Raw genomic sequence first — 72,089 nt, 5'->3', positions numbered from 1 at the left:
TTCTTAAGAGGATGATCAGGCAAAGCATTAAGTAACTAGCAAAGTCTCCCCCAATCTTGTGGGAGACTCTCTTCTTTAATTTGCACAAAGTTAAATATTTCCTCTAAAGCTGCTTGTTTCTTATGAGCAGGGAAATATTTTTTAGAGAAGTAATAAATCATATCCTAGGGACTATGCACAACCAGGAGCAAGAGTATTGCACCAAGATTTAGCATCACCCTTTAATAGAACGGAAATAATTTGAGAATAAAGTAATAACGAGTCTTATCATCATGAGTAAAAAAGGGTGGCTATGTCATTCAACTTAGTAAGATGTGCCACAATAGTTTCAGTTTCATAACCATGGAAAGGATCAGATTCAACCAAAGTAATTAACTCTGGGTTGACAGAGAATTCATAATCCTTATCATCAATAAAGATAGGTGAAGTAGCAAACTTAGGATCATATTTCATTCTAGCATTCAGAGATTTTTCTTTATACTTGCATAGTAATTTCTCTAGATCATTTGTATCCTTACAAGCAAGAATGTCTTTAGTTGTCTCCTCATTCATAACATAACCTTCCGGTACCTTAGGCAATTCATATCTAGGAAGGCTAGTTCTAGTAGGTGTTTCAGGAGTTTCAGATTCAAGCTCATCATCAGATTCAGCAACATCATGTTGAATTACTCTAGCAATTTGTTCATCAAGAAAGTCACCAAGTGGCACATCATTATCATCAAGCAAGGTACTAGCATCATCATAAGTATCATTCATAGCAAAAGTAGCATCATCAACAACTTGTGACATATCAGGATTAATAACATGTAGTGGTGTTGCAAGCTTACTTATAACAGAAGGTGAATCTAAAGCGGAACTGGATGGCAGTTCCTCACCTCCCCTTGTCTTAGAGGGATAAATCTTAGTCTTAGCATCCTTCATATTCTTCATAGTGATAAATTGATAATAATCCCAGGTGACTCAACAAATATAGCTATGCTCCCCGGCAACGGCGCCAGAAAAAGGATTTGATAACGCACAAGTATAGGGGATCGCAACAGTTTTCAAGGGTAGAGTATTCAACCCAAATTTATAGATTCGACACAAGGGGAGCCAAATAATACTTGAAAGTATTAGCAGCTTAGTTGTCAATTCAACCACACCTGGAGATTAATTATCTGTAACAACTTGATCAGTAGCAAAGTAACATGATAGTTAGTAGTGACAGTACCAAAGGTAACGGTAACAGTGATAGCAATAGTTTTGTAGCAAGTGCAATGGTAATGAAAGCAGTAGTAACTTAGTAAGAACAATATAAGATAAATTTGTAGGCATTGGGTCGGTGACTTGTTGGATGATATTCATCATGAGACAGTTATAACCTAGGGCGATACAGCAATAGCTCCAGTTCATCAATATAATGTAGGCATGTATTCCGTAAATATTCATACGTGCTTATGGAAAGAACTTGCTTGACATCTTTTATCCTACCCTCCCGTGGTAGTGGGGTCCAATTGAAAACTAAGGGATATTAAGGCCTCCTTTTAATAGAGAACCAGAACAAAGCATTAACACACAGTGAATACATGAACTCCTCAAACTACGGTCATCACCGGGAGTTGTCTCGACTATTGTCACTCCGAGGTTGCCGGATCATAACACGTAGTAGGTGACTATAATTTGCAAGATTGGATCTAGAACATGGATATAATGGTGATAACATAAACGGTTCAGATCTGAAATCATGGCACCCGGGCCCAAAGTGACAAGCATTAAGCATGACACAGTCATAGCAACATCAATCTTAGAACATACTGGATACTAGGGATCAAACCCTAACAAAACTAACTCGATTACATGATGAATCTCATCCAACTCCTCACCAACCAGCGAGCCTATGAAGGAATTACGCACTCCCGGTGGGGGGCATCATGGAATTGGCAATGGAGAAGGGTTGGTGATGACGAAGAACGAAGATCTCCCTCTCCGGAGCCCCAAACGGACTCTAGATTTGGCCTTCCGATGAAGAACAGGAGGTGACGGTGCTTGTGTCTCGTGGAACGCGATAATCCTTTCTCCCTAGTTTTTTCCTCCAAATATGTGATTTTATAGTATCAGGTTTGAGGTCTGCGGGGCCACCAGGTGGGGACAACCCACCTGGGCATGCTAGGAGGTGGGGGCGCGCCCTGGTGGGTTGTGCCCACCCAGGTGCCGCCCTCCGGTGGATCTTGGCTCCAAAAATTCTCTTTATTGATATAAAAATACCTCACAAAGTTTCGTTCCATTCCGAGAACTTTTATTTCTGCACAAAAACAACACCATGGTAGTTCTGCTGAAAACAACATCAGTCCAGGGTTAGTTTCATTCAAATCATGCAAATTAGAGTCCAAAACAAGAGGAAAAGCATTAGGAAAAGTAGATACATTGGAGACGTATGAACTCCCCCAAGGTTAAACCTTTGCTTGTCCTCAAGCAATTTAGTTGATAAACTGAAAGTGAAAAAGAAACACTTTTACGATCTCTTTTGCTCGTGTTTGCATAAATAAGCTTAAACATCACCCAGGTTTTCAGCCAACATTATAACTAACCATGGTGACAATAACTCTTAAAAATTATATTAACTCATATCAATAACATAATTAGCTGGCGAGCAATAATAAGACATCTCAAACATTAGCACATTGTCAAAACAACCGTGGTATAATATGACAATAGTGGTATCTCACTAGCCCTTTCTGAGACCGCAAAACAATAATGTGGAGCACCTCCAAAGTCCAAACAGTGACTAAACATTGTAATTCATGGTAGAAAAGATCCAGTCATGATGCACCCAACATTAGCTACACACAATGCATAAGCATGACAACATTGCTCTCAGGTTCTGGCGCTTATTTTAGAAGGTGATGACACAACATAAAAGTTAATAGATAGTCCCTACGCAGAGGGAAGCAGTGATTTGCAGAGGTGCCAGAGCTCAAGTTTTAAAACAGAGGTAAATGATATTTTGAGACATGCACCCTTCTCATTTACTTCACGGCCATCAGTTATCAAAATCTTCCATGCTAAGCACGCTAGTGGCAGTTCCCAAGTGATAAAGTAAAGGTTTTGACTCCATTGGGAGTTTTTGTTTGATAATTTGTAAGCTTTTTCGGCTTTCAGTTTAGGACTGGGCATCCCTATTACCGCCCTTTTTCTTGTGCGGTGGCGTGTGAATAAACACTCGACCTGAGAATAACCCGCTTAGCATGGAAGATACCGACCACCTCCTGTCGTTCCATGAACGATCCAGGCACACAAAAAGGATATTTATTAGAAGTTTTATAGGTGGCACATGTAAATTTACTTAGGACGGCAGGGTAATACCGCATATAGGTAGGTATGGTGGACTCATCTGGAATAACTTGGGTTCAAGGTTTTTGATGTACAAGCAGAATTCCCACTTAGTACAGGCAAAGGCTAGCAATTAGATTGAGAAGCGGCCAGCTAGAGAGCAACAACGGTCATGAACATGCATTATGCATAAGTAACATTGGACGCTAGCATGAGTAGGATATGAACACCATGAACATAAATATCATCGAGGCTATGTTGGTTTTGATTGAACTACATGCATGAACATGTGCCAAGTCAAGCCACTCGAACATTCAGAGGAGGATACCATATCATCATACTACATCACAATCATTTTAACGCAATGTTGACATCCAAGATAAATCATTATCCCCTCCTAGCTACTTATGCATGGCATGAGAAACTATAATCTCTAATTTTCATTGCAAACATGTTAAATCATAATGGGCTAAATCATGGGTACTAGGTTAAACATATTTACACAAACAGAACAAGTTGAGTTCATACCCGTTTCTCTCTGCCACGGCCAGTTCATGCAATATTGTCATTATTGCCTTTCACTTGCACGACTGAAGGATGTGAACATAATAATAGTGCAAGAGTGTCGTGGACTAAGCCGGAATCTGCAAAAATTTTATTCAACAGCAGAAGACAAGGTAAAATGGGCTCTTTATTAGATCAACAATTTATTCAAATGAGAGCCACTCCACATTTTTATCGTGGTCCTCTCCTCGATAAGACTCGAATAAAAGAAAAATAAGTTCAAAGAAGCACACTGATTTTTTTGGAGTTTTTAGTTTTCTTGAACAAGCAATCAAAAAGGGAAAGCAAAAGCGATAAAAACTATTTAGACGGGAAAGCTCCCAACAAACAAAAGAAGAACAAGAAAATCTTTTGGGTTTTCTTTTGAGTGCTACAGCTAAGCATGCAAAGAAAGTAAATTAGCTACAACTATTTTTTTGGTTTTTCTAAGGTTTTTCAAACACAGAAGAAGAAAGCAAGAAAATAAAATTAAGCATGGATGAAGCAATGAAAAAGTGTAAACACCGACAACTGGAATGAGATGTGTGAACATGAATGTAATGTCGGTGAGAAACACGTACTCCCCCAAGCTTAGGCTTTTGGCCTAGCTTGGTAATCGATTAGTAGCCTGGATAGTAGTCAGGGTGCTGAGGAGTAGGCATCCAGGCATCCCACTGCCGAGGTTCCTCCTGTGCTAAAGCCTGATCTTCCGGTAGGCGATGATGTCCACAGGCATAATCCTATATCCGCCCCTGGCAACAGGATCAAACAAAGCAGGAGTAGGCAATTGAATAATATCACGAGTCTTCACACTTAAAACCAGGTTATATGGAACAGGGATGTTAGGAGATTCGATATCAGTAAAATGGTGGTGATCTATGGCTGCGTCATCGAGGTAAACCTTGGTGAGAGGGTAATCATGAAGGCGTATCTCAACATTAGAGTGAGCCGCCAAACGAGTAGCGAAAACCCCACCATGTATTTTACCCTTGGACTTATCAACATGGAGGCGTCGTGCCACAATAGCTCCCAAGCTATAAGTGTTGTCGCCCTCTAGTGCACGACGTAAAACAACAAAGTCTGGTGCGCTGAGCGCACCTACCTTTTCTTGAGCAAGCAACACCTAGCAACAAATAAGGCAAAATAATGTAAGGCAGGAAAGTGTATGGTAGTGGCAGTGATGGCCGACACCCCTCTCCCATCTCCCACTGTCGGTGGGAAACGACACATATGGGGTCACTGGGATCCCTTCTATGGTTGGCGGGTGCGGGGTTGTGCAAAGATCGGGTCTAGCGGACAGCACACGAATTGTTTACCCAGGTTCGGGCCGCGGAGACGCGTAAAACCCTAGTCCTGCTTTCATGTATATTTAGGTGTTCTTGTGTTCTTGAACTAGCTGCAGTGGCTCTCTAGTCCAAAAGATCCTAATCCCCCTCCAGTACACCTCGGGCCTCCTTTTATAGGCAAAAAGGGGTTGCCACAGTGGCACACAGGTGGTGGAAAGGTATACAGGGGCTGAGTCTATCCCCTGGCATCATTGGACAAATGCATTTAATGCGCCGCCGACGTACCCCTCTTGCTTTATTGGGGACGACAAAGAAGCTTGTCCCAACTGTCATCGCCTCGCCTGGCTCCGACGCGCGTCCAAGCTGATGAGGCGTTGTAGCGCCACGTTGGCTGGCTGCTGGGCTGGCGCGGTGGTGGAGCCTTCACAAAGATCTACATGCCATCACGCAGGTGCTTGCTGAGTTGGTGTAGAGGCCGCGTGCTGCCACGCAAATGCATGCTCAGCTGGTCGAGCTGGTAGCTGTACGGGAGCGGCAGTGGAGTCTTGTCGGACGTGGGCCTGGCTGCGGCCCCGCAGGCGTCCTCGGCAAGGGTATTGCCAAGGGCCCGACAAGGGTCTTGCTACGGCACCGTGGTCGTCCCCGGCAATGATCTTGCCGGGGGTCTCATCAATCTCCTTGGCAAGGATCTCGCCAAGGATCGTCGTCTTCTGGTTTCCATCTGATCTTGTGTGTCTATGATCTCTACAAAGATCTACATGCCACCACGGAGGTGCCTCCCGAGCCTTGGTTCCAACATGGCGTGGGAACCCCTTGGGCTCAAGGGTGGCGCGCTCTGCTGGCATCAGGCAAGTTGCCCCGGCAATGATCTTGCCGAGGCTGCAGAAGCCACCCCGGCAAGGGTCTTGCCGGGGGAGTCCACCTCGCCCTCTTGCTCTCTTTGCGTCTCTAGTCTTGGCATTGCTCTGGTCGTCTTGTGCTCCGGCATCCCTCCTCTGCCCTGCTTAGTGTGGTCGTGGGCATAGCTCTGACTGCCCGAGCACAAGTAAAGGGGTGCAAAAGCAGAGCCCCTATTTCTGTACACCGACAGGAGCCCCCGGGCCTGGGCCACACATAAGCACGACGCGTTGTTGGGCTAGGCCCAGAATGATGCGCGGGCAGGTGGGGCGGATTTTTACCGCAGTAATTTCTTCATCCGTTGTGCTTCCCCACGACCCATGTTGAACGCGCGACGTGGAGGGTCATGCGTGATGTGGGAGTCGTGCGTGGGGCGGTTTCCACATGCATGCGTCACATCATGGTAAAGAGGTGGCTCGCGCCTTCCCCGTAAAAAGAGGAAAACGCATAGGTGTGGCTCATTTACTGAGTGGGCTCAGGTCGTGGTCTTCAAGGCACCCATGCCCCACGACCACGGGGTGGAGAACGGCCGTCTCATTTGTCCCCTCGATTTCTGCTAGCCTGCCACATGTCCCCCGTGCTCTGAAGACGGTAGGCGGTGGGTGTGGGCCTTGGATGGCGAGGCAGGGAAATGGGTCGCTGCTGATTGGGGCAGTGGGTCGGCCTCGATTCTCTGTGCCCCTAATGGTCGTATTGGCTGAGTGGGGCGGCCGAGTCCCGACCCCGTCCCTTTATAAGAAGGGGGAGGGGTGGCACCCCACAATCTTTCATCATCCCTCTCCTTCCACCTCGGCTCCGCTCTTTCATCTGCCATGGCGAGAGGGGGCGCCGGTCCTTCGACGATGGCGGCGAGGGTCTCTGCTCGACAGCGCGTGCCTCCTTCCCAAGAACCCGTGGCGGTGGAGCCGGCCATGAGAGGAAGGGGGAGGGAGCGAGGTCGAGGCCGGCGTGGCGCTCGGGGAAGAGGGGGATAGGGCGGCGCACCGGCCTTGCCTCTGCCAGTGATGCCTCCTCCGATGGAGGGCCACGTCAGGGACCAGCCTTGTGAGTTCTTCATCAGTCCGCGTCGGCCACCGCGTCGTCGCCTTCGTCTTCCTGTGCCATTCGCTTGTGAGATGGAGCTCGATCCGCCCCAGACCCTGAGGTTGCACATGAGGGGCTGCGTGAACGGCGGCACGCGGGTCGACGTCGACTTTCCCAGCCCTCGGGCCATGTATCTTCGCCGCGGATGGAAGACCTTCACTCGCATCCATAGCCTGATGACGGGGCTCGTTCTCTATTTCAAATTAATGGAGAACGGCCTGCTCTCCGTCAATGTCTTTGGAGGCTCTGGGACTCACCTAAAGTGCTGCATGGAGAGCTCCTCCGACGATGAAGACCCCACTTCAAGCGGGAGTGATGAGGAGGACAGCGACAGCGATGATGAGAGCGTCGAGTGAGGGCACGTCGACCTCATCTCCAACTGACCGCGTCGCCCCTCCCTCCGCCGTGCGCTCTGCCGAGGGCCTTCCATCGGTGTGTTCCACGTCCCTTCCTTTTTGCCTTCACCTGCCGCACCTGGGAGGAAAGGGGCAAGAATGGGGATCACGGGGCACTTATCTTTTCTAGTTTGTAAGCCCGCAAGCACTCGTGAGATTTCAAAATTTGTAATCCCCTTGCTTATGTACCCATTCCGTATGAATTATACTTGTTTGAAATGTATGAATGAAAGGAAGGGTGTTTGTCGGGTTTTGTTTGCGCATGGGGGAGGGCCACACCGAGGAACACATCATCGTTATCCTAAGATAAACATGGTCTCCCGGCAACATGCCTTGCTATCCTCCTGCTCTACGGCCTGACTACGCTCATGCTCTTGGCGGAGGTAGGGGCCGAGTAGGACTAGGCCTTTCGCTCGCCCTCTTCCCACCGCACTACACCAAGTTCTGGTCCAAAGTAGAGTTTTCGGACATGGGACGGAGGGGGCAAGATGGTATGAGAGCAAGCGAAGCCTTATACGTTCAAGGTTCACACGGGCGCACGGAGTGGGGGGAGAAAAACTTATCTGACATTGCAGCCCCCGGCAACCTTGGCCTGCCGCGGTTAGATTCTTGTGTCTGCAGCCCCCGGCAACCTTGCCGGGGCCAAAGCGCCAGCCCGTTCTTTTTCCTCCCTATAGCTCAGCAGAAATGTCCATAGCATTAAGATATATTGGTCCCCCTTCAATCCCGTATGCATCAATTTCTATGCTAGGTTGAAGCTTCTGTCACTCTTGCCCTCCAATACATAGTCCTATCAACATACAGCTAACCCTATGGTGTGATCTACGCACGTGCTCATATGATGGGCACCAAAGGATAGCAACATAACCATGAGGAAATTAAATCAATCATAGCAATTCATCAACCACCGATAGGACAACGAAAATCTACTCAGACATCATAGGATGGCAACACATCATTGGATAATAATATGAAGCATAAAGCACCATGTTCAAGTACAGGGTATAGTGGGTTGCGGGAGAGTGAACTGCTATAGATAGAGGGGGAAGGTGATGGAGATGTTGGTGAAGATGGCGGAGGTGTTGGGGTAGATCGTGATGATGATGATGGCCACGGTAGCGTTCCGGCACCACCGGAAGAGAAGGGGAGAGGGGGCCCCTACGTCTTCTTCTTCCTTTACCTCCTCCCTAGATGGGAGAAGGGTTTCCCCTCTGGTCCTTGGCCTCCATGGCGTGGGAGGGGCGAGAGCCCCTCCGAGATTGGATCTGTCTCTTTGTCTCTCTCTGGTTCCGCGTTCTGTCCTGCTGGCCTTTCACCATTTCGTATATATATGGAGATCCGTAATTCGATTGGACCGAAACCTTCGCCGTGATTTTTTTACCAAAAATAGCTTTCTTGCGGCCGAAGAAGGGTATCAACCGCCTTACCGGTGTCCCACGAGAGTCAGGGGCGCGCCCAGGGGGGCAGGCGCGCCCCCTGCCTCATGGCCACCTCGGGCACCGTCTCGCGTGGATTCTTCTTCCGGAATTTTCCAAATATTCCAAAAATAAGCTCCGTCCGTTTTTATTCCGTTTGGATTCCATTTGATATGGATATTCTGCGAAACTAAAAACATGCAACAAACAGGAACTGGGACTGGGCACTGGATTAATATGTTAGACCCAAAAATAGTATAAAAAGTTGCCAAAAGTATATGAAAGTTGAATAATATTGGCATGGAACAATCAAAAATTATAGATACGACGGAGACGTATCAACATCCCCAAGCTTAATTCCTGCTCGTCCTCCAGTAGGTAAATGATCAAAAAGATATTTTTTGATGTGGAATGCTACCTAGCATAATATTGATCACATATCTAATCATGGCATGAATATTAAGATACGAGTGATTCAAAGCAATAGTCTATCATTTGACATAAAAACAATAATACTTCGAGCCTACTAATAAAGCAATCATGTCTTTCCAAAATAACATGGCCAAAGAAAGTTATCCGTACAAAATCATATAGTCTGGCTATGCTCCATCTTCACCACACAAAATATTCACATCATGCACAACCCCGATGACAAGCCAAGCAATTGTTTCATACTTTTCATGTTCTCAAACATTTTCAACTTTCACGCAATACATGAGCGTGAGCCATGGACATAGCACTATAGGTGGAATAGAATGGTGGTTGTGGAGAAGACAAAAAGGAGAAGATAGTCTCACATCAACTAGGCATATCAACGGGCTATGGAGATGCCCATCAATAGATATCAATGTGAGTGAGTATGGATTTCCATGCAACGAATGCACTAAGAGCTATAAGTGTATGAAAAGCTCAGACTGAAAACTAAGTGGGTGTGCATCCAACTTGCTTTCTCAAGAAGACCTCGGGCGTTTGAGGAAGCCCATCATCGGAATATACAAGCCAAGTTCTATAATGAAAATTTCCACTAGTATATGAAGTGATAACTCAAGAGACTCTCTATATGAAGAACATGGTACTACTCTGAAGCACAAGTGTGGTAAAAGGATAGTAACATTGCCCCTTCTATCTTTTTCTCTCATTTTTTTGTTTTTTGGTGGGCTTCTTTGGCCTCTTTTTTTTATTTGGGCTTCTTTGGCCTCTTTTATTTTTTTTGTAAAGTCCAGAGTCTCATCCCGACTTGTGGGGGAATCATAGTCTCCATCATCCTTTCCTCACTGGGACAATGTTCTAATAATGATGATCATCACACTTTTAATTACTTACAACTCAATATTACATCTCGATACTAGAACAAAATATGACTATATGAATGCCTCCGGCGGTGTACCGGGATGTGCAATGATCTAGCATAGCAATGACATCAAAAAAGGACAAGCCATGAAAACATCATGCCAGCTATCTTATGATCATGCAAAGCAATATGGAAATAAAGGCTCAAGTCATGTATATGATGATGATGGAAGTTGCATGGCAATATATCTCGAAATGGCTATGGAAATCCCATGATAGGTAGGTATGGTGGCTGTTTTGAGGAAGATATAAGGAGGCTTATGTGTGATAGAGCGTATCATATCACGGGGTTTGGATGCACCGGCGAAGTTTGCACTGACTCTCAAGGTGAGAAAGGGCAATGCACGGTACCGAAGAGGCTAGCAATGATGGAAGGGTGAGAGTGCGTATAATCCATGGACTCAACATTAGTCATAAAGAACTCATATACTTATTGCAAAAGTCTATTAGCTATCGAAACAAAGTACTATGCGCATGCTCCTAGGGGGATAGATTGGTAGGAAAAGATCATCGCTCGTCCCCGACCGCCACTCATAAGGAAGACAATCAATAAATACCTCATGCTCCAACTTCGTTACATAACGGTTCACCATACGTGCATGCTACGAGAATCACAAACTTCAACACAAGTATTTCTACAATCCACAATTACCCACTAGCATGACTCTAATATCACCATCTTTATATCGCAAAACTATTGCAAGGAATCAAACATATCATATTCAGTGATTTACAAGTTTTATGTAGGATTTTATGACCAACCATGTGAATGACCAATTCATGTCCTCTCTCTAAATAGATATAAGTAAAGCAAGAGAGTTTAATTCTTTCTACAAAAGATGTGCCAACGCTCTAACAAATATAAGTGAAGCAAAAGAGCATTCTACAAATGGCAGTTTTCTAAGTGAAGAGAAACAGGCAATCCAAACTTCAAATGATATAAGTGAAGCACATGAATCATTCTATAAAACCATACTCAAAAGATATAAGTGAACTGCAATGAGAATTCTATAAATCAACCAAGGAATATCTCATACCAGCATGGTGCATCAAAGAAAAGTGAAAACTAAATGCAAAAGATGCTCCAAGATTTACGCATATCATGTGACGAATAAAAATATAGCTCCAAGTAAAATTACCGATGATTGTTAGAAGAAAGAGGGGATGCCTTCCGGGGCATCCCCAAGCTTGGTTGCTTGCGAGTCCTTGAATATTTCCTTGGGGTCACTCGGGCATCCCCAATCTTAGGCTCTTGCCACTCCTTATTCCTTCATCCATCGTGATCTCTCCCAAAACATGAAAACTTCAATCACACAAAACTTAACGGAAAGTTTGGTAAGATCCGTTAGTATAATAAAGCAAATCACTACTCTAAGTACTGTTGCAAACCAATTCATGTTTTTTTCATTGTAGCAACTATAATATAACTTTTCCATGGCTTAATCCACTGATAGAAATCGATAGTTTCATCAAAACAAGCAAACTATGCATCAAAAACAGAATCTGTCTTAATAAGGACAGTCTGTAGTAATCTGAACATTCACCATACCTCTAGTACTCCCAAAATTCTGCAATAATTAGTAAAAATGACCAATTTTTATAGAAAGACAGTGAAAAAAGTTTCAGAACCGTTTGACGTTCCAGTAAAAAACATAAAATCGCACACTACAGGCAAAGTTTCTGTTCTGCACCGCACAAACCAACAAGCAATGTAAACATCCTAAAAGCAAATCTTGGCACATTATTTTTATAATACAATGGAATTGTACAAGGGGATAATTATTTTTGTTGAAAAGTTTCTGTAATCAAGATTCACAAAGTTTCCGTGAGCATGAACAAAGTTCAAAGAGCTCCCCCACTTCAACAATGCTTGTCTCTCTCACTTCCACTTTCCTTTTTGAAAAGTTTTGGGTTCCCCTATTTATTTTTTGTTTTTAAACTATATAAAAGCACTCAACAGAAATAAATGAATCTCTAAAACTTCCGGGTTGTTTCCCTGGAAGCGCTTTCTTTAAAGCCATTAAGCTAGGCATATGGTGCTCAAGTAATGAATCCAGCCGGATCCCAAGGTATATCAAAGCCAATTTTAATTAACAATGATTTGTGATTTAGTAGTGAGCACAAAGTAACATATATCATGCAACAACTAAGTCTAACTCTCTTCCTATGCATTGGCATGTCATAAAAGAACAATTCCTGCACACATAGTAAAGGCCAATGCATAGTATAAACAGTTTCTTGCAATTTTATCATATTGGAAACATGGAGAAGTGGAGATGTAGTTCCTCTCACATAATAATTGCAAGTAGGAGCAGCAAGAACATGAATATTATATCTATTAAAATCATCATGTGTAATAGTAAAACGCAACCCATCAATATAATCCTTAATAATGGCAAACTTCTCTGATATAGTGTAGTCGGGAGAATTCAAATAGATAATAGGACTATCATGCATGGGTGAAATACCAACAATTTCATGTTTAACATAAGGAACTATAGCAAGTTCATATCCATAAGCATAATTCATATTGGAATCTTGGCCACAATCATAGCAAGCATCATCAAATAGGGATATTTCAAAAGAATCAACGGGATCATAACAATCATCATAGCAATCATCCTTCGGTAAGCACGAAGGGAAATTAAACAATGTATGAGTTGAAGAGTTACTATCATTAGAAGGTGGGCACGGGTAGCTAATCCGCTCTTCCTCCTTTTGTTCTTCACTCTCCTCATCATCTTTTTCATCCGATGAGCTCAAAGTTTCATCAATTTCTTCTTCCATAGACTCCTGCAAAATATTAGTCTCTTCTTGGACATTGGAGACTCTCTCAATAAAATCATCAATATCGGAATTGAATTAATAATTTTCATAACAATATTTAAGTATAGCAAAATTTTCAGGTCTATAAGCAGCATCATCAAGATTTTCACACTCTTTAAACAAAAATTCAATTTCATAAGCACCCATAAAAGCAACAAATTCTTCCATTCCACATCATAGTAATCATATATGCCATTAGCATAAGAAGCTGAGGTTTCATCATCATTAAATTCACATGAAAAGGGAAGGTGTGGAGCCTTCATCCTAGAGCAACAAGTATAATCATATCTCAAGCATAGTTGCCGAGCATACCAATGAAAAATATAAATTTGATCCAATAATAGTTTCCCTTTTTGAGTCAAGCGGTAATCCCTAAAGTATTCACGTTGATCCAACGTTACTCCCATTATAAAGTTGAATGGGGTTTTCTCAGGATTATCGAAGTAGTACATAATATCTTTCACATAATGAGCATTGAGGGTTTTAGGAGGTTCCTCATCTCCATGAGTAGCAAGTAAACCTAATTTTTTTTGGTATTTCGTGTTCCATATCCATAACTAAAGATAGAGAACAACTAAGAACGGCAAATAAAAATTACTTACAGATAAAGCAAACAAGCACACACGAGAATATTCACCCCACGCTATTGCTCCCCGGCAACGGCGCCAGAAAAAGGTCTTGATAACCCACAAGTATAGGGGATCAATTGTAGCCTCTTTCGATAAGTAAGAGTGTCAAACCCAATGAGGAGCTAAATGTAGAAAAAATATTCCCTCAAGTTCTATCGACCACCGATACAACTCTACGCACACTTAACGTTCGCTTTACCTAGAACAAGTATGAAACTAGAAGTACTTTGTAGGTGTTTTTGGATAAGTTTGCAAGATAATAAAGAGCACGTAAATAAAAAGTAGGGGAAGTTTAGATAAATAAGCAATAAAATTAGTATAGCGAGTGTGGAAAAGTGGTGGTAGGAGTTGTGAAATTGTCCCTAAGCAATTGACTACTTTACTAGACCGATAGCAAGTTTTATGTGGGAGAGGCCACTGCTAGCATGTCCCTGACTTGGAATTCTATGCACTTATGATTGGAACTATTAGCAAGCATCCGCAACTACTAACGTTCATTAAGGTAAAACCCAACCATAGCATTAAGATATATTGGTCCCCCTTCAATCCCGTATGCATCAATTTCTATGCTAGGTTGAAGCTTCTGTCACTCTTACCCTCCAATACATAGTCCTATCAACATACAACTAACCCTATGGTGTGATCCACACACGCGCTCATATGATGGGAACCAAAGGACAGCAACATAACCATAAGCAAATTAAACAAATCATAGCAATTCACCAATTACCGATAGGACAATGAAAGTCTACTCAGACATCATAGGATGGCAACACATCATTGGATAGTAGTATGAAGCATAAAGCACCATGTTCAAGTAGAGGGTACATCGGGTTGCGGGAGAGTGGACCACTGTAGATAGATGGGTGAAGGTGATGAACATGTTGGTGAAGATGACGGTGGTGTTGGTGTAGATCGCCATCACACGATGATGGCCCCGGCGGTGTTCTGGCCCCAACGGGAGAGAGGGGGAGAGTACCCCCCTTCTTCTTATTCTTCCTTGACCTTCTCCCTAGATGGGAGAAGGGTTTCCTCTCTGGTCCATGACCTCCATGGCGGCGGAGGGGCGAGAGCCCTCCGAGATTGGATCTCTCTCTCTCTCTCTGTCTGTCTGTGTGTGTGTGTGTGTGTGTGTGTGTGTGTTTCTGCATTCTCTGATTCTGCCCTTTCACCATTTCTTATATTCCCGGAGATCCGTAACTCTGATTAGGCTGAAATTTTAAAACGATTTCTATCTAGATATTGGCTTTCTTGCGGCGAAAGAAGGGCACCAACCGCCTTACGGGGTGGCCACGAGGGCCTAGGGTGCGCCTGACCACCTAGGGCACGCTCCCCTGCCTGGTGGCCCCCTCGGGCATCGTCTCGCGTTGACTCTTCTTCCCAAAATCACATATATTCCAAAAAAATCTCCGCCAGATTTTATCCCGTTTGGACTCCGTTTGATATGGATTTTCTGTGAAACAAAAAACATGCAACAATCAGGAACTGGCACTGGGCACTCGATCAATATGTTAGTCCCAAAAATAGTATAAAAAGTTGCCAAAAGTATATAAAAGTTGTAGAATATTGGCATGGAACAATCGAAAATTATCGATACGACATAGACGTATCAGCAGGCGTGGGGTTGTGCAAAGAGCGGGTCTGGCGGTCAGCACACGAATCGTTTACCTAGGTTCGGGCCACGGAGACGCATAAAACCCTAGTCCTGCTTTGATTTATATTTAGGTGTTCTTGTGTTCTTGAACTAGCTGCAGTGGCTCTCTAGTCCAAAAGATCCGAATCCCCCTCCAGTACGGCTCGGGCCTCCTTTCATAGGCAAAAAGGGGTTTCCACAGTGGCACACAGTAGGTGGAAAGGTGTACAGGGGCTGAGTCTATCCCCTGGCATCGTCGGACAAACGCATTTAATGCACTGCCGACATGCCCCTCTTGCTTTATTGGGGACGGCAAAGAAGCTCGTCCCAGCTGTCGTCGCCTAGCCTGGCTCCGACGCGCGTCCAAGCCGACGAGGCATTGTAGCACCACGTTGGCTGGCTGATGGGCTGGCACGATGGTGGAGCCTTCACGAAGATATGCATGCCACCACGCAGGTGCTTGCTGAGTTGGTGTAGAGGCCGCGCGCTGCCACGCAGATGCCTGCTTAGCTGGTCGAGCTGGCAGCTATACGGGAGCGGCGGTGAGTCTTGTCGGACACGGGCCTGGCTGCGGCCCGGTAGGCGTCCTCAACAAGGGTCTTTCCGAGGGCCCGTCAAGGGTCTTGCTGCAGCACCGCGGTCGTCCCCGGCAAGGATCTTGCCGGGGGTCTCATGGATCTCCTTGGCAAGGATCTCGCCAAGGATCGTCGTCTTCTGGTTTCCATCTGATCTTGTGTGTCGATGATCTCTACAAAGATCTGCATGCCACCACAGAGGTGCCTCCTGAGCCTTGGTTCTAACATGGCGTGGGAACCCCTTGGGCTCAAGGGTGGCGCGCTCTGCTGGCGTCAGGCAAGTTGCCCAGGCAAGGATCTTGCCGAGGCTGCGGAAGCCACCCCGGCAAGGGTCTTGCCGGGGGAGTCCACCTCACCCTCTTGCTCTCTTTGCGTCTCTGGTCTTGGCGTTTCTCTAGTCGTCTTGTGCTCCGGCATCCCTCCTCTGCCCTGCTTAGTGTGGCCGTGGGCGTGGCTCTGACTGCCCATGCACAAGGGGTGCAAAAGGAGAGCCCCTACTTTTGTACACCGACACCCACTGTCAAGGTATGATAAAAGGCGTCAAACTCTGTCGGCCTAGGCTCAACTAAACTCCCGTCATAAGGGATCATGCATATGTTACAAAATTTAGTAAGTGGTATCTGACGGGTTTCAGCAAATAAATTAAACTGCGCCTCAGGAGGATTATTCCTAGGAAAGAAATTAAAACTTTGAACAAAGGTGTTTGTGAGGAGATGATATTGTTCACATTCAGCTACGATGAAGTCGGTGAAGCTGGCATTAGCAGCATATTGTGTAAATTCTTGCAGGATTCCAGGCTCTTCCATGAACGGGGTATGCGGCCATTCGCACAGCCGTACTTCCGCCAACCTCCGGGGGTGGAGATCACTGTCAGATGACTCTCCAATAACTCCCTTGGAGTTCTTCTTGGAACCAAACTTCCTAAAGATATTCATGTTTTTCCTATGAACAAAAATTCTGAAATTTTTAGTCCACAAAATTTTCTGAACAAAACTTCACAAAAATGATACCAACTATTCATAGGGACACATAGAGGCCGTAGCAAGCATTCAAACTACTTACAACTCTAAAAATTCAACATGCAAGCTCATCTACAGCAGCACCAAGAGTAGCTAATTATTCATAATATAAACAACTAAAACAACAACTAAAGTATATGTATACCCATTAGAGGAAGGAAAAGGTCCCATATAATCGAAGCCCCAAACATCAAATGGTTCAATAACAAGTGAATAATTCATAGGCATTTCCTGACGTCTACTAATATTACCAATACTTTGACATTGATCACAAGACAAGACAAACTTATGAGCATCCTTGAAGAGAGTAGGCCAATAAAAACCAGATTGCAATACCTTATGTGCAGTTCTATCTCCATCGTTGTGTCCTCCGTAAGACTTGGAGTGGCACTTGCATAGGATCTGTTCCTGTTCATGATCAGGTACACAATGTCTAACAACACCATCTACTCCTTTATAAAGGTGTGGATCATCCCAAAAGTAATGTCTTAAATCGTAGAAAAGTTTTTTCTTTTGCTGGTATGTAAAACTAGGTGGTATAAATTTAGCAACAATATAATTAGCATAATCAGCATACCATGGAGTATTATGAGAAGCATTTATGATAGTTAATTGTTCATCAGGAAAGCTATCATCAATAGGTAGTTGGTCATCAAGAACATTCTCCAGCCTAGACAAGTTGTCTACAACGGAGTTCTCAGCTCCATTTCTATCAATAATATGCAAATCAAATTCTTGTAGCAAGAGAACCCATCTAATAAGTCTAGGTTTAGCATCTTTACTTTCCATAAGATATTTAATAGCAGCATGATCAGTGTGAATAGTTACTTTGGAATCAACAATATAAGGTGTAAACTTATCACATGCAAATACAACTGCTAAAAATTCTTTTTCAGTGGTAGCATAATTTCTCTCGGCGTTGTCTAGAGTTTTACTAGCAATAACATTTAATTTCTTATCAACTCTTTGTCCTAGACCAGCACCAACAGCATAATCACTAGCATCACACATAATTTCAAAGGGTAAATTCCAATTAGGTGGCTGAACAATAGGAGCAGAAATCAAGGCTTTCTTAAGTATTTCAAATGCTTCTACACAATCATCATCAAAAACAAAAGGAACATCTTTTTGCAAGAGATTAGTGAGAGGCCTAGAAATTTTAGAGCAGTCTTTAATAAACCTCCTACAGAAACCAGCATGACCAAGGAAACTTCTTATACCTTTGATATCTTTAGGACATGGCATCTTTTCAATAGCATCTACTTTAGCTTTATCAACTTCAATATCTCTTTCAGAAATTTTATGCCCCAAGACAATACCTTCATTAACCGTAAAGTGGCACTTCTCCCAATTCAAGACAAGATTAGTTTCTTCACATCTCTGGAAAACTTGGTCTAGGTTGCTTAAGCAATCATCAAAAGAAGTTCCATAAACGGAGAAATCATCCATGAAAACATCAACAATATTTTCACAAAAGTCAGAGAATATAGCAGTCATACATCTTTGAAAGGTGGCAGGTGCATTGCATAAACCAAAAGGCATACGTCTATAAGAAAGGTACCGAAAGGGCAAGTAAAAGTGGTTTTCTCTTGATCATCTTTTGACACAGGTATTTTAGAGAAACCAGAATAACCATCTAGAAAGCAAAAATGAGTATGTTTAGATAGTCTTTCTAGCATTTGATCAATAAAAGGTAGATGGTAATGATCTTTTCTAGTAGCCTTATTCAATTTGCGAAAATCAATTACCATTCTATAACACGTAACAATTCTTTGTTGAATCAATTCATTCTTACAATTAGGAACAACAGTAATACCTCCCTTCTTAGGGACACAATGAACATGACTTACCCATTGACTACCAGCAATAGCATAAATTATACCTGCCTCTAGGAGCTTTAGTATTTCATTTCTTACCACTTCTTTCATCTTATTAGGATTTAACCGTTGTTGGTGATCAACAACCGGTTTAGCATCATTCTCCAACTTAATTTTGTGCCGGCATAGAGTGGGACTAATGGCCTTAAGATCATCAAAAGTATATCCAATAGCGGCACGGTGCTTCTTCAGAGTTTTCAATAACTTCTTTTCATCATGCTCTGAAAGGTTAGCACTAATCATAACAGGATATATCTTCTTCTCATCAAGATAAGCATATTTCAGAGTATCGGGTAATTATTTAAGCTCATATACAGGATCACCCATAGGTGGAGGAGGATCCCCAAGGATTTCAACAGGCAATTGTGTTTCAAAAAAGTCCCTTGATTAAATAATACTTCATACATTTCCCTTCTTTCATTCATAAACATATCATTTTCATGGTCTAGCAAATATTGTTCTAAAGGCTCAGCAGGAGGAACGACAATAGAAGCAAGACCAATAATTTCATCCTTACTAGGCAATTCTTTATCATGGGGTTGTCTATGAAATTTAGAGAAATTCAAATCATGAGATATATCCCCTAAACCAATAGTAACAATATCTTTCTCGTAGTCTATCTTAGCATTAACAGTATTCAAGAAGGGTCTACCAAATATACTGGGACACAAATTATCTTGTGGGGAAGCAAGAACAAGAAAATCAGTAGGATATTTTATCTTCCCACTCAAGACTTCAACATCTCCAATAATCCCAATTGGTGATATAGTATCTCTATTAGCTAGCTTAATAGTAACATCAATATCTTCTATCTTAGTAGGTGCAATATCATTCATGATTTATTTATATAAGGTATAAGGAATTGCACTCACACTAGCACCTACATAACATAAGCCATGATAACAATGATCTGCTATTTTAATAGAAACAACGGGCATCCCAACAACAGGTATATGTTTATCTTTCATATCAAGTTTAGCAATCCTAGCAGCTTCATCACAGAAATAAATAACATGCCCATCAATATTATCGACCAAGAGATCTTTAACCATAGAAATACTAGGTTTAACTTTAATTTTCTCAGAGGGTTTGGGTGTTCTAATATTACTTTTGTTGACCCCAGTCAAAGCTTTAGCATGATCCTTTATTCTAACAGGGAATGGTGGTTTCTCAATATAAGCGGTAGGAACAATAGGATCAACATTATAAGTAATAGTTTCTTCTTCAACTTTAACAGGTTCAACTACTTTAAATTCAATGGGAGGATGATATTTAAACCACTTCTCCTTAGGGAGATCAACATGAGTAGAAAAAGATTCAAAAAAAGAAGCTACTATCTCAGAGTCAAGTCCATATTTAGTGCTAAAATCACGTAAAGCATCGGTGTCCATAAAAGATTTAACACAATCAAACTTAAGGTTTATACCTGACTCTTTACCTTCGTCGAGTTCCCAATCTTCAGAGTTGCGTTTAATTCATTCCAATAAATCCCATTTGAATTCAATATCCTTCTTCATATATGAATCAGTACAAGAAGTATCGAGCATGGATCAATCATTATGAGAAAGGCGAGCATAAATTTTTTGAATAATAATTTCTCTAGAGAGCTCATGATTGGGGCATGAATATAGCATTGACTTAAGCCTCCCCCAAGCTTGAGAGATACTTTCTCCTTCAGGAGACCAATATATATATATATATATATATATATATATATATATATATATATATATATATATATAATTCCAATCACGATGAACCAGATGCATAGGATAAAACTTCTGATGAAATTCCAATTTCAATCGGTTGTAGTTCCATGATCCAATATCATCCAATAGCCTATACCATGTCAATGCCTTTCCCTTCAAAGATAAAGGGAAGACCTTCTTCTTGATAACATCCTCGGGCATACCTGCAAGCTTAAATAATCCACAAACTTCATCCACATAGATTAGGTGCATATCAGGATGTAATGTACCATCTCCTGCATAAGGATTAGCTAGCAGTTTCTCTATCATACCCGAAGGAATTTGATAATAAATATTTTCAGTAGGTGTAGCAGGTTGAGGAGAAACTCTTTGCTCTTCTGTTCGAGGTGAAGTTAACCCGAACATGCCCCTCAAAGGATTATTTTCCATAGTAACACGTGACAGTAAATTTCAGCACACTATATAAATGTTTCCTTACCGAATTCCACTCACCAAAGGCGCTTCACTCCCCGGCAACGGTGCCACAAAAGAGTCTTGATGACCAACAAGTATAGGGGATCTAGCATAGTCCTTTCGATAAGTAAGAGTGTCGAACCCAACGAGGAGCAGAAGCAAATGACAAGTGGTTTTCAGCAAGGTATTCTCTGCAAGCACTGAAATTATCGGTAACAGATAGTTTTGTGATAAGATAAATCATAACGGGTAACAAGTAAATAAAGTAACTAAGGTGCAACAAGGTGGACCAATCCTTTTTGTAGCAAAGGACAAGCCTGGACGAACTCTTATATAAAGCAAAGTGCTCCCAAGGACACATGGGAATTGTTGTCAAGCTAGTTTTCATCATGCTCATATGATTCGCGTTCGTTACTTTGATAATGTGATATGTGGGTGGACCAGTGCTTGTGTAACACCCTCGATGCGGCTATATCTCCCACGTGTCGAAGCACGACTTAGAGGCATAACCGCATTGAAAGCAATGTCGCAAGTGAGGTAATCTTCACACAACCCATGTAATACATAAGGGAAAGAGATACATAGTTGGCTTACAATCGCCACTTCACACAATACATGAATAAAGCATTACATCAACCAGATACAATCAAGGTCCGACTACAAAACCAAAATAAAAGAAGACTACCCCAAATGCTACACAGATCCCCGATCGTCCCGACTGGGCTCCACTACTGATCATCTGGAAACAGAACAGCATAACGAACACGATCTTCAACGAGCTCCTCCTTGAGCTTGGTTGCGTCATCTACACGGTTCAACGGCACCTGCAAGCTGGTTTTGGAAGTATCTGTGAGTCACGAGGACTCAGCAATCTCGCACCCTCGCGATCAAGACTATTTAAGCTTATAGGTAGGGAAAAGGTATGAGGTGGAGCTTCAGCAAGCGACTAGCATATTTGGTGGCTAACATATTCGCAAAAGAGAGCGAGAAGAGAAGGCAAAAGCACGGTCGAGAACTATGATCAAGAAGTGATCCTAGAACAACCTACGTCAAGCATAACTCCAACACCGTGTTCACTTCCCGGACTCCGCCAAGAAGAGACCATCACGGTTACACACGCGGTTGATGTATTTTAATTAAGGTCAACTTCAGGTTTTCTACAACCGGACATTAACAAATTCCCATATGCCCATAACCACGGGCACGACTTTCGAAAGTTCACATCCCTGCAGGGGTGTCCCAACTTAGCCCATCACAAGCTCTCACGGTCAACGAAGGATATTCCTTCTCCCAACACATTCCGATCAGACTCGGCATCCAGGTTACAAGACATTTCGACAATGGTAAAACAAGTCCAGCAACACCGCCCGAATGTGTCGACAAATCCTGATAGGAGCTGCACATATCTCGTTCTCAGGGCACACTCAGATGAGACTAGCTACGAGTAAAACCAACCCTCAAGTTTCCCCGAGGTGGCCCCGCGGGCAGCTTGGTTCGGACCAACACTTAGAGAAGCACTGGCCCCGGGGGGTTAAAATAAAGATGACCCTTGAGTCTGCAGAACCCAAGGGAAGGTGGTAGGTTGTTAGTGCAAATGGTAAAACCAAGGTTGGGCATTGCTGGAGGAGTTTTATTCAAGGCGAACTGTCAAGGGGTTCCCATTATAAGCCAACCACGTAAGGAACGCAAAATCTGGGAACATAACACCAATATGACGGAAACTAGGGCGGCAAGAGTGGAACAAAACACCAGGCATAAGGCCGAGCCTTCCACCCTTTACGAAGTATATAGATGCATTAATTAAATAAGAGATATTGTAATATCCCAACAAAATATCCATGTTCCAAACATGGAACAAGCTCCAATCTTCACCTGCAACTAACAACGCTATAAGAGGGGCTGAGCAAAGTGGTAACATAGCCAAACAACGATTTGCTAGGACAAGGTGGGTTAGAGGCTTGGTTCAACAATATAGGAGGCATGATAAGCAAGTGGTAGGTATCACAGCATAGGCATAGCAAAAGAGCGAGCATCTAGCAAGCAAAGATAGAAGTGATTTCGAGGGTATGGTCATCTTGCCTGAAATCCCGCAAGGAAGAAGAACGAGTCCATGAAGAAGACAAACGGACGTAGATGAACAGGTCCTCATAAATGCGACGTTATCGGAACCAACCCGAAGAAGCAACACCGGAAAGAAAGCAAACAACATAGTAAACAACCACCACATAAGCATGGCAAGATGCACAACCGAGTATGATGCATGTCTGGTTTAATGAGGCATGGCATGGCAAAGTGCACAAACAATCCTACAAATTAAGTGGAGCTCATTATGCAACGGAGTTGCATATTGAAGAAAACACCACAAGACTTATTTAGTTCTCTCTCGTTTATGTACCCAGCAAGATTAAATGTTGATTAACATGGCAAGAGGGTAAAGCAAAGTAAAACTACCTATCTAGTCAAGGTTAAATGAGGCCGGAAACAACGAACAACACTTCCGGAAAATCCCCATATGCATTTATTAGGTTTGGTACTGTTCTGCCCTAAACACAATTTTAGAGTTGTTAAACATGCAAAGTGATGCCACCATGTTAAACTAGACATTTTTCTACCCCATTTACATATAAAGTTTATTAAATTTGGAGCTACGGTTATTTAATTATGAATTAAATCATTTTAGCATGGCATTAGGCAAATTTAACCAAACAGCATTTTAAACATTTTAAACATGGATGAAAATGACATATTATGAAACTAGATGCAACTCTAAGCATTTTTCATATATAAGTTATTTGCAAAAGATGCACGGTTGAGAAGTTATTAAATGCATGAAGTTCAAGGGGTTTTCTGCAAATCTGCGTTCTTTGGAAAAATAACTAAATTCGCCAGGCAGAAAAAAAATACGAAACAGGCCGAAATTGGAGGGGTTGGGGGCGCTGCTCACAGTGGGCCTTCGAGGCCTTTGGTGAAGTGAGAAAGGCGTTGGGCCTGAGAGGAGGCCACAGTTGGCCTTAGCGCCGAAGCGGCCCGGAGCACGGTTGCGGCCCAGGCGCGCAAGAGGCAGGCCGGCCTGGAGCTGAGCTTGAGGCGCCGCAAGAGGAGGCCCACGCACGGATCTAGCCCAAACTGGCGACGTGCGCGGTCAACGGGGATCGAGCAGGTCCAGGTGCGGGCAAAACTCGTCACCGCGGTCACCGTCCTCGCGTGCGGGCGCAGCGGCCTGAAGAAGGCGGCGCCGATGGCAGGGAACGGCTGGGAACAGGGGTCTCCGGCCCAGATCTGGTTCATGGCGGCTTGGGGAGGCGGACCAACTCCAGGACGGGTGCACGATGGCCGGGGAAGTCCATGGAGGCGCGACGGGGCTGACGGAGGCCGGCCGGACGTGGTCGTTCCGAGGTCAGGCGGCGAAGCTTGCCGGGGTGGTGGAGGCGCTAGGTGGCTCGGCGCACTGCAGGAGCATGTCGGTGCGGGAACGGCTTGCGGGTCCGAGCAAGGAACTTGGCGCGGATACGAAGGAATGGAGCAGAGCTTGGGGGCGGCTTGGAGCTCCCGGCGATGATGGTGAGCGAGACAAGGCAGGCGCGGCGTGGACGAAGACTGACCCCACAGCCGCGGGTCCAGGGAGGCACGGCTCTGGCGGGCAGGGGCCGGCGATGAGGTACGGAAGGGCGGCTTCCATGGCCTCGTCATGTTCCTATAGAAAGAGAGAACAAAAGAGATTTGAGAAGGGAGGGAGCAACGAGATGAACAGGGAGAAGGAGGGGTGGAGCGGGGACGCGGGTCCTGCTGGTGCGGCGGCTGGCTGCGATGGTGGATCGAGCAGGCGACGAGTCGTTGGTCCAGTTGGAAAAATCGAGGGAGGATTTGAATCGGGGAAGAACCCGAGGTGGGAGGAGACAAGAGGAGTGGCGGCGGCAGCTATGAGGATCCCTAAAAATTAGGGATTCGGTCTCGGGTTAGTCCAATATATAGCAAGTTGAATAGGTTAGGGGCTATCTTGTCCCTCCGATTAAAATTGGACGGACAGAAAAAAATAGGCTAGGGAGTCTAATAAATAAAACAGAGATGTTTTGTAGACATTTGGGGATGATCCGGATCCGACGGTGGCGACAGTCCGGGTCGGGTCCGGGACAACTTTTCGGACGCGCGTGCGAGGGGGTTTGATGCACTGAGCAGAGAGGGTTTCGGACCGTGCGGTCGCATCGGACAACTCCGGAAGCAAAGAGGGGAAGGAGGATGGACTAGGTGGGCTGTGGCGAGACTGCGAGGGGGAGAAGAGAGAGAGAGGGCCCGACATCTGTTTTCGGAGACCGAAAACGTCCGACGTTAGACCAGCTATAATGCCGCTATAGTTTAACGGTTGGGATATCAAACGAACTCCGAATGCGATGAAACCTGACAGGCGGTCCATCTACACTATAATAAGACCACACGCCAACTTTCAACCCAATCCAAGAACATTTTCCGGCCACTTATAAAATAATATTTCGGACATGCCGCGGGCGCGTGCAAGTGTGTCTGGGCTCAGAACGGACAACGGAAAGAACTCGGAGAACCCGAACGAATGCAAGTTTTAAAACATGATGATGCGATGCACATGATGACATGATAAGATGCAACACGCAAGCAAATGACATGGCAACAACAGCGAATAATAGGAAGACACCTGGCACATCGGTCTCGGGGCGTTACAACTTGGGTGTTGGCCTTCCTTGGACAAGCTTCCCACTTATGATTAACCCCTCTCGCAAGCATCCGCAACTACGAAAGAAGTATTAAGGTAAACCTAACCATAGCATGAAACATATGGATCCAAATCAGCCCCTTATGAAGCAACGCATAAACTAGAGTTTAAGCTTCTGTCACTCTAGCAACCCATCATCTACTTATTATTTCCGAGTGCCTTCCCCTATGCCCAAACAATGGTGAAGTTTCATGTAGTTGATGTTCACATAACACCACTAGAGGAAAGACAACATACATCTCATCAAAATATCAAACAAATTCCAAATTCACATGATCACTTATAACAAGACTTCTCCCATGTCCTTAGGAACAAACGTGACTACTCACAAAACATATTCATAATCAAGATCAGAGGAGTACTAATTATCATTAAGGATCTAAAAATATAATCTTCCACCGGATAAACCAACTAGCATGAACTACAAGGAGTAATCAACACTACTAGCAACCCACACGTACCAATCTGAGGTTTTGGGACCAAGATTGAATACAAGAGATGAAGTAGGGTTTGAGAGGATATGGTTTTGGTGAAGATGTTGATGGAGATTGACCCCTTCTCGATCAGAGGATCGATGGTGATGACGATGGCAATGATTTGACCCTCCCGGAGGGATGTTTCCCCGGCAGAAGAGCTCCGCTGGAGCCCTAGATTGGTTCTACCTAGGTTGCGCCTCAAGACGGAGGCGCTTCATCCCGAAAGCTTCCTTCATATTTTTTCTAGGTCAAAACACTCCATATAGCCAAAGATGGGCACTGGAGGCCTACCGGCGGCCCACAAGGCCGGGGGCACGCCCAGGGGTAGGGCGCGCCCTCTACCCTTGTGGCTGGCTAGTGGCCCCCCTCTGGTACTTTATTCGGCCAATATTTTTTTATATATTCCAAAAATAAGGTATGTGAAGTTTTAGGACTTTTGGAGTTGTGCAGAATAGGTCTTTAATATTTTCTCCTTTTCAAGTCCAGAAGTCCAGCTACCGGCATTCTCCCTCTTCATGTAAACCTTATAAAATAGGAGAGAATAGGCATAAGTATTGTGATATAATGTGTAATAACATCCCATACTGTAATAAATATCAATATAAAAGCATGATGCCAAATGGACGTATCAGGAGGCGCTGACGGCGGAGTGGTAGCGTGGTCACGGCGGCGCTAGCGGCGGTGATTGATCGGGCGTAGATCTGTAGCTGGACATACGGTTATTGTGGCATGACGCTACAATGGTAAAATCCCGTGATCCAGGCAGATCCGTACGCCACGAGGCGTTGGTCAGGCGGCGACAACGGGTTGTGATGAGGAAGGGTTCTGGACTAGTTCGAAGGTAAATTTTCGTACCCTGCTTGCAGTCTGATGGCGAAATCGAAGACCCAAGAAGAAAAGGCAGATGCTCAAGAAGTGGCAGCCATGAGGTTGGACCTGGAACATGTTGGGTCGTGCACAAAGGAGATGAACTCCAAGTTCGAGGGGATGTAGGAACTAGTTACTGCTCTGAACGAGACCCTAAAGAGAATGGAGTCACTGCTGAAGGAGAAGCAAGGGTCAAGCACTCCACCAGCAACAAGTGGCCTAGGAAAAGGAACAGAGGCAGGGAAGAAATCCCAAACCCAACCCAACCCTTACCAGACTGAAGCTGTGATCTGGCACACTGAAATACCTTACTGGAGGAGGAGAAGTGGGCCATCTCAAGAGCAAGCTAATTACAACATGGGAGACTATACTCAACCAGATCCAGAGCAGATGTACTATGAAACATCAGGGAGCAATTCCAACAGTGGTCGGATCCACAAATCAATGTCGTTCCTGAGGTAATAGACCCCTCCATACCTTCAGGGCACCGGCATTATTGGGGACGTCAACAAATAATGAAACCTCAGTTCAACCAAAATCAGTTTCCTCAATGCCCACCCCAGTACCAACCCAACACCCTTCACCTTACAGACCACCACCACCCCTAGTTTATCCACCACCACCTCCTACTCCCCCCTCCCTTCAAAAAAGTCACTTCAATCCTATATACCCCCCCACAATAGAACTACCAACACTACAATCAACAACCGCAACTCTATCAGTACCCACCACAACAACAACAACAATAGTATATCCACCCTACCCACCACCCTATCCACCACCACCAATCCTTGCAGCTGCTCAACCCCAACAACAACAATACCAACATCAAGACCCTATGTTGAATTACCAGGACAGAGGACAGGGCAATCATTTCAGAGGAGACAAGCTGCAAGAACTTGACAAAGAAGCTCAGTTTTACAAATCCATTGTTAAAGGACCTAAGATGGATTTCCCCAGATTTGATGGTTCCAACCCACAAGAATGGCTGAGACTCACAGCTAAATATTTTGCCATGGTATTTGTACCTGAAAGTGCCAAATTTGGTTATGCCCGGATGTATATCATGGGGAGGGCTGATACTTGGTTACGAAATTCAGGCATACTACATGAAAACCTCACTTGGGCAGAATTTTGCAAAGTCTTGTGCAAGAGATTTGCCAACAATAGTTCCTATGAAGTAGTGGCTGATTTCAACACCATTAAGCAGAGTAGTAGTACAATGGTTGAATACACTGACAGATTTGAGGATCAATGGCTGACTATAAAAAGAGAACCCTGAAGTAAAAGAGCAGTATTATGTGAAGTGTTATATAAATGGACTGAGGGGGGACATAAAACATTACCTCAAACCATTTAAACCAGCAAATATTTATGATGTTGTTGAAACTGCAAGAGTCATAGAACAGGGAGCAAATGCTGCTAACCAATCAAGGAAGTATTAGCAAATGAGGTACTTTGAGAAGAACACTGCCACAACTACCTATACTGGCAGACCAAGACCTACTGAAATTGCTGCTAACAAACCAGCAGACAAACAGGGCACTAGACCTGAAGTAAAGTATAGAGAACCAGGGCAATGCATGTATTGTGGACAAAGGTGGTTTATTGGCCATAAATGTGCACAATACAAGAATCTTAATCTCATGGCTACTAAGGAGACAGAGCTAGTTCTAGATGAACAAATGCAGAACATACAATACCAACAAGAAGATGAACAACCGTCCACTTCACCCAATATTGATGAACCACTTATGTTGATCTCCATGCAAGCTGTGAAGGGAAGAAGTACAACTGCTACATTTCACTATGTGGGTAGATATTGGGGGCAAAAAGGGCCTGGCTCTAGTGGATTCTTGAAGCACCAACACCTTTATGGACTTGGCATTTGCAACAAAAACTAATTGCACAATTGCAAGGAATGGCCTGCAAACATTACATATTGCTGGTGGGGGCAAGTTGCAAACATGATCTCACATCTCTTCTACCAAGTACGCCATACAAGGCCATGCATTTTCAAACACCTTCAAACTCCTTCCATTGAAAGGATACGAAATTATCCTGGGTTGTGATTGGCTTGGAACACAACCCAATTTCTTTAGACTTTGATGAAAGATTAATGAAAATCAATTGGAAGAGGGAGAAAACAATTACCCTACAAGACAAGACATTTGCTAAGGGAATTCCTCCAATATCTCTGCACAGACTGATATCTATCAAGAGCAAAATAACTAAGGGTTATTTCCTATTTCCTATATCCAAATTTGAGACCGCAAATCCTCAAGTAGAACCTCCTGTTCAAGAAGTTCTAGAAGAGTTTCAAGATGTTTTTGCCACCCCTTCTGAACTTCCCCCTCAGAGAGGCTTTGATCATGCAATTCCTCTCAAACCAGGAGCTGAACAACTGGGATTGAAACCATATATAGTACCTCATCACCAGAAAGAGGAAATGGAGAAGTAGATTAAGAAACTTTTGGAAGCTTCCATCATACGACCAAGCGATAGCTCTTATGCAGCCCCTGCTTTGCTAGTCAAAAAGAAAGACGGCACATGGAGATTGTGCACAGATTTCAGGAAACTTAGTGACCAAACCGTTAAAAACAAATTTACCATACCAAATCAGGATACTCGATGAACTCCATGGGGCCAGGTATTTTACAAAGATAGACCTCAGATCAAGGTACTATCAAATCAGGATGAAAAAGGAGGACATCCCCAAAACGGTATTCACCACATTCCTAGGGCATATTGAATACTTGGTCATGCCCTTCGGCCTTACAAATGCACCTCCCACATTCTAGATGGAAAAATGCCCTAGAGGCAATACTAAAATGGTTATTATTATATTTCCTTAATCATGCTAGAATTGTATTGACCGAAACTTAAATACATGTGTGGATACATAAACAAATACCGTGTCCCTGGTGAGCCTCTACTAGACTAGCTCACTGATCAAAAGATGGTTAAAGTTTTCTAACCATAGACATGAATTGTCATTTGATAACGGGGTCACATCATTAGGATAACGATGCGATGGAGAACACCCATCTGTTAGCTTAGCATATGATCGTTCAGTTTATTGCTACTGCTTTCTTAATGTCAAATACATGTTCCTTTGACCATGAGATCATGCAAATCCCGGATACTAGAGGAATGCCTTGTGTGCTATCAAAGTCACAACGTAACTGGGTGATCATAAAGATGCTCTACAGGTATCTCTGAATGTGTCTGTTGAGCTAGCTTGAATCGAGATTGGGATTTGTCACTCCGTGTAGCGGAGAGGTATATCTGGGCCCTCTCAGTAATACGCATCACAAGAAGCTTGCAAGCAAAGTGACTAAGGAGTTAGTTGAAAGATGATGTATTACGGAACGAGTAAAGAGACTTGCCGGTAACAAGATTGAACTAGGTATAGAGATACCAACGATCGAATCTCGGGCAAGTAACATACCGACAGACAAAGGTAATTACATATGATGTCATAAAGGTTCAACCAATCAAAGATATTCGTGGAATATGTAGGAATCAATATGAGCATCCAGGTCCCACTATTGGTTATTGACCAGAAAGGTGTCTCGGTCATGACTACATAATTCCCGAACCTGTAGGGTCGCACGCTTAACATTCGTTGATGCTAGAGTAGTATTGGGATATTTGATGAGTGGTAACCAAATGTTGTTCGGAGTCCCGGATGAGATCTCGGACATCACGAGGAGTCTCAGAATGGTCGAGAGGTAAAGATTTATATATGGGAAGTCATATTTTGGGTTCCAGAAAAAGGTGCAGTTTTTCGGTATTGTACCGGGAAGCTTCCAAAAGGTTCTAGAGGATTCTGGAGGGGTCCGAAAGTCCACAAGTGGGTCCACCACGACCCAAGGGCTAGCGTGGGATGCGGGGAGGTTCCCTGGCCTTATTGGTCTTGGCGCACCAAGTCCACAAAAGACCATGTGGCTAGGGAAGGCAAAAAAGGAAGGAGTCCTAGTAGGAATAGGATTGGACTTGGAGTCCAAGTCCTCTCCCCCTTAGATGTGCCCTAGGTCTTGGAGGGGAGGTTTCCCATGCCCCTCCACCTATATATAGAGGGGAGGGGCACCCCAAAAGGATACACCAAGCCCTTGGCACCCCTCTATCTCCCGTTACTCCGTAGTTCCACCGCCTCGTCCCGGCGACGCTTACTGAAGCACTGTCGGTACTCTACCACCATCACCACCACGCCGTCGTGTTTGTTGTGACCCCATATACTTCTCCTCTCCCGCTTGATGAATCAAGAAGGAGGAGACGTCATTGGCCCGCATGTGTGCTAAACTTGAAGGTTTCGTCTGTTCGGCACTAGATCGGTTGGATCGTGATCGGATCGCGAAGAGTACGACTACATCAACCGCATGATAAATGCTTCCGCTTAACGGTCTACGAGGGTACGTAGACACACTCTCCCCTTTCTTTACTATGCATATCCATGGATAGATGTTGCGTGTGCGTATAATTTTTTTTGTTTTCCATGCAACGTTTCCCAACAGTGGCATCTGAGCCTGGTCTATGCGTAGATGATATGCACGAGTAGAACACAAAGAGTTGTGGGTGGTGATAGTCATAATGCTTACACCAATGTCTTATTTTGATTCGACGGTGTTGTGGGATGAAGTGGCCCAGACCAACCTTACATGTCCACGCACATGAGACCGGTTCCACCGAACTAGTTTTGCATAAAGGTGGCTGGCGGGTGTCTGTTTCTCCTAGTTTAGTTGAATCAAATTCGACTACGGCCGGTCCTCGAAGAAGGTTAAAACAGCAAACTTGATGAATCACCGTTGTGCTTTTTGCATAGTTAAGAATGGTTCTTGGTAGAAGCCCGTAGCAGCCACGTAAAACTTGCAACAACAAAGTAGAGGATGTCTAACTTGTTTTTGCAGGGCATGTTGTGATGTGATATGGTCAAGACATGTGTGGTATATGTTGATGTATGAGATGATCATGTTTTGTAATATCGACAACTGGCAGGAGTCTTAGGGTTGTCTCTTCATTGTATGAAATGCAAGCGCCATGTAATTGCTTTACTTTATCGCTATGCATTAGCAATAGTTGTAGAAGCAATAGTTGGCGATATGACCCCGACGCAACAATGGAGATCAAGGTGTCGAGCCGGTGACGATGGAGATCATGACGATGCTTTGGAGATGGAGATCAAAAGCATAAGATGACGATGGCCATATCATGTCACATATTTTGATTGTATGTGATGTTTATCTTTCATGCATCTTATTTTTCTTAGAATGGCGGTAGCATTATAAGATGATCCCTTCACTGAATTTCAAGATAAAAGTGTTCTCCCCGAGTATGCACCGTTGCTAAAGTTTGAAGCACCTCGTGATGATCGGTTGTGATAGACTCTACATTCACATACAACGGTTGTAAGCCAGATTTACACACGTGGAATACTTGGGTTAAACTTGACGAGCCTAGCATGTATAGACATGGTCTCGGAACACTGGAGACCGAAAGTTCGAACGTGAGTCATATAGTAGATATGATCAACATAGAGATGTTCACCATTGATGACTACCCCATCTCACGTGATGATCGAACATGGGTTAGTTGATTTGGATCATGTATCACTTATACAACTTGAGGGATGTTGATTTAAGTGGGAGTTCATTAGTAATTTGATTAATTGAATAGTCAAAATGTCTTTGCAAATTATGTTGTAGTTCAGTAGCTTGCGATGTAGCTTCCCCGTTTTTTGATACGTTCCTAGAGAAAACTAAGTTGAAAGATGATGGTACCAATAATGCGCACTGGGCCCGTGATCTGCGGATTATCCTCATTGCTGCATAGAAGAATCATGTCCTTAATGCACCGCTAGGTGATAGACCTGCTGCAGGAGCTGATGCAGACGTTATGAACGTTTGGAAAGCTCGATCTAATGACTACTTGATAGTTTAGTGCGCCATGCTTTACGACTTAGAATCGGGCTCCAAAGATGTTTTGAATGCCATGGAACATATAAGATGTTCCAAGAGCTGAAATTGGTATTTCAGGCTCATGCCCGTGTTGAGGGTATGAGACCTCTGACAAGTACTTTGCCTACAAGATGGAGGAGAATAGCTCAGCCGGTGAGCATGTGCTTAGAATGTCTGGGTACTACAATCTCTGGAATCAAGTGGGAGTTAATCTTCCAAATAAGATAGTGGTTGACAGTTTTCTCCAGTCACTATCACCAAGATACTAGAGCTTCGTGATGAACTATAAATATGCAAGGGATGACGGAAACGATTCCCAAAGCTCTTCGCGACGCTGAAATCGGCGGATGTAGGAATCAAGAAGGAGTATCAAGTATTGATGGTTAAGAAGACCACTAGTTTCAAGAAAAAAGGCAAGGGAAAGAAAGGGAACTTCAAGAAGAATGGCAAGAAAGTTGTCGCTCCCGTGAAGAAGCCCAAAGCTGGACCCAAGCCTGAAACTGATTGCTTCTACTGCAAAGGAAATGGTCACTAGAAGCGGAGCTACCCCAAATACTTGGCGGATAAGAAGGATGGCAAAGTAAACAAAGGTATATTTGATATACATGTTATTGATGTGTACCTTAATGGTGCTCGTAGTAGCCCCTGGGTATTTGATACTAGTTCAGTTGCTAAGATTAGTAACTCAAAACAGGAGTTGCAAAATAAACGAAGACTAGTTAAGGGCGAGGTGACGATGTGTGTTGAAAGTTTTTCCAAGATTGAAATGATCACCATCACACACTCCCTCTACCTTCGGGATTAGTGTTGAGCCTGAATAAATGTTATTTTGTGTTTGCGTTGATCAAGAACAAGATTAGATCATGTTTATTGCAATACCGTTATTCATTTAAGTTAGAGAATCATTGTTGTTCTGTTTACATGAATAAAACCTTGTATGGTCATACAACCATTGTGAATGGTTTATTGAATTTCGATCGTAGTGATACATATATTCATAATATTGATGACAAAAGATGCAAAGTTGATAATGATAGTGCAACATACTTGTGGCACTGCTGTTTAGGTCATATTGGTGTAAAGCGCATGAAGAAACTCCATGCGGATGGACTTTTGGAATCACTTGATTATGAATCATTTGATACTTGTGAACCATGCCTCATGGGCAAGATGACTAAAACTCCATTCTCCGGAACAATGGAGCGAGCTAATGACTTATTGGAAATAATAGATACCGATGTATGCAGTCCGATGAGTGTTGAGGCACGCGGTGGGTATCGTTATTTTCTAATCTTTACAGATGATTTTAGTAGATATAGGTATATCTACTTGATGAAACACAAATCTGAAAACATTTGAGAAGTTCAATGAATTTCAGAGTGAAGTGGAGAATCATCGTAACAAGAAAATAAAGTTTCTATGATCTGATCATGGAGGTGAATATTTGAGTTACGAGTTTGGCCTTCATTTAAAACAATGTGGAATTGTTTCACAACTCACCACCTGGAACACCACAGCATAGTGGTGTGTCCGAATGTCGTAACCGTTCTTTATTAGATATGATGCGTTCTATGATGTATCTTACCGATTTGCCTTTATCATTTTCGGGTTATGCATTAGAGACAACTGCATTCACGTTAAATAGGGCACCGTCTAAATTTGTTGAGACAACACCGTATGAAGTATGGTTTGGCAAGAAACCTAAGCTATCGTTTCTTAAAGTTTGCGGATGCGATGCTCATGTCAAACAGCTTCAGCCTGATAAGCTCGAACCCAAAGCGAAGAAGTGCGTCTTCATAGGATACCCTTAAGAGACCATTGGGTATACCTTCTACCACAGATCCGAAGGCAAGATTTTCTTGCCAAGAATGGGTCCTTTCTATAGAAGGAGTTTCTCTCGAGAGAAGTGAGTGGGAGGAAATTAGAACTTGATGAGGTAGTTGTACCTTATCTCGAATTGGAAAGTAGCACACCAGGGAAAAATGTTTTCGTGATGCCTACACCAACTAGAGAGGAAGCTAATGATGATGATCAAGAAATTTCGGATCAAGTTGCTACTGAACTTTCTTGGTCGACCAGAACATGTTCCGCACAAGAGTGGTATGGTAATCTTGTCCTGGAAGTCGTGTTATTAGACCACGGTGAATTTACGAACTATGAAGAAGCTATGATGAGCCCATATTCTGATAAATGGCTTGAGGCCATGAAATATGAGATAGGATCCATGTATGAGAACAAAGTGTGGACTTGCCCGATGATCGGCAGGCCATTGAAAATAAATGGATCTTCAAGAGGAATATGGACACTGATGGTAATATCACTGTCTACAAAGCTCGACTTGTCGCGAAAGGTTTTCAACAAGTTCAAGGGGTTGACTACGCTGAGACTTTCTCACCCGTAGCAATACTTAAGTCTGTCCGAATCACGTTAGCACTTGCCACATTTTGTGATTATGAAATTTGGCAAATGAACGTCAAAACTGCATCCCTTAATGGATTTCTTAAGGAAGTGTTGTGTATGATGCAACCTGAAGATTTTTTCGATCCTAAGGGTGCTAACAAAGTGTGAAAGTGATACGTCCCCAACGTATCTATAATTTATGAAGTATTCATGCTACTATATTATCATTCTTAGATATTTTACAATCATTTTATAGCAACTTTATATCATTTTTGGGATTAACCTATTGACATAATTCCCATTGCCAGTTGTTGTTTTTTGCTTGTTTTTTACATCATAGAAAATCAATACCAAACGGAGTCCAAATGGAGCAAAACTTTTTGGAGATTTTTTTGGACCAGAAGACCATCAATGGGCCAACGAAGTACCAGAGGGGTGCCCCTAGGGGGGGGGGCACAACCCGCCTGGGCGCGCCTGGGGGCCCAGTCGCACCCTAGTGGGTTGTGTCCACCTCGGTGGCCTCCCGCACCGCCTCTTCGGCCTATAAATTCCCAAATATTCCAAAAACCATCCGGTTATCCCTAGATCAGAAGTTCCGCCACCGCAAGCCTCTGTAGCCATGAGAAACCAATCTAGACCCCGTTCCGGCACGCTGCTGGAGGGGGAAATCATCACCCGTGGCCATCTTCATCATCCCGACGGCCATCATGATGAGGAGGGAGTAGTCCACCCTTGGGGCTAAGGGTTTGTACCAGTAGCTATGTGTTTAATCTCTCTCTCTCTCGTGTTCTTGAGATGTCACGATCTTGATGTATTGCGGGCTTTGTTAATATAGTTAGATCATATGGTGTTTCTCCCTCTCTATCTTGTTGTGAATTGAGTTTTCCCTTTGAGTTTTCGTTTTATCGTATTGAATACTTTCATAGATTTGAGAGCACTTGATGTATGTCTTGCATATGAATACCCGTGGTGACAATGGGATATTATATTAATTCACTTGATATGTGTTTAGGCACTCAATTCGCAGATTCCGAGGTGACATTGCGGTAATCTATGCATATGAGTTGATGCACGTTCTCGTCTTTGTTTCTCTAGTGGAAATCTTGGGGCAGTCTTTGAGGTTCTTTGTGTTGGATTGAGTATTATGAATTTGAATTTGCTTTGGTGTTATTTTAGTATGAACTCTTGATAGATTAGTCGGAAAGAATAACTTAGTGTTATTTTAGTATAAACTATTGATAGATCGATCGGAAAGAATAACTTAGTGTTATTTTAGTACAAACTGTTGATAGATCGATTGAAAAGAATAACTTGGTGTTATTTTAGTACGAACTCTTGGATAGATCGACCGGAAAGAATAGCTACAAACAATTCTTCTTATGTTCTCCGCTAGATAGTAACTTTGGAGTGATTCTTTATCGCACTTTGATGGGTGGTTATATGATTCAATTAGATTAGCATTGTTTAGAGATTGCACTAGCGAAAGTACGGACCCTAGGTCTTATTTTCAAGCATTGCAATACCGTTTGTGCTCCGTTTTACCAATTGCTACCTTGTTATTTTTATTGTTCCTATTACAAAAATCAATATATACTATCATTACTACACTTGTATCACCATCTCTTCGTCGAACTAGTGCACCTATACGAATTACCATTGTATTTGGTGTGTTGGGGGACACAAGAAACTTTTTATTATTTGGTTGCAGGTTTGTTTGAGAGAGACCATCACTACAACAAATTTTAGATACTGTGACGAAAATCCGCGTGACGTTGGTGGGCAACATCACGAATATAACTAATATGTGACATTCTCGCACGTAGCATCACTGATTACCACAAATCGGTGATGATAGACATCACTAAATCGCCTCGGCCATAGAGCGCACCTGGCTGCCAATTTGTATGACGCTTTGGTAATTTCCATGGCCAACCTACTAGAGTCACCGAGTATTACGAATGTGTGATGATGATTTTTTGTCATGTAATGTCGAGTAGTGGGACCCCCCATAGCTACTTCATGGTTTATTGAGTGGCAGGATCCAGACACCAGTGTTGGTAGTGGGGCCTGGCATAATTTATTTACATGAAGTTGAGCGATGTAATTATTTTGTTCTGTCTAATATAAATAGGTATAGTGGCTAGGTAAAAACTTATTTTGCTATATCTTTTTTAAGTTGCGTTCTATCTAATATAAATAGATGGTTGCTGGGCAAAAATGTTCAACCTGATGATCATGAGCTGATGTTGTTTTGTTCAATCTAAAAAAATTAAAATAGGGATTGGGTGGAAAATGGGAAAAACTTATTTTGTTCTTAGCTAATATAAATAGATTTCGTTCTATCTAAAAAATATGTTTTTTTACCCAACCACTCTGAATCGGGCGCTTGTGAGTTGAGGTTTCGTTCTATATAAAAAATAAAAATAAAAAGGACATAGAAGAGTTGATGGAAAAAATATGGCGCCCGAAGTTTGACCCCACGACGACCATGGTCTCCACCAAGGGAGTTTACAATGGGACTACAAATTAACGTTGTGCGAAAATATATGTTTTAGGCCCCCACAAAATAAATACTCTGTATGTATTAATGTTCGTGCGACTATACGCCTAAACGCCTATAGCAACAGTTTAGTTATTCTTTATCAAAAAGACTGGTCTAGTTATTTCTAGTTATTTCCATCCGGGACCCGCGTGACTTGCTCTGGAAAGAACTAAGGGATGCGTTACCTCTTTTGGATTATGAAGAGATGCAGTACTAGAAATGGCGACATGTGGCTCGTGTGCGCACAAGTCCTCTAAACCTAGTGCGCACCAAGTAACCATCAGACAAGATGTTCCACATATAAACTATAGAATATAATTGAAAAATAGAAGTTATTTTTGGTGAGAGACTAATTGACCGAACAAAGGATTCAGTTTTTTGCCCACAAAAAATAGGATTTATTTTATGCAATCTAGAAAAAGCATCGTGACAGGAGAACAAATTTCAAGAAAAGAGAGGCACGGCGTGCAATATCAATGACACGTTCTCCTAGCACAGATATCTCCTCCCATTATTTCTCAAAAAAAAATCATCCCACGATCCCACTTCTGTTTAGGATATATCTTTCTCTAATAATAAATCACGTATTGCTTTTGGTCGTACGCCGTTGGCAGTTTTGCAAAAAAGTCCATACATTTCTGAGAAATCAACCCGCAGTCCCTATTTTAGTGGATACCTGAGAAAACGATTCGTTTTTATAGAAAAGATCATGCATTTATTTATATTCAACCCGTAATCCTTTATTTAGAAAAAAACCGCCATCCTCTTATCTAGGGAGCGAGGCGAGCTAGAGGTCGAGGATGCAGACGACGCATGGCGCGGCGGCGGCTATCTCCGGCCAGATTCGATCGAGGAGGCGCGGAAGGGGACGGATCATGTTCCAGGGACGGCGTCGATGCAATCTAGGAGGCGCGGGAGGAGGTCCAACTATTGAATATATGGCTTATGCATCTATATTGTATAGTCTGGCTCATCTCCTAGTCATTGTATAGTTAAGGTTATGGCCCACCTTGTACTTCATATATACGTGTGCTATGCACCAATCAATACATCGAGTTGCATTGCCAAAATATTCGTTTCCAACATGATATCATACCTACGATCCTAACCCTAACTCCTGCCGCCGCCGCCGCCGCGATGCCGCCACCCGCCGCCGCCGCCACTTCGTGCCGCCGCCGCCGCGTCTCCTCGCCGCCGTGCCGCCACCCCTTGTGTGCCGCCGCCGCCTCACGCTTCCGCCCACAACCCGCAGCGTCGCCACCCACCGCGCCGCCATGCCTCTCGCCGCGCTGCTTCACCACGCGCCGCCGCCCTCCCCTCTCGGCCATGGCCTCCCCCGGTTCCACCGGTACCACCCGCAGCCGCCGCACCAACCCCTTCGACGGCCCCGACCCCGTCGTCATCCATGATCTCAATATCCTCGCTCGGGTTCCCGTCATCCTCGATCACCTCACCTTCACCTACTATGCCTGGATGACGTACTTCTCCCTTGTGTTTCGTGAGTACAATCTCCGGGATCACATCGATGCCTCCGTGGACTCCCGCTTCATGGAGGACGATAAGGTGTGAACGTACATCGACGCCACTCTTATCCGTTGGTTCTACACCACCATCTCAAAGGACCTCTTCCACACGGTGGTCTCCGCCGATGATGACGCTCACGTCGTTTGGACTAAGCTCAACGGCCTCTTCACCGACAATGCGCTCCAACGCAAGGTTTTTTTGCACGGCGAGTTTTTTGGGTGCCAGCAGCTTGACTCGTCGGTTGATGATTATTGCATGCGCCTCAAGAAGCTTGTCGACGAGCTCCGTGACCTCGGCGAGAAGGTCTCCAACGAGCTCCTCCTTAGCACTATCATCGCCGGCCTGAACGAAGACTTTGGGAACGCCGCCTCCAACATCCCTCTCATCACCAACCCGACCTTCCCCAAGATCATCGCGTACCTGAAGCTGGAGGAGAGGAGGATGTGGATGTCGCGCACCCGGGCCACCCATACGGCTCTCACCACCGGAACCTGCGGCGGTGCGCCGCCCACCGCTCCGGCTCCCCCGTCGCGGCCCGCCCAGGGGCCCCTCCACGCGCAGCCGCCGCCCGGGTTCCCATATCCAGCGCTGCCGCAGGCCCCTCCGCCGCCCCCCGCCGAGCAGCAGCAGCGCCGGGGCGGGCGTCGCCGCCGAGGTGGCCGCAAGCAGCAGCAGCAGCCGCTAGCTACCCATGGCGGGGCGCCGCGCCAGCCACAGCACCCGCTCCCGCCGGCGCCCTCGCAGGCCGGCCAGAACCCCTCGACGGGGGTTGTTCACGCATACTCCATGCACATACCGCGCGCCCCCATCCCCGATGTTTTTGGCGCCCGCCCGGCCCCTCAGGCGTATCCGCCGGCGCCGCTCTACGGCCCCTCGGCGGCCTATGGGCGGCCTCCGGCCGGTGGGTTCGTGGCGCCGCCGCCACAGCCCCTGCCGTCGGCCCCGGCCCTTCCGCCGGCGCCATGGGACCCGCGCTGCTAGCGGCCCTCTACACCGCCCCCACGCCACAGCAGTACACTGGCGGTGGTGACTGGTACATGGACACCGGAGCCACGGCTCACATGGCCGCCAACCCCTGTAACCTTCTTACCGCTCACCTTGTTCACACTGCTGCTCGCATTACCGTGGGCGATGGTTCCTCCGTGCCCATCACTCATGCCGGCCATGCTGCTTTTCCTTCTAACTCCATTCCATTACATCTTTCTAACGTACTCGTTTCACCTGACATCATTAAAAATCTTGTTTCTGTTCGTTTTCTTACACGTGAAAATCCTGTCACCGTTGAATTTGACATGTTTGGCTTTTCTGTTAAGGATGCCCGTACCCGGATGGTGCTCCACCGATGTGACAGCCCCGACGATCTCTACCCGGTCCACTCATCCACATCCTCCGTCGCTGCACCCATGGCGCTTTCCGCTGGAGTGGACCTTTGGCATGCTCGTCTTGGTCATCCCAACACTGCCACCCTTCGTCATATTCTTCGCAGTTTTTCATTCACGTGTAATAAGATCGACGATCACACTTGTCATGCTTGTCGTCTCGGCAAACATACTCGTTTACCCTTTAGCACTTCCTCGCATGTTGCTTCATACCCATTTGAGTTAATTCATAGTGATGTTTGGACCTCTCCTATTGCAAGTAACACGGGCTATCTCTATTATCTAGTTATTCTTGATGATTTTTCGCACAATGTGTGGACCTTCCCGTTACGGCGAAAGTCGGATTCTGTTGCCACTCTCACCGCATTCTACTCCTATGTCTCCACGCAGTTTGGTCGCCCCATTCATGCATTGCAAACAGATAACGGGAAGGAGTTCGATAATCTTGCAATCTGCAACCTTCTTCGCCACACACGGCACGATTTTTTGTCTCACTTGCCCGTACACTTCGCAACAAAATGGCCGCACTGAGCGCGTGCTTCGCACTCTTAATGACTGCGTTCGCACCCTCCTCTTTCACGCCAACGTGCCACCACGTTTTTGGCCTGACGCGCTCGCCACCGCATCACTACTCCTCAACATCCGTCCCTGTCGCACTCGCGGGAATTTTGCTCCTCATCATCTTTTGTTCGGCACACCACCTTCCTACACCGAGCTTCGCATTTTCGGTTGCTTGTGCTACCCTAGCATCGCTTCCACTACTCCTCATAAGCTCGCACCACGGTCCGTGGCCTGTATTTTTCTTGGCTATCCCCCCAACACCAAAGGCTACCGCTGCTATGATCCTATCTCACATCGGGTCATCACTTCCCGACATGTTTACTTTGATGAGATGGTTTTTCCGTTTTAGTAGGTACCTTCGGATGTTGCGGCCTTGCCCGCTCCTGGTGACGGCCTCTCGAGCGCTTCTCTCGGGCCGCCTCCTGGCTTTGAGGGTGCCCCCATGCCCCGGGTCAAGTTCCTCCCCGGCCGGTTTCCTTAGGGGCTGCACCCCTCCCAGCGCCTGCGACGCCCCCTCCGCCACCATCGGCGTGGGCCTCCTCGGCGCCCCCCGCGCCCTCGCATGCGGCCTCGCCCGCGGCGGCCTCACCCACGGCCTCACCCGCGGCATCAGTGGCGGCGGGCTCTTCTTTGTCTTCGCCCATCGCCCTGGACTCGCTGCCCCGCCTGATGACTCGCTCTCGGGCCGGTACCTTCCGCCCGAGTACGCGGTACACTAGCGATGAGTATCTTCTCGCCGCTTCCGTCTCCGAGCTGTCCCCTCTCCCATCGTCAGCTCGAGCCGCCCTTCGGGACCCTCATTGGCTCGCTGCGATGCAGGAAGAGTTCGATGCGCTCCAACGGAACCGCACCAGGCAGCTTGTCCCTCAGCCACCTCGTGCCAACATCATCACGGGCAAGTGGGTCTTTCGGCATAAGACTCGTCCCGATGGGACTCTCGAGCGCTACAAAGCTCGCTGGGTGGTTCGAGGCTTTCGGCAACGTGCGGACGTGGACTTCACCGACACTTTTGCTCCGGTTGTTAAACCGGGAACGATCCGCACCGTGCTTCAGCTGGCCGTCTCCCGAGCTTGGCCTGTGCATCAGTTGGACGTCTCCAACGCCTTCTTGCACGGCCACCTCGCCGAGCAGGTGTTCTGTGAGCAGCCCACCGGCTTCGTCGACGCCACACATCCGTACCATGTGTGCTTGCTCTCCCGTTCTCTTTACGGGTTGAAGCAGGCGCCTCGGGCCTGGTACCAGCGCATCGCTGCCTTCCTGCAGACGCTCGGATTTACATCAACCCGCTCCGACGCGTCCCTCTTCCTGTACCATCACGGGGTTGACACGGCCTACTTGTTGCTCTACGTCGACGACATCATCCTGATGGCATCCACTATCGTGCTTCTCCAGCGGCTTACTGCTCGTCTTCGCGATGAGTTTGCCCTGAAGGACTTGGGGCCCCTCCACTACTTCCTCGGCATTGAGGTAGTTCGACGGCCAGATGGATTCTTCCTGCACCAACAGCGTTACGCCCATGAGCTTCTCGATCATGCCGGCATGCTTAACTGCAAGCCTGCTCCCACGCCTGTTGACACCAAGGCCAAGGTTTCATCTCTGGAGGGCTCTCCCGCATCCGACGCAGCATTCTATCGCTCCATTGTGGGTGCCTTGCAGTACCTCACTCTAACGCGCCCCGACTTGCAGTATGTCGTTCAGCAGGTCTATCTTCACATGCATGCTCTGCGTGACTCTCACTGGACCTTGGTGAAGCGTATCCTCCGTTACATACGCGGCACTACGTCCATGGGACTTACACTAACGGCCTCCGCCTCTACCGACCTCGTCACCTATTCTGATGCGGACTGGGCTGGCTGCCCAGACACACGACGCTCCACTTCGGGGTACTGTGTCTACCTTGGGCCGTCTCTGATCTCTTGGTCTTCCAAGCGACAGCCCACAGTCTCTCGCTCGAGTGCCGAGGCAGAGTATCGGGCAGTGGCTAACGCCGTTCCCGAATGCTCTTGACTTCATCAGCTGCTCCAGGAGTTGCTTTGTGATGTTCACAAGGCCACACTCGTCTACTGCGACAACGTCTCCACCGTGTACCTCTCCGCCAACCCGGTCCATCATCGACTAACGAAGCACATTGAGCTCGACATACACTTTGTTCGTGAGCGGGTGGCCCTTGGGCGCATCTGGGTCCTCCACGTCCCGACGGCGCAACAGTTTGCCGATGTTATGACAAAAGGACTACCTACTTCTGTTTTCGAGGAGTTCAGGTCCAGTCTTTGCGTCTCCGGCGACGCTTCGACCACGGGGGGTGTTGAATATATGATTTGTGCATGTATATTGTATAGTCCGGCCCACCTTTTAGTCATTGTATAGTTGAGGTTGTGGCCCACCTTGTACTCCATATATACGTACGCTATGCACCGATCAATACATCGAGTTGCATTGCCAAAATATTCGTTTCCAACACCAACGGCGGGGCTTCAACTCGAAGTTCATGGCGGCGGCGTTCCTCGCCGGTTCCGAGCGAGATGACGAGCTCCGGCGGAGACTGGATACGGTGGCGCTGCACCAGTGAGAGAGACAGTGGTGAGGGGAGAGATAGAAAGAAGGAGGAGTGGCAGGGAGAAGGAGAGGGCGCGACGAGCGGCGGGGAAGTGGATTGGATGCTTGAGGAAGGAGGGGTCGACCTTGCCTTTCTGCAGCTCGGGAAGCACCACCCATGGAGCTTCATCCTTCTGGTCTTCAGGTGAGTTCGCTCCCTCCTCTCTCTGCTCTTGTTCGTGGACATTGAGGCATTGCTCTTGATTAGATTTACCACTGTTTGGGCTCAATTGGCTACTGTTTGAGGTCAATTTTGTTGATATGTGTTGATTGTTCCTTGAATTGAACAGCAAGGTTAACCATGAATTTGTTAGTTGAATTGATGTCTGACTGAACTGCAGTTATTAGTTGAATTGTTCAATCTGGAATTTAGGGAGCTGCTACTGAAATATGAACAAAAAATGGGCATTGTTTGAGGTCCATGTGCCTCCCCTGCTCATCAACTTACTACTATTTGAGCTCAATTGTTTGGTACAATTTATGTGTTAATTGATCTGTGCTCTGTTGCATCCCACCCTACCGTCCCATGATGGCAGCCAACGCTTGCATCGGAGGAGCTGCTGCTGCCCTTCCTTCTCTGATTTTTCTGCTACATGTTGCAGGTGTTTGAGGCATCGACAAGCAACGACAGGGTTCGGCGTCAGTTAAGATAGCTGGTTCATTTTGTTAATTGCTCTATAATAGATGTTATTTCTTAAGGTTGCAGTTGACTGCTGACACCCAATAAGATTGCCCTGAAGCAGCCCTCTCTCTGGCACATCTGCTACCATGCACCCATTGACATCTGAGATTTCTATTCACCAAAAAGATGGAGCCGCCTTTAGCAAGCACTGACGAGCAGCTCAGTCTCAGCCGATGCATCGACGGACTGAGGCGGGCTTCCAATAGAGGTCATAAACAGGGAATGGCCTTTTGAGCTGATGGAGGGATCACTGGACGTGGTGTTCATGTTTGTGTTGGCATACATGCAGAAATAAGGAGGATAGTAAGACTTTTTCAATGATTCTCTTGGAGGTCATGTCTATGCCATTCAAGGATTTTGGTATCTGAATGTACAATATATAGATAGGGGAGATAGCCCTCCGCGTCCTGGTGACCACTGTATGCTGCAGCGAAGAGCACACTTCAAATAGTGAGCAGGCAGATGCGGCGATCCCAGATGTGCTTTGACATTGTGATTTGTACTTGTCAATGACGTCATTACCCAAGCTGTTCCTATGCTTCGGTGAGTGGTACTTCACTCCCACCCCATAGATTACACTAATTTGTTTGATTATAATTGAGTGGTATGACCTAATTAATTTGTACACTTAGACACACGACCAAGGAATGAAAAACCTGCTCCAGAGATCTTCAAAATAGTACAATACTAGGTATTTTAGAGTACAATTTGTTTAAGCTAAGTTTTTCTTTTGCATGGAAGCTAATTTTATATTTGAGGTGTAATAGATACACATGCCTGAATCTGGATACACTCCAATGGTGATGGTAATACTTTCAGTCACTTGCAAACAATAAGCTCAGCATACAAGGCAGAGTCCAATGCTACTGGACTCGGGTGCTGGTATGCAATTTCTTGTACATTTTACTTGTATAGGACTTCCGATTACTGGTTGCAAACTTTGTACAAGGCAGTCTGAGCTACCACTTGGTGAAGATCGGATCCAATATGTTCAATGATACGGTTTCTTTTTTGTAGGGAAACACTGATATGATACAACTATTTGTTATCTGAATTTTTGAATATATGTACACCCATGGATATGTTTATAATGAGCCTGTTTGGGACTACTCTGCTCCTTAAAATTTAGCTCTACTCCAGAAAACGCAAGCCAAACGGAGTAGCTCCACGATATGCCATTCCTCAAAAAAACTAGAATCTGAGGTACAACTCTTAGTTTTCTACGAAGCTCTTTAGGGGGTGCTCCAAAAAACTCTAGAAGCTGGAGTTGGGGGACAATTACCCACCACTGCCACCAGTAAGTGGATACCCCTTCGTTTCTCCTCCCTCATCCAATCAAATAGATCCTTTCCACCAGATTTCCCATTCTTGAAGTTGGAGTTAGACGGAAACCAAATATTCTGTTTGGTAGTGCTACAACTTATGTATGAAACTGCTCCATAGTGGATTTGGTGGAGTGAAACTGATTTTGATGAAGCGGAGTTGTCCCAAACAGGCCCAATGATAGCTAACATCAGCTTACTGTGGTTTATTTGGTCCATGTAGAGCTGGCATGGTACGGCTACACTTCCAACAGTTTTACTTGCTAACAAAAATCAAGTAAAACTAAAAGCATAGATCTTTCTGTTGTTAAGTTTAGCTGTATGTAATAATGCAATGCTTATGGTTGATAGTGCTACAGATTTTCTTAGTGGGAAGGAATAACTGGTTAGCCTTCCATAACTTCTATTTGTATTTCTGCAGCATAATTGTTTTTTACATTGAGTTGACTGTTATTTCTTCTTTTTAGTCAGGATTTTACATCAAGCTAACTACTATTTCTTCTTTTGTTCTAGTAGTTAAAGGCGCAGAGGGGAGCATATGTATTACCTTGATTGAGTTTCATTTCGTGTGCTGCATTACCGTTATAATTAAGTTACCAGCTGCAAAGAAAGAGAGTCATGTAGGCACTAAAATCTGATAAGGTAGTCTGCTCTTGCAGATCATCTGGTTGATCATTTCTGTTACTAAACTGTACCAAGTTCTATAATGACACAATATTAACCTGTTACAGGACAAGTTTACTGAATAATGAGTATGCACAGAAGCTTCGATTCTTTGTAATCTATAGTCTACTTAGAATATATATAACTCACAAGGTATGAACATAATTTCTGTTTTTTTGTCGTGTCAATGTACATCCATATTGGCTGACAAGCTATCTTGCAAAGCCCCGGATCACGGCGTTCTCGTGGAGGGAGAGGGCGGCGGGGTCAAGCACCTATGAATATAGAGGGAGGCGAGGATGGGCGTGGCAGGCGGAGCCCCGTCCTCCTTTGTCCTCTCCCATGGAGCGCTGGATCGAAGAAGCAGCAGCTCCCCACCTCCACCCCGTCTCCTCCTTGTGGAGCAGAGTTGCGGAAGCATCTGGGGAGTGCAATGTCAACAGCTGGATCTGCAGACATTAAAGTTGGTGACATAAAGAGAGATCTTTTGTACGCATAGGATGAGGTGCAAACTGCATAGATAAAATCTTGCTCAACATTGCAGAGTTAGGATTGAAGGTCGTGATTGCTATTGTAGATGGTTTTGTTATTTGTTAGAAGTTCCTTGGTCCAATTGTTCTGAGTTCTGACAACTTATAGAGGGATTGTTGTTTCTTTATTGAAAAAAGTCACAATCTTTAGTTTAGAAGGTTTAACTACGCTTTTCTTAAACATCGGTGTACATTTCCAAAAGCTGTTTGATAAGATCAGCTGTGTTTGTTTGTTACAGTGATGATGTCTGTTCTTCACAGGGGTGATGTATCAAATCCTAGAATTGTAAATAAGAAGTTATTTTTACTCTATTTCGGGATACTACTCCAATGCCTATCCATTTACAGATTTACATGCTTGAACATTTGCAGCAAAATACAAGATACCTGTTTATTTTGCTTAGTTATTCACCTATATTGTGCCATATGAAGTTATCTTCCTAGACTTGTAATAAGCCATGAAGTTGTTCAATCATTAACTGCTGCGATGCTTGAACTTCCATGAAGATCTTTGAAAATAAATATTGTTCACCTCTATTTAGAGTGACTCTTCTGTGCATTTCTATAAGAAAAACTATACGCAAAATCATGAAGCATTGGATGGTATCAACCAAACTGGTATTGACTGCAACCTAATAATACTTGCCCTTTCATATGGTAGAGAACAACTTCACAGGAGCTGTTAAGGCTTTGATATTCGTGGCACCTTCGATCTCACTGATTCATTCCTTCTCTTGGGAACATGTTCTAATTTTGCTTTAACACATAAATTTGTTCTTTTGCCTTGCTAGAAATGTAGTAGAAATGAAATGAGTATGTACTAAATCTATTTTTCTGCTTTCAGTGATCTTTCTGGCTTCTGCATAAAGGTAAAATTTAGTGCATCTGGTAGATTTCAACTAGCTTGGAAAAGGAAGCACCGTATGCTTAAGCTTCGGCATTCAGCAGTACACAAATGCATCCTGTTATATTTTCTATATTTATCGCAAAAGGAAAACCTAACCGCATGTGAGCTTCTAGACCCTGGAGTAATTACCTATATGTCACTAATGGGATTAACTACCTTCCCTGCCCAGTTTGACATTTTTGTTTCTCATACAGGGAGTTGTTAATAAGCAGCAACTGATATGGAACAAGCACCTATTTTCTTGTTTGTATAGTACTTAACGATACAAAGAACTGCTTTGTAAATAGCGGCATCGAATTAAAACGAGCGAAGTAGCGTTTCTGGGAAAATGGATAGATAGGTGTCTCTAACAGATGTTACCATATGCTATCGCATCTCAAGATAGGCAAGTATCTCTGACAGATGTTATCATATATTCTTGCATCTCGAGATGATATTGGATAACTTGCGTGTGCATATGTCTCATGCTTGCATTAGCATTAGTCCATGTTATGTGGCTGTTCTTTTTGGTTGACCCATGGTATCCTTGTGATGTTATAATAATCTAGACCTAATTAGGGCACCGGTTCATGTCTCATTACACTGTTCACTATCCACAGTAATTCAGAGTTGTAGATAGAGATGGAGCGGTGAGAACTAATTCTCCTCTACTCCTTTTTTTATGTTTGATTGAACAGTCGACATCAAAATAATATCACTTTGATTAACATATCATGTGATAATTTTTTCTATTGATTCCAAAAGAAAAAAACAAATGCCCATTTGATCTTTTGGGGACTGGTAGAGTTACCTCTATTCCACTAACGATATTAACCACTTTTCCTGCTCAGTTTGATATTTCGTTTCTCATACTACGAGTCGTTAATAAGCTGCAACTGATGAGATGGGACGATATTTTTTTGTTTAGCATTTAACCACAGGAAGAAACTGTTTTGTGAATATCGGCATCGAATAGAAACGAACGAAGTAGCGATACTGGGAAATGGATAGGCTGGTGTCTCTAATAGGTGCTAGGATATATTCTTTGCATCACAAGATGATCTGGTACACAAATTTCCTTTCTTTCTTTGTTGTACGACGATCTTAATAGATCAGTAACCTGTATGAGAAGCAGTATGTTTGTCATTTCAATTATCACGATGATCATCACTTTGTCAGGTACTAATGTATCTTTTCGACGATGTATTAAGCTTCCCTGGGATCAGCAGCTGAGGTGATGAGTCACTCTCTTGTTTAGGTGGGATCAGTAGATGAAGTGCTTACATACAAAAATAATAAGATACCACCTTTTAATGTTAGATACTATTAACTTTATTAATCCTCACTATGATACATATAAATTCACTCGGTACAAAAATAGAAGTCTTGAAAATTTCTAGCACGCTGTTGCCTGGGTTGATGACTAGCTTAGAGCTCTATTGCCACTGCTTGCAACCGTGCCATTGGTATTCCCCGGACCGGGTCGTCCTTCTCAACTACAATTTGTGCTTGCCCAAGTTAAGTCGCTTCTACTTACCAACGGCCCACCTCGATGGTGGCCCCCTATAGAAGTACTAAACCCTACTGTGAAGCCGACTTTGTATCCCATTGTTTACTCGTTGTCTCCCGTTGCAACGCACGGGCAATTTTCCTTGTACAAAACCAAATCTCTATCTTGGTTAGACGCCACTGCCACCGTGCTGAAATCTACATTCGGCACTGGCGTCAACCTCGGCTGCGAGCGACAAACCAAATTCCTCCTTCACCCCAGCGTTCTCAAACTCACCCCCTCCTGCAAGTTGCGAAGGCCGACGACTGGGTGTTCATCCACCTTCGAGATTACAACCGATCTGACCACCCCGGATGCCATCACCGCCCGGCCAGATCGTCATGGCACTCGGAGCTGACGCCACACGGATATGGCTGTCACGAACAACGAAACCGCCACACCATCTTCCTCGCTAGTCCAGATCCACTTTTCCCCTATCTCACTCGTGGTACGGGTGCCAGTCGCGAGGTGGATGATGATGGCTATCACCTGCACTGAGTAGCAGCAGAGAACTATGAGGCATCGATGATCCAGCTATCGTCGTGTTTTTTCCGTCTCTACAGGTAAGCCCTATTCCTGCCGCCTCTAGTTCATCTTTGCCTGCAATTCACAGGATCCCAATCTAACATCATTCCTCTCTATGCAGGATGAACAATGCAACACTCCCTCCATCCGGATGCAACAACGCACGGTAGTTGCGACTCCATCTTCCTCCTTAGTCATGTTGTTCCAAATTATTAGATTGTTACAATCCACACCGTACACGGTTCTGCATTGTGGCATGTGTGCCATAGTGCTACATAGGTGACGAGTTTGTTCCTTGTGTGATTAGACCCCTCAAACGGTGATTGTTTTGCAGCTGGAGTGGCGCTCATGCCAGATTCGAGCATAATCTGAAACAGATGTCGTTCTCTCTAGATGCTAACAGGTACCAGTGAGATTGCTCACCTCCCCTCTCTGTCTTCCCATTGTAGATAAACAAAAATTGCTCTTGCCCGCAAGTAATGGATCTACATGGTTTAATATATGTGCTGATAGTTGTAATGTGGTTATAAGTCAATTAGCTGCACATGCACGATATAACAAGTCACTACTAGCCTTATAATCACAGCATGCCCTCTTCTTTTGATCTGTTTACGAGTTTGTTGTCAATTCTAATCCTATGCTAGATTTTGACATGATGATATGCAAGTCATCTTTGAAGAAGTCATGATGGACAAAGAAGGGTTACAACAACTTTAGTTGCCTTCAAGAAATTAGGAGAAGAGATGACCAAAAAGTGTTCCTTGCTTTGATGAAGATGAAAGCTATACAATTATGTTTGGAAGCCAAGACAATACTCATTTGTTAATGTAGTCCTTAGTGCCCATTACTGCTACTTGTTTCATCAGGTTTATGTAACTTGTGTTATTTCGGCTTATGTAGCATGTGAACTATGATTGTGATGTTCTTTTAATAAAAAACTATGATTGTGATGTCTGTTGTGAAATAGGCAAGTTGTCATTAATTGCCTGCCATATGAAGCAAAAATATTATGTGTGGACAATAGTAAGATGGATTGAATGAGTAGAAAGAAAAATAATTGGCAGAAAATGGATATAGCCCAACAAATTCCCAATCAAACAATATTGGGCAGCAAATTGTCCATAGCCTAGAAAATGGATATAAAATGTAAATCCACCAAATTATCAGGCTCGGCCCATTTAGAAATACAATGTGTATTGGGCCATCGAAAATCCAGTGACGTCGAATGTCATTGAAGGTCCCATGTTGAGTGATGTTTTGTGCGTACGCCGTCACTAGGAGTAATCTGTGACGGGGATTCCGTGACGATGCTCGTGACGCCCAAATAATGTCACATATGGGTATTTTGTGACTTTTATGAATGTTTCATGACATTTCTTAGCTCGTGATAGTAGGCCCAATCTCTTGTAGTGCATCTTCATCCTATTCCTCCCACGGATTGATAAACCTTAGGTCATCCACTTGAAAGAAAATTTCTACTGTCCTACAAAATTCTGCGCTTGGAGGCCCAACACAAGGCTACAAGAACAAGTTGCGTAGTAGACATCAAGCTCTTTTCTGGCACCATTGCCGGGGAGGTGAGTGCTTGAAGGTATATCTTTAGATCTTGTAATTGAATCTTTTAATTTCTTGTTTTATCACTAGTTTGGTTTATAAAAGAAAACTACAAAAAATGGAATTAAGGTTGCATCATATTATTCATCTTTATAATGTATTTCATGAAAATTATGGAAAGGAAAATTGTGCTCAATTGATAGAAGAAGAATTCAATAGAATGTTTGGTATAAATGATGAGCATGATTGCAATGTTGTTAGTATGAATTCTTTGAATATTCATGATGCTAAGGATATGCAAAACCATAAGCTTGGGAAGCTATGTTTGGTGAAGATGATACTTTTAGTCCCCCAAGATTTGATGTGCAAATTTGTTATAATGATTGCATGCCTCCTATTTATGATGATTATATTGATGAAAGTGGATTTGGAGAGGTCATGACTTTATTTAATGATGAATCCACTATTTTGGAAGAGGTTTCAATTGATTATGATCACAAAGTTGCTATCTATGATGATTTGGTGACGACATGTATGCTATATTGAATAATGATAACCATGAAACTTGTCATCATGATTTTAATTTCCAATCAAATGATAGCTATTTTGTTGAGTTTGCTCCAACTACTATTCATGAGAATAAATTTGCATATGTGGAGAGTAACAAAATTTCTATGCTTGTGGATCATTAAAAGAATGCTTTATGTTATAGCTATATTGTTAAATTCATTCATGATGCTACTGAAAATTTTATGAGAGAGGAACTTGTGATTCATGATTCTCCCATTATGTTTCATTCTTTACTTTTATGTGAGCACCTTTGAAATCATCGTGCCTAGCTAAAAGACATTAAAGAAAAGCGCTTGTTGGGAAACTTCACAACACTTTTACCTACTGTTTTTGTGTTTGTATGATTAGGTTACTGTATTAATCATGTTTTATAGCTTTTTTTTAATAAAGTGCCAAGTAAGACCTTTGGGATGGTCTATGGTGATAGTTGATTTGATCTTGCTGAAAACAGAAAATTTTACGCCCAGTAAAATAATTTTCATTTCTTACAGAAGCATAATAAAATCCTGATTCTTCTTGCAAAAGATTGATATACAAATTTCCCAGGCTTTCCTAATTTTGCAGAATTTTTTGAGTAGCAGAAGTATGGTTGTTGTTTAGATCATTACAGACTGTTTTGTTTTTGACAGATTCTGTTTTCAATGCATAGTTTGCTTGGTTCCTAGTTTCTATGGCTTATATTGCTCAATATAAATTGTGGAAATGATATGCTACAGTAGGCATTGTGTGGAAACAATTATGAATCTTTTCTTTGACAGTACCAAAGTGAAATAGTTTGCTCTTTAACATACTAACCTATCTCACGAAGTTCTGTTAAGTTTTGTGTGATTGAAGTTTTCAAGTTTTGGGTGAGATGTCGATATGAGGAGAATAAGGAGTGACAAGACCCTAATCTTGGGGATGCCCAAGGCACCCCAAGGTAATATTCAAGGAACATCTAAGCAACTAAGCTTGGGGATGCCCCGGAAAGCATTCCCTCTTTCGTCTTCAACAATATCGGTAACCTCACTTGGAGCTATATTTTTATTTGTCACGTGATATGTGTTTTAGTTGGAGCATAATTTTCTTTTTTTTGATTTGATTTCTGTTATTTAGAATAATATTTTGTATCTTTCTTTTCAACAAAAATGTCAAGGATAGCCTTTACCATGCTTATTTTTGCAAGTATACATGTTGCTGTTTCAAAATAAAAAGTTCACTGCTGTTGCAAAAATTCTCTGGAAAAGTCAGAACGTGATAAAATGTTGAAACTTTTTGCATAATAAGCTATGATAAATTTTATACAGTGTGGTAATTTTCAGAATTTTTGGAGTTATATAAGTATGAATGTTCTTGCATTCTTTATCGACTGTACTGTTTTGGCAGATTGCTGTTATGGTTGCATTGTTTGCATATGTTTTCTTGTTTAATGATTCTATTTTAGAATAGGACTATTAAATATGTAGATGAATTTAGTATGCAATGTTAAATAATAATTTTAGTGATTTTCTACAGTAGAGAATGATAGGGTTTTGCATTGATTTATACTAACTTATCTCACGAGTTCTTGTTGAGTTTTGTGTGGATGAAATTTTAAGATTTAGGGAAACCATGATATAAAAGGAATTAAGGAGAAACAAAATCTCAAGCTTGGGGATGCCCAATGCATCCCAAGATAATATTTCAATAAGTCTCAAGCATCTAACCTTGGGGATGCCCCAGTAGGCATTCCACCTTTCTTCATCAACAATTATCGGTTAGTATCGGTTGATCCTAAGTTTTTGCTTCTTCACATGATGTGTGCTATTGTTGGAACATCATTTTATTTTGTTTTTCTTGCTGTTTAAATAAAATACTTTGATCTGAAAGTTTTAAATAAGAGAGAGTCCTCAATTAGCTACCCATTTACTTAACTACTCGCTTGATCTTCACTTATATCTCTTTGGAGTAGCTTGTCATTTACTCTTGTGCTTCACTTATATCCTATGAGTAAATTGTTTAATGAATTGAATATCATGAAGTTGAAACTATATGTTCATATCATGCTTAGTGGTAGCTTCACATTGGGTTCAGAAAGTGAAATCTTTTGAAGCTTGACAATCACAATATTGGCCACACAAGCAATTCATGAATGATTAGTATAAGGAAGAGAACTTTCACATGCAAATAGATTATCTTGGACATCTTGTATGATTGTGAATACCCATTAATTATTTTCAAACTTGAGCAAATTAGTTGAAGTTGGACAAGGAAGACGACGTAATGAGTTAAGTTTGGGTATATTTGCGTAGAAGTTATATTGTCATAGATCCTCCAACATGTGGTGTTTTCCTAGGATCTTTTGCTAGCCAAAAAATCGTACTAAGTAGAGATACTACTTATGCATCCGAAAACCCTTAAACCCAGTTTCTTGCCATGAGTGTCCACCATACATACCTATGGATTGAATAAGATCCGTCAACTAAGTTGTCATCGGTGCATAAAGCAATAAAAATGCTCCTAAATATGTTTGATCTTTTACTGTAAGGGAAAATTAAGCATTGTACGAACTTGTGATGGCAAAGTAATAAAAGCGATAGAGTGCATAATAAAGGTTGCTATCATAAGGGGCAATATAACGTGATGTTCCTTTGCATTGAGAGCTTGGGCATCCAAATAAAAAGCACATGGCAACCTCTGCTTCCCTCTGCAAAGGGCCTATCTTTTACTTTTCAGTATTTACTTTATGCCAAGAGTCAATAGTATGAATTCTCATTTCAACCTCAATTATTCTCTAGTTGGCAAGCATTATGTGGCGGGGAAAGATCTAGGCACATATGACAATCAAATATATTTGATCATGATTTATTATTGTTGGCAATTATCTCTATGATAAATGAGTTGGGAGGCGAAACATTAAGCCCCTATCTTTCTTTATGTTCGATGGATGTCATTTGTTTTAAGAATATGCTTTGAGTAGTAGCAATCATGGAAGACTATATGTTGATTGAGTATGTGGAGCTCTTACTTAGACTCTGTTGAATAAGTTGAATCGCAATTGTTTGGTGACTAAGAATATAGGTTGTTGACTTTCAAGAGAATTCATTGTTTAAACCTTAACATGTGAATTGGTTGCCACTTTACCATGATTAGTTTTATGAGAAAGAATTGCTGTTATGATGTTAGGAAAAGTGATTGAAATTATCATTGATCAAACTTATGCACTTTCCTAGCATTCACACTTCATAAATTATTTCTTTTATCATTTACCTACTCGAGGACGAGTAGGAATTAAGCTTGGGGATGCTGATACGTCTCCAACGTATCTATAATTTATGAAGTATTCATGCTGCTATATTATCATTCTTAGATGTTTTACAATCATTTTATAGCAACTTTATATCATTTTTTGGTACTAAAGTATTGACATAATGCCTAGTGTCAGTTGCTGTTTTTGCTTGTTTTTTACATCATAGAAAATCAATACCAAACGGAGTCCAAACGAAGTGAAACTTCTTGGAGATTTTTTGGGCCCAGAAGACCACCAATGGGCCAAGGAAGTACCAGAGGGGTTCCCCGAGGGGGGAACAACCCACCTGGGCATGCGCGGAACCCAGGCGCGCCCTGGTGGGTTGTGCCCACCTTGATGGCCTCCTTCACCGCCTCTTCGCCCTATAAATTCCCAAATATTCCAAAAACCATCGGGGTAACCCTAGATCAGACGTTCCGCCGCCACAAGCCTATGTAGCCATGAGAAACCAATCTAGACCCCATTCCGGCACCCTGCCGGAGGGGGAAATCATCACCGTTGGCCATCTTCATCATCCCGGTAGCCACCATGATGAGGGAGTAGTCCACCCTCGGGGCTAAGGGTTTGTACAACTAGCTATGTGTTTAATCTCACTCTCTCTATCTCGTGTTCTTGAGATGTCACGATCTTGACGTATCGTGGACTTTGTTAATATAGTTGGATCATATGGTGTTTCTCCCTCTCTATCTTGTTGTGAATTGAGTTTTCCCTTTGAGATTTCATTTTATCGGATTGAATACTGACGTTTCTTGAACCATGTCGGTATTTCCCCAAAGAGGAAGGGATGATGCAGCACAACAACGGTAGGTATTTCCCTCGGTGATGAGATCAAGGTTATCGAACCAGTAGGAGAACCACACAACATCACGTAAACATCTCCTACACACAAATAACAAATACTTGCAAGCCGACGTAAGAGAGGGGTTGTCAATCCCTCACGGGTAAAAAGATAGGTAAAATTGTAGTAGATTAGATAAATGGATCTCGCGGGAATGCGAGATAAAATAAATAAATAAAAATTGCAGCAAGGTATTTTTGGGTTTTTGGATTAATAGATCTGAAAATAAAAGCAAATAAAAATAGGCCGTGGAGGCAAATATAATAAAGAAGAGACTGAGGGCCGTAGGTTTCACTAGTGGCTTCTCTCGAGAAAATAGCAAATGGTGGGTAAACAAATTACTATTGAGAAATTGATAGAACTTCAAATAATCATGACGATATCTAGGCAATGACCATTATATAGGCATCACGTCCAAGATTAGTAGACCGACTCCTGCCTACATCTACTATTATTACTCCACACATCGACTGCTATCCAGCATGCATCTAGTGTATTAAGTTCATGGAGAAATGGAGTAATGCAATAAGAACGATGACATGATGTAGCCAAGATCTATTTATGTAGAAATATACCCCATGTTATCCTTAATAGCAACGATACATACGTGTCGGTTCCCCTTCTCTCAATGGGATCAAGCACCATAAGATCGAACCCATCACAAAGCACCTCTTCCCATTGCAAGATAAATATATCAAGTTGGCCAAACAAAACCCAAATATCAGAGAAGAAATATGAGGCTATAAGCAATCATGCATATAAGAGATCAAAGAAGACTCAAATAACTTTCATGGATAAAAGCATAGATCTGATCATAAACTCAAAGTTCATCGGATCCCAACAAACACACTGCAAAGAGAGTTACATCATATGGATCTCCAAGAGACCATTGTATTGAGAATCAAAAGAGAGAGAGGAAGCCACCTAGCTACTAACTATAGACCCGAAGGTCTAGAAAAGACTACTCACGCATTATCGGGGAGGCGCCAATCAGGATGATGAACCCCTCTGTGATGGTGTCTAGATTGGATCTGTGGTTTCAGGAACTTGCGGCGGCTAGAATTGATTTTCGTCGACTCCCTGGGGTTTCTAGAATATTGGGGTATTTATTGAGCAAAGAGGTGGTGCAGGAGGCCACCAAGGTGGACACAACCCACCTGTGCGCGCCTGGGGGCCTAGGTGCACCTTGGTGGGTTGTGCCCCCCTCGGGGCACCCCCCAGGTGCTTCTCCCGCCCATTGGGTGTCTTCTAGTCCATAAAAAATACACAAAAAGTTTCGCTGCATTTGGACTCCGTTTGGTATTGATTTTCTGCGATGTAAAAAACAAGCAAAAGACAACAACTGGCACTTGGCACTATGTCAATAGGTTAGTACCAAAAAATGATATAAAATGATTGTAGACATCGAAGAATGATAATATAACATCATGGAACAATAAAAAATTATAGATACGTTGGAGACGTATCAGCATCCCCAAGCTTAATTCCTGCTCGTCCTCGAGTAGGTAAATGATAAAAACAGAATTTTTGATGTGGAATGCTGCCTAACATGTTCATCACATATTCTTTCTTTTATAGCATGTACATTGGGACTGTTATATGATTCAAAGCAATAGTCTAGTTTTGACATGAGAACTTTAATACTCAAGAATATCAACAAGTAACCATGTCTTTCAAAATATCAACGCTAAAGCAAGTTATCCCTAGCCCATTATGCTCAATCATTGACCCATTCATGAAGCACACTCGCATATTAGCTACACCCAATGCTCAAGTACGATCATAGTGACCCTTAGTTGGTGCTTTATAAGAGAAGATGGAGACTCAAGTAAAAAATAAAAATTGCATAAAGTAAATATATAGAAAGGCCCTTCACGGAGGGAAGTAGGGATTTGTAGAGGTGCCAGAGCTCAAACCAAAAAAGATCGAGATAAAACATTTTGGGAGGCATGCTTTTCCTATCAATGAAAATGATCGAGTAGTTCCCAATACTTTCCATGCTAGATATAGCATAGGAAGTTCGCAAACAGAAAATAAAGTTTATTCCTTTTTCCACCATACTTTCACTTTCCATGGCTAACCATATCCACGGGTGCCTCCCATACCAACACTTTCCAAGTAATTTATTATTTGACAACATAAAGTAAATTCATTTTTCATTTCGGGACTAGGAATCCCTAATACCTTTGCCGTGCTCTTGTGCAATGACAAGTGAATAAACACTCATCTTGAGAATAACACATCTAGCATGGAAATATATCAGCCACCCCTACTGTTTCATGAGCGGTACGAGCACACAAAAGAGAAGTTTATTTTGAAAATTAGAGATGGCACATACAAATTTGCTTATAACGGCAAAAGAATACCACATATAGGTAGGTATAGTGGACTCATGTGGCAAAACTAGTTTAAAGGATTTTGGATGCACAAGTAGTGATCATACTTAGTGCAAAATGGAGGCTAACAAAAGATTGAGAAGAGACCAGCCAAGAATCAAAAAAATCTCATAAGCAAGCATAACTAGCACCAAATAATGCACCACAAGTAGGATGTAATTTCATTGCATAATTATTGACTTTCGTGCTTGCATAGGGAATCACAAACCTTAACACCAATATTCTTACTAAAGCATAATTACTCATCAACATGACTCACATATTATATCAACATATCTCAAAACTATTACAAGGAATCAAGTTTATTTTGTCCAATGATCCTAATGCAAGTTCTTATTATATCCTCCTTGGATATATATCACTTTGGGACTAGTTTTATATGTTGCTTTTGATAGCTTAAACAAATCTAAGTGAAGAACATGAGCATCAAATTTTTCTTCTCTCAAAATAATTTAAGTGAAGCAAGAGAGAATTTATTAAAAAAAATTACTATCTCTCAAATAAATCTAAGTGAAGTATGGGAGCATTTCTTCAAAAATACTAAAGCACACCATGCTCGGAAAGATATAAGTGAAGCACTAGAGCAATTACATAGCTCAAAAAGATTTAAGTGGAGCATAGAGAACAATTCTAACAAGTCATGGCATAATTTTGGCTCTCTCAAATAGGTGTGTCCAGCTAGGATTCATGACTAAGAACACAAAGAAAAACAAGAAAATACTCATATCATACAAGACGCTCCAAGAAAAACTCATAACATGTGACGAATAAAAATATAGTTTCAAGTAAAATACCAATGGTTGTTAGAAGAAAGAGGGAATGCCACTCGGGGCATCCCCAAGCTTAGTTGCTTGATAGTTATTGAATATTATCTTGGGGTGCCTCGGGCATCCCCAAGATTGGCCTTTTGATAATCCTTATTCCTTCATCCATCATGAAGTCATCCAAAACTTGAAAACTTCAATCACACAAAACTTAACAAAACCTTCATGAGATCCGTTAGTATAAGAAAGCAAATCACTACTATAAGTACTGTTGTAAACCCATTCCTATTTTATTTTTGCATTATATCTACTATATTCCAACTTTTCTATAGCAAAAACTCTTCAAAGAAAACCATAGAATCATCAAAACAAGTACACAACACAAAAAAACAGAATCTGTCAAAAACAGAACAGTCTGTAGAAATCTGGAGATTTCGAATACTTTTGTAACTCCAAAAATTTGAAATATTACGACAACATGACCAATTTTTATATTAATCTTTTGCAAAAAATCAGTATTTTATCGCGCTTCTGTTAAAAACGAGAATTATTTTTCTGGGCGCAAAAGTTTCTGTTTTTCACCAACATCAAATCAACTATTACCCAACATGATCCCAAAGGCTTTACTTGGCACAAACACTAATTAAAACACAAAAAACACAATCATAACGGTAGCATAAGTTTGGAAACACTCAAGAACATAAAGAAAAAGACAAACATAAATTTTATTCATTGGGTTGCCTCCCAACAAGCGCTATCGTTTTATACCCCTAGCTAGGCATAAGATTCAATGATGATCACATGGAAGATAGTAATTGAAACATGAAGAGAGCATCAGAAAGCATGTGAAAAACACATTTAAGTCTAACATACTTCTTATGCATAGGCATTTTATAGGAGAACAAATTATCAAGACAAGCAAGATCTAGCATATGCAAGGAAGAAGAAAGAAACAATAGCAATCTCAACATGAGGAGAGGTAATTTAGTAACATGGAAAATTTCTACAACCATATTTTCCTCTCTCATAATAATTACATGTGGTATCATATTCAAATTCAACAATATAGCTATCATATAAAATTTTCTCTACATGATCCACATGCATGCAAAGTTGACACTCTTCAAAAATAGTGTGATCATCAAATAAAGTCATGACCTTTCCAAGCCCACATCATAATTTTCATAAGATTGATCATGATCCAAAGTAGTGGGATCATTTTTACCTAGAGTTGACACTCTTCCAAACCCACTTTCAATATTATCGCAAACATATTCATCATGAGGCTTAAATAAATTTTCAAGATCATAAAAAGAATCACCCCAATCATGATCATTGCGACAAGTAGTGGACATATCAAAATTAGCATCCCCAATGAAAGATCATGGATGTCGCCTAGACAGGGGGGGGGGTGAATAGGCGTTTTAAAATAATTACGGGTTAGGCTTGAACAAATGCAGAATAAACCTAGCGGTTAATTTATCAATCACAAAACCTAAAACAACTAGGCTCGCCTATGTGCACCAACAACTTATGCTAAGCAAGATAAGAAACTATGTGATAGCAAGATATATGACAAGAAACAATATGGCTATCACAAAGTAAAGTGCATAAGTAAAGGGGCTCGGGTAAGAGATAACCGAGGCACGCGGAGACGACGATGTATCCCGAAGTTCACACCCTTGTGGATGCTAATCTCTGTTTGGAGCGGTGTGGAGGCACAATGCTCCCCTAGAAGCCACTAGGGCCACCGTAATCTCCTCACGCCCTCGCACAATGCAAGATGCCGTGATTCCACTAAGGGACCCTTGAGGGCGGTCACCGAACCCATACAAATGGCAACCCTTGGGGGCGGTTACCGAACCCGTACACTTTGGCAACCCTTGGGGGCGGTCACCAGAACCCGTAAAATTGCTCGGGGTGATATCCACAACCTAATTGGAGACCCCGATGCTTGCCCGGAGCTTTACACCACAATGATTGAGCTCCGAACACCACAAAGGTTGGGGTTAACTCCCCAACGACACCATGAAACTTTACCACAATGGAATATGGCTCCGAGGTGACCTCAACCGTCTAGGGCGCCCAAGCATCCAAGAGGAACAAGCTCAAGGGTACCAAGAACCCAAGAGTAATAAGCTTCTCAACTTGTAACTTCCATGTATCACCGTGGAGAACTCAAACCGATGCACCAAATGCACGGGCAAGGGCACACGAAGTGCCCAAGTCCTTCTCTCCCAAATCCCACCGAAGCAACAAAGGGGGGGGGGAAATGAGAGGAAAAATGAAGAAGAGAACATGAAGAACTCCAAGATCTAGATCCAAGGGGTTCCCCTCACATAGAGGAGAAAGTGATTGGTGGAAACGTGGATCTAGATCTCCTCTCTCTTTTCCCTCAAGAACTAGCAAGAATCATTGGAGGGATTGAGAGTTAGCAAGATCGAAGAAGGTCAACAATGGGGGAAGAACACGAGCTAAAGAGATAAGGTTCATTGGGGAAGAAGACCCCTTTTATAGGTGGGGAAGAATCCAACCGTTATGCTCACAACCCGCAAGGCGGTACCACTCCAAGGAGCGGTACTACCGCTAGGGCGGTAGTACCCCTTTGAAAAACAACAGCGAGGAGGAAAAAGGCCAGTAGAACCTCCGGAGCGGTACTACCGCTTGACCTCATGGTACTACCGCAAATGGTAGCGGTACTACTGCTTGCGAGCGGTACAAACAAAATACTTCCGCGCCTACTTCCACTGAGCAAAACACGAGATTTTGGTCCGGAGCGGTACTACCGCTCAGGACCTGCGGTAGTACAGCTCGGGAGCGGTACTACCGCTCAGGAGCCACGGTAGTATCGCTCTGGAGCGGTAGTAAAAAATTACATCTGCTCTAGCCACGGTAGTACCGCTGCAACCTTTACCAAAACAGCCACAACTTCTGCAAACGGACTCTGAATTCAACGAAACCAAGTTTGTTGGAAAGCTAACAACATGGGCTAACATAATCTTGATAGAAATATCAATAAGAAGCAAATGAGAAAAGGACCATAATAAAATGGTGAGAACCCTTCCTAGGATAAGACCGGTAAAACCTCCAACACCGAAAACATCATAGAAGATGCATGCGAACTCCGTTTTCGATGAAATCAAGATTGTCATCAAGATTGCCATAAGCTCTAAGACTCACAAATAGAACCAAACAAGAACCAAGAAAGATGATGCAAGCATGCAATGGTTTGAGCTCTCTACGAACGATACGATCAAGCTACTCACTTGAGAGCCCCCCCTTGATAGTACGGCAAACGGTCCTATAACCCGGTCTCCAAACTACCACCATGAGACCGGTAGAATAGAGAACCTATCAAGGGGAAACCTTTGCCTTGCACAAAGTCCACTTGAGCTAGATGTAGATGATCTTGACTTCCGCAAGTAGGACCACCTTTCTTGATTGCGTTGGCTCGGTGAAGACTAGTAGATTGCTCCCCCATACTCCATTATGGGTGAGCCACTTTTCGGCACATCTTCACAAGTCCATTGTCACCACAATGGACGGCAATATTCAAGCACTTGATCTCTTAGTGATGCATCACTTGAACATGCACACCGCAACCTAACCCCATAAAGAACTCTCACGAAGACTGTGGGTTAGTACACAAAGCGTAATGGTCAATGCTTACCATACCATGGAATCATTTGATCCCTCTCGGTACATCTTCTATGCTTTGTTATTTGATCAACTTTATTCACTCTTGACTTAGTATTGATCAACCTTGAACCTTTCCAACTCTCTTCATTTGGATGATGCCTTGAAGGTAAGCATGAATGATCACACAATCTTCTTCTTCAAGACATGCTTGCAATAAGCTCAACTCTCACATGACCAATCTTTAGGTATTTCCTTGAATAGCACCTTGGTCGACACAAACTCTCCTTGAAACCAGCACATGTACTCCAAGAAAAGCCTATGGACAAAACCTTCAAATATAACTCAAGGCAACCATTAGTCCATAGAGATTGTCATCAATTACCAAAACCAAACATGGGGGCACCGCATGTTCTTTCAATCTCCCCCATTTTGGTAATTGATGACAATCACTTTCAAGAGAGTTTATACAAGGAATTATGCATCACCTTGCAATGCAACAACCAATAATGCATGCATATGAGATGCAAATGCTTAGGAAGAAAACCAAAGCAAGGAGAAAACTCTGAAGACTTCTCCACAAAACACTCTGAAACTTCTCCCCCGTTGGCATCGATTGCCAAAATGGGAGAAAAGCTTAGAAGGCCAATAAATTGTGTTCCTCCATAAATTGTGTATTTCTCAACAAGAGAGTGGAATGCCATACACATATCCAAAGGTAAATACTTGGAGGAACACAAACTATATTGAGGCACAAAGATTGCTAAAGAATGATATGCCACAAGGACATAACAAAGAGAGACACAAGCAATCAAGCAATCAAAAGATACCAATTGAAGCAAGCAATCAAAGGATATCAATTGAACCAACTAGACCAAAGATCCTACGAGCCACATGAATAAGGATATTATGATATGAGCAGAGGAGTGTTCTAAGGAAACTATAGAAGCTCCCCATGATTTGTGCACACATAAGAATTTTTGTATTTGGATACAAAGTGCACAAAATAGGATCATAGCTCCCCCAAAATCAATAGAAACTTACAACAAGTGCAAGTGAGCATAGGAAACAAAGCCTAGTACTTGCAACAAACACATGGTTGAGCAACAAGTAAAAGAGGCAACTTAAGAATGGGCTCAACCAAAATGATGTGAGTGAGTCAAGGCAATGCACTTGAGAAGACTAATGTACGGATGAGCATTAAGCATCAATAAAGTCTTGAAAGAATGAGGCACACGGTGCACGACCTATCATTCCCACACACAACTAGCAAATGGGTTCACAAGCTTACTAATAAGCATATAAAGAACCTATGCTTGTGACAACCCGTGGTGAAGATAGAAGATGAAAGCCTCATCAAGACGAGTGATACCAATTAAGATGGCAAAAGCCTCGTAAAAATAAGCATGAGGAAAATAATCTTCACCACACAAGAGTGCATCAAGATGCAATGATAGAAGACATGCACTCAAGGCAAAAGCTTTCATTGAGCCACCAAAGAAATAACATATGAAAGACAAGGTGGACATGAAAGAAAGGATATCAACTAGATATGCAACTTCTCTCAAGTGTACAAGATTCTAGGTAGACGAAATCATGATGATATATATCTACAAAGAAGGATGTACACCCGAAATAGTTACAACACGAGGAACAAGATATCCAAAGGGAGGTCATACATATACCAATAAGATATTTGCTTGGAAGCATAGCACATGGCTAGATATGGTCTTATTGTATATAAATGAATTCCTACCACACACCCATCAAAGACATCACAACTAGCAACAAGAGATCATTGTTGGGATGCTTTGAGAAAGGGAACAAGTATCACAAGAATGAATGAATACATGCCATGATACAACCTACACAAGGTTGATGCAAGAAATGTGTGCATGAAGAATATGAAGATACTTGTTACCGAGTTAACATTGGAAGGATGTAGTAGATACCAATTGAAGGTAGATAGTAGTTCATTGATCATCCTAGCTCGACTCCAATAAGCACATGATGACAACACCTTCCTTGTGAGTGAGCCGAGCATCCAATGTATCTCCAATTGTTCCTAGAACAACAACACAAACAAAATGGTACCCAAACTCATTGGGACCAAAGAGTTAGAGAACCAACAATACATACGACAAACTCCACATAAAAATGTGCATATAGATACGAAAATGAATTTCATGCACATCTCATCCAATTTGAGACTTGGTGGAGTTTCCCCTATATATTGGGTCAAAGAAAGAAAGCATGCCAAAGATACTACACGAAGTTAATATGCATGCTCAAGACTTTCAAGAACCGATACCAAATGACAAAGAAATACCAAGAGAAGAAAAGATACCAAATGAATAAATCATCACTTGGAGGATATCAATTGAAAGATACATCAAGGAATGAGATATCCATTGATACCCACTAAAAAAGATATCAAACCCCCCAAAAGAGAGGATGGTTCCAAACAAACCAAGCTCTATACAAAGTTTCATGATGGCACAAAGTACCAAAATGAAAATGGCTTGCCTTCCACCAACACACACTTGATAAGGATCGCAAGAGTGTTTTATAGAAAATAGGATAGCTCCCCCAAGACTAGTGCATTATAGAGAATTTGCATTTGAATACAAAATGCACAAGGTGGGATCACCACTTTCACTATATCTAGAAAACACTAGACAAGATCAAGAAATAAACAAGATCCACAAGTGGTATGGAAGACAAAGCGAGTTGATACATTCCTTGGCAAGAGAAAAGGCAAATAAAAGCAAAAGCCAATGTAAAGATGATCAATAAATTCTACCACACAAGTGAGTACCAATTGTCAAAAGACAAGAAGTAAATGGAAATAATTCCCGGTGGTAGATAGCAAGGATATCTGACATCATCTTCACACCAAACAAAAATCAAATTGCAACTTGTAGAGCTAATATGCCACCCAGGAACAAGATAATTTACAATATCAACTCTAGGTGACAATATCTCAAATGTACACATTTTCTAGGCTAGTAATATACACATAGCATATTACTCCCCCATAATGTGATACCAATTAAGGATAAACAAGAGGCAAATAAAAGGATCCAACAAGAGATAATTAATGGACTATTTAGAATTTGAATTTCTCATGAGAAGACATACCACATAGCGACTAGATAATCTTGAAATATCAATACTAGATGGTTACTCATGTACATACATTTATAGGATTGTGAGGTGCACAAAGCACATCACTCCCCCATAATGGGATATTCCATTAATCTCTCACAAGAGCCAACTAAGAAACAAATAAGATGAAAAAGGCTCAACGCATGACACACACGTACATGATGTGCAAACCAACACACACATACTTGATTGCTCAAGATAATCAAGTTGGAAGCACAACATATACAAACACAAGCAAGGAACGAAACCAACCATGCAAAGGGGCAAGTAACTATCAATGTAGACACTTTAAGCATGAGTTACCGCAAGGAGGAACATTGGATATAAGATAGAAACTTGACAATCCGAATGACTTGGCTTGAGACAATAAGAATGATGAAGTCCCCTTAATTCTTCATAATGTAGCCAAGTCTCCAATGACCTCCAAGAACACCTATTGATCAAGTATGAGCTAGTTGGTCCCCAACCAAGTTGGGTCCTAAGAGGTTAGTCACAATAGGCTTGGCTACCCAAATGGTTCTTTTCTTGATACCACTTTGAGCACCAACAAATCTGGCAAACACATTGCCAACCTTATCCTTCCCAAGAGAATAGATATCATCAATTATAATAGGGTTGGATAAGGTACCATTTGTGCATGAAGAAGCGACGTGACCTTTTTCATGACATAGGTAGCAACATCTACTCTTTACTTTCTTGTCACTTGATTTCTCAACTTGAGAAGCATTAGCTTGAGTTTTCTTGGGAAGAGGCCTTTCTTCAACTTGAGGTTGAGAATGAGAGTGAACTTGTGGCTACTTCCCTTGTTGCTTGTCACTAATGGCCTTCTTCTTCAAAGGGCAAGATTTAACATGATGCCCTTCAATTTTGCACTTGAAGAAAATGATCTTGGCCGAATTCTTGACTTGTTTTTGGCCCTTCTTCTTATTGCTCTTGGACTTCTTCTTCTTATTGGAGTTGAATCCAAGTCCAACTTTGTCATTGGGGGATTTTTGCACACTCAAGATATTGTTGAGTGTGAATTTCCCTTCATGACTCTTTTCCAAGTCTTTCTTCAAAGAAGTGACTTGGGCCTTGAGCTCTTTGATTTCCTCTACATGGTTAGTCTCAACACAAGTACTAGAGGAAGTATAAGCTTCATCGTTAGAGCAACAAGGCAAGGAAAGCAATTCATCACAAGATCTACCAACATTGTGAGTAGATGAATTACAAGGACTAGCACACGGCAACATAGCATTTTGACTAGAAGTAGTTCTAGTATCCACATGAGGCTCACTAGATGTTACCTTAGCAATCATGGCCTCATGAGCTATCTTTAGCACATTATGGCTTTCGTCCAATTTCCCATAGTTGCTACATAGCAACTCAAGTTGAGCCCGTAGCTCAACGTTCTCCTTCAAAATGGATGCTTCACAAGTAATATAGTTAGTAGCACAAGCATCATCATTAACAACAATAGGAGAGGACAACTTGGCAAGCTCTTTTAAGTAAGAAGCTTCAAGTTGATCATGAGACTCGGTGAGTTTGATGAGCTCACCCTTGATGACCCTTGAGCCATTTTCGAGGTGCTGAAAATCCTCAAGGAGTCTAGCATGAGCAACTTGAAGCTTAACATTTTTAGTTTCAAAAACATTGGCCACCTCAAGAGCTCTATCATGAGATTCCTTCACTCTAGATAATTCTAGAGCAAAAGTCTCCTCAAGAGATTTCTTGGTGGTTTGTTCAAGATCAAGAGCTTGAGAGAGGTCCGCAATCTCATTAGCGTAATCACGCTCATGACCTTCCATTTTATCAATGGTGACCTCATGCTCCTCAAGACGAGATTCCAACTCATTAATATAATTCTTGCCCTCAATAGCAATAGACATGATTTCCATGAAGTTGGAACAAACAATTTTATTCTTATGAAGAGCTTTAAAAATCATTTCCCCCTTAATTTTTAAGGAGGCAACATTATCATTCTCTTCATCATTATCCTCATCATTATTAGCATCAACATCATCATCAAGAGACATATTGGGGTTCAAGGTAGGATATACCTTAGAAGCCTTGGCCACAAGGCAAACCGCAATAGATGATGATGTAGGATCCGTTGAAGCACCATTTAAGACCACATCTTGTTCCATGGGGTGTTGGGTTTCCTCTACATTGTTAGCACAACAATTCGAGGAAATAAATGCATTTTTATCATGGCAACAAGACATTGTAAACATATCATCATGAGATTTAGTCAAGCAATTTCTACATGATATGCAAGGCCTATCAACACAAGCATGTGAAACATTTGGAGTGCTCGAAGTGTTAAAGCCCAAAGAAGGAGCATTGCAATAAGATAGTGATGAAGGATCATCCACAATAAGCATACTATCATCATTGCAATGACCAACACTACTCACCATATAATTACCTTGTGGCAAACCACATGTAGGTGAAGTAGAAGAAGTTGAGAAGACTATACGACGGGAGGTGGAGGGAAACAATCATCCCCACAAATCTTGGACAGACCATATTTATCTTGAAGCTTCGTCCACAACTCATGAGAATCTCGGAACGACATGAGTTGAAATATAACTACATTGCTCAAAGCATCGAAAAGCACATTAGAAGCTTGAGCATTGAGATAAGAGTTTTTCTCATCCTCTAAAGACAATCTTTGGGGATCCTTCGGAGGAGAAAACCCCATATCTACAATTCGCTCTAAATTTGGGTCCATGACCCTAAAGAGATTAAGCATGCGAATTACCCAAACATCAAAATTTGTGCCATTGAAACTAAGAGTGTCAGAGAATCCTAATCCCCTAGTCGACATCTTTACTCTCTAGGCGGTAAAGCCTAATAAAGAGAGACGAGGCTTTGATACCAATTGAAAGATAATGGATGTCGCCTAGAAGGGGGGGGGTGAATAGGCGTTTTAAAATAATTACGGTTTAGGCTTGCACAAATGCGGAATAAACCTAGCGGTTAATTTGTCAAGCAGAAAACCTAAAACAACTAGGCTCACCTATGTGCACCAACAACTTATGCTAAGCAAGATAAGCAACTATGTGACAGCAAGATATATGACAAGAAACAATATGGCTATCACAAAGTAAAGTGCATAAGTAAAGGGGCTCGGGTAAGAGATAACCGAGGCGCGCGGAGACGACGATGTATCCCGAAGTTCACACCCTTGCGGATGCTAATCTCCGTTTGGAGCGGTGTGGAGGCACAATGCTCCCCAAGAAGCCACTAGGGCCATCGTAATCTCCTCATGCCCTCGCACAATGCAAGATGCCGTGATTCCACTAAGGGACCCTTGGGGGCGGTCACCGAACCCGTACAAATGGCAACCCTTGGGGGCGGTTACCGAACCCGTACACTTTGGCAACCCTTGGGGCGGTTACCGGAACCCGTCAAATTGCTTGGGGTGATATCCACAACCTAATTGGAGACCCCAACGCTTGCCTGGAGCTTTACACCACAATGATTGAGCTCCGAACACCACAAAGGTCGGGGTTAACTCCCCAACGACACCACAAAACTTCACCACAATGGAATATGGCTCCGAGGTGACCTCAACCATCTAGGGCGCCCAAGCACCCAAGAGGAACAAGCTCAAGGGTACCAAGCACCCAAGAGTAATAAGCTTCTCAACTTGTAACTTCCACGTATCACCATGGAGAACTCAAATCGATGCACCAAATGCAATGACAAGGGCACACGGAGTGCACAAGTCCTTCTCTCCCAAATCCCACCGAAGCAACAAATGCTAGGGAGGAAAATGAGAGGAAGAACGAAGAAGAGAACACGAAGAACTCCAAGATCTAGATCCAAGGGGTTCCCCTCACATAGAGGAGAAAGTGATTGGTGGAAACATGGATCTAGATCTCCTCTCTCTTTTCCCTCAAGAAGTGGCAAGAATCATTGGAGGGATTGAGGGTTAGCAAGCTCGAAGAAGGTTAACAATGGGGGAAGAACCCGAACTAAAGAGATAATGTTCATTGGGGAAGAAGACCACCTTTTATAGGTGGGGAATAATCCAACCGTTATGCTCACAGCCCGCATAGAGCAGTACTACCGCTCCAAGGAGCGGTACTACCACTAGGGCGGTAGTACCCCTTTGAAAAACAACAGCGAGGAGGAAAAAGGCCAGTAGAACCGCCGGAGCGGTACTACCGCTCGACCTTACGGTACTACTACTAGGGATAGCGGTACTACCGCAAATGGTAGCGGTACTACTGCTTGCGAGCGGTACAAAAAAATACTTTCGTGCCTACTTCCGCTGAGCAAAACACGAGATTTTGGTCCGGAGCGGTACTACCACTTAGGAGCCGCGGTAGTACCGCTCTGGAGCGGTAGTAAAAAGTTACATCCCTTCTAGCCGCGGTAGTACCGCTGCAGCCTTTACCAAAACAGCCACAACTTCTGCAAACGGACTCCGAATTCAACGAAACCAAGTTTGTTGGAAAGCTAACGACATGGGATAACACAATATTGATAGAAATATCAATAAGAAGCAAATGAGAAAAGGACCATAATAAAATGGTGAGAACCCTTCCTCGGATAAGACCGGTAAAACCTCCAACACCGAAAACATCATAGAAGATGCATGCGAACTCCGTTTTTGATGAACTCAAGCTTCTCATCAAGATGACCATAAGATCTAAGACTCACAAATAGAACCAAACAAGATCCAAGAAAGATGATGCAAGCATGCAATGATTTGAGCTCTCTATGAATGATACGATCAAGCTACTCACTTGAGAGCCCCCCTTAATAGTACAGCAAACGGTCCTATGACCCGGTCTCCAAACTACCACCATGAGACCGGTAGAATAGAGAACCTATCAAGGCCAAACCTTTGCCTTGCACAAAGTCGACTTCAGCTAGATGTATATGATCTTGACTTCCTCAAGTAGGACCACCTTTCTTGATTGCGTTGGCTCGGTGAAGACTAGTAGATTGCTCCCCCATACTCAATTATGGGTGAGCCACTTTTCGGCACATCTTCACTAGTCCATTGTCACCACAATGGACGACAATATTCAAGCACTTGATCTCTTCATGATGCATCACTTGAACGTGCACACCGCAACCTAACCCCACAAAGAACTCTCATGAAGACTATGGGTTAGTACACAAAGCGTAATGGTCAATGCTTACCATATCATGGGATCACTTGATCCCTCTCGGTACATCTTCTATGCTTTGTTATTTGATCAACTTGATTCACTCTTGACTTAGTCTTGATCAACCTTTAACCTTTCCAACTCTCTTCATTTGGATGATGCCTTGAAGGTAAGCATGAATGATCACACAATCTTCTTCTTCAAGACATGCTTGCAATAGGCTCAACTCTCACATGACCAATCTTTAGGTAATTCCTTGAATAAAACCTTGGTCGACACAAACTGTAACGCCCCGAGACCGATGTGCCAGGTGTCTTCCAGTTATTCGCTATTGTTGCCTTGTGATTTGCTTGCGTGTCATGCATTTCATATCATGTCATCATGAGCATTTCATTTGCATACATGTTCGTCTCATGCATCCGAGCATTTTCCCCGTTGTCCGTTTTGCAATCCGGCGCTCCTATGTCATCCGGTGTCCCATTTTCGTGTGAGGGTGTTAAACGTTCTTGGATTGGACCGAGACTTGCCAAGCGGCCTTGGTTTACTACCGGTAGACCGCCTGCCAAGTTTCGTACCATTTGGAGTT

The 72,089-nt window shown here is 43.1% G+C and overlaps 1 long non-coding RNA gene across 4 annotated transcripts; it reads left to right on the top strand.

Moving 5' to 3' along the window:
- The first annotated feature begins 43,890 nt into the window (after window positions 1-43,890).
- On the top strand, window positions 43,891-47,553 carry LOC123127633 (uncharacterized). Of its 4 annotated transcripts, XR_006462721.1 has the most exons (6): window positions 43,891-44,189; window positions 44,647-45,269; window positions 45,359-45,417; window positions 45,494-46,690; window positions 46,780-46,864; window positions 46,937-47,553. It is a non-coding gene; the product is annotated as an uncharacterized lncRNA (long non-coding RNA). The 4 variants fall into 4 exon arrangements; XR_006462719.1 differs by having other exon boundaries at window positions 45,359-46,690; XR_006462720.1 differs by having other exon boundaries at window positions 44,647-45,417.
- Window positions 47,554-72,089: the final 24,536 nt, after the last annotated feature.

This window comes from Triticum aestivum, chromosome 6A (genome assembly GCF_018294505.1).
Source record: "Triticum aestivum cultivar Chinese Spring chromosome 6A, IWGSC CS RefSeq v2.1, whole genome shotgun sequence".
NCBI classification, from domain to species: Eukaryota; Viridiplantae; Streptophyta; class Magnoliopsida; order Poales; family Poaceae; genus Triticum; species Triticum aestivum.
This window is presented reverse-complemented; position numbering and strand designations above follow the sequence as displayed.